The sequence below is a fragment of the Pinus tabuliformis genome, chromosome 8 (assembly GCF_031772625.1).
Source record: "Pinus tabuliformis cultivar Carrire ecotype Pingquan chromosome 8, CPIR1, whole genome shotgun sequence".
In the NCBI taxonomy this organism is placed as follows: Eukaryota; Viridiplantae; Streptophyta; class Pinopsida; order Pinales; family Pinaceae; genus Pinus; species Pinus tabuliformis.
The window spans coordinates 348,862,477-348,934,565 of NC_142294.1; the positions used below are offsets into that span (position 1 = coordinate 348,862,477).

Here is a 72,089-nt window from a genome sequence, read left to right on the forward strand (position 1 = left end):
TGGTGGAGCTCCATTTCTAGATACCAGTTCATGGGAATTGTATCCAAAGTATGGAAAAATATGTGTACCCATTCTAGCTACAGTTATGTTCTCCATGATTTAGTCCATTTCTCTAGGTGATCTTGTGGATCGTCACTTATAGTATATTTCTCAGTCATTCTGGTGTTAGCACGCCCAAACCATAATTGCATCATTCTTCGTTAATCCCACCATCTAGCAAAACTATCCTTATGCATACCCCACCATCGTGCAGGCGTAGAATGTAGTGCCAACTCTAATGCTTGGAAGTTGTGATCCTCAGGGATTTCACACTCAAATTCATCCAAAAAAAGACCTACATCAATTAAACCATCATAATAGGATAATTTCCTTACCTCCAACGAAACACAGTGCAACGACTTCATCGTCATATTGCATCACAATGTAGACACTTCATGCAAGTGATTCTGACAATGCTCTAACTCCTCATCAGAATCAGAGGTGCAGGAACTCTCCCGATCCCAGGAAATCCATCCATCTACAGTTGGATTGATCCAGTCCTGATCCCACAATGTAATCTTGTAAATCTTATCCAATTCATCGTCACTTTCGTCATAATCGCGAACTGGTTCTGTATAGTGCGCCCCTTCTGCAAGATCCAGTGGCACTATTACTCGCAACGACTTTCTTTCAAATGACATCGTCCTCTTCTTCAAATTGATGACCCCATTCATGTCAATATCCCAGTCAATTCCCAATAGCGTAGGGTAGGGATTACTTTCATCAACAATTTCTATAACCTCAAAATCAACCATCACGCTCACACCTTCTATATCAACTATTACTCCATATAATCATCCCATGGGGATGATTTTCTGTTGGTTCATCATTCTAAGTTCAATCGGAGACCAATGTATGGAGGTCTCCTCATCCTTTCCCATTTTTGTTTCGGCAATACGTTCACATCAGACCCTAGATCCAAAATGACCTGGTCCATCTCATAATCACCTATCTACGCGGTGAGCCTCATCTCACGCTTTGTTTGTGCCTTATGTTTGCCAATTTTTTGGACCACCCGATGTCCATCAGGGACCTTCTCTTTGCTGGCACATTTATTTAGTAATTCCTTCACGCCTTCTACAGCTTTGTTATCACGCAATAGTTTTATGCAGGTCTCCAAAAACTTAGTGAGTACAGAGGGGTCAACCTCTATAGGTGCACTAATATCTTTTGTCTTCTCCTGGCTCCCTGAGGTGGAGACCTCGTCGAAGCTCTTCTTGGCTTCCATAAATGTTTCCTTAGTGCAATCTAGATCAAATCTGGCTTCTTTCTCTGGCGCTTTGTGGACCCATCCTTCTTCTTCAAGTTGTTTACCCTTATCAGTGCTAGTCGTCATCCCACCTCTTAGCACAATGTTAATGCTTTGATCTTCTTCATGGGGCTCAGCCCTCATCATCTATAGATTCTACATAGGTTGTGTTTTCTTCTCTTTCATCTTAGCTATTAGTATTGGGAATTCTTCTATAGTATGATCAAACTCTCAGCATTATTGAAATGATGGGTGTGTAGGATTATGGCACTCTCATGTGTAGTGCCCTGGTTGTCCACAGTTGTAGTAGATAATCTGATCGCGGCCTCTACCAGGTCCTCCTCCTCCTCAGCCCTATCCTCAACCCTAATAACCTCTGCGCGCTCCTCCAGTGTCCTGCTCTGGAGGCTGAGTTTCTGCTTATGTTAGGCCCCTATACTACTAGTGTAACCCCTTATTGTTATTATTACAACCCACTTATTATATTGATGTACCCATGTAGTGCCCATATTGTTATTTTTGTGCCCCATAGAAGCCCACTATTGTTATTATTGTGCCCTTACATTATTATTGTTATGTCGGCTCTGATTATGTTATGACCCCTTAGACTCCTATATATAGAAAGGAGGTATTTTCATTTGTATCATCCAAGAATTGTTCATTTATGTAATGTAAAGGAGGTTGCCCCCTCGAAGAGTCTGAATTCTAAGGCGTTGATATATCTTTTCTATCTTTTCTTGAGCTGGTTTCATAACAGCTTGCATCTAGCATGTAGGTGTTCTTTCCATCATCAGCTCATAGCTTCAACAGTGGTGCTCATCATGTTCCACAGATTTGCAGAAGTTACAGAACAATTGTTGGGGTGTCTGGATGAACTTTTGAAGTAAATGGAAATTGTCTGTCGCATGTTGTCCAGCAACTTGACAAATAGCACACCATAGTGCAACCCCCACGCTCGGCCCTGCTAGGGTAGAAGGCTTCAGGGGAATTAGCCCCCCTCCTGTAATATAATTGATGTACACTGGACAGTGGTATTTATCATGCCCATGGCCCTTGCACTTCAAACACAAAACTTTTGCATGCACTTCTGGTTTAGTCTCCTTGTCTTTATTTAAAATATTCAACTCTAGGTGTAAGCTTGCTAATTGTGAATGGATTTGTTGTACTCTCAGGTTTGTGTCCTGAATAGGGTATGCATGCAACCTCATTGTGATTTCGAAGGCTTCTTCATGTGTTTCTATCTTCTGTTGTGACACAGCAATTCTCAAGTGGGGAAAGAGCAGTGCTATAAACCATTCGCGATGTTGGCTATCTGTGATCTGCATGTTAGCGTCTCTAATATGACACTTCAACATCTGATAAAATTCCCTAGGTGTCTCATCGACCCTCATCATGATTTCTTTAAATCCAATTACTGACTGTGAGTCAAACTTAGGCTTACTAAACTCTTTGTTTAAAGTTGTCTTAGTTTATTCTAGCATGGCAAGAGGATTATCATAACAATACTTAAAGTACCAGGTTAGTGCGCGATCCTGCAAAGTAGTAACCAATTATGTCTTCTTTATATTATCATCAGTAATCTATTGTGTTGTCCATCCAGCATTCGCAACAAACCAGAACTGCTCTGCATCTTCACTTCCTATACCCTTGAAGATCGACATCTTCATTGCGTTCGCCATGTTGAATGGTGGTGGTGGAGGTGGAGGTGTGAGTGAAGGTGTATGCGGTGGAGGTGGGGGTGGAGGTGGAGTGGAAGGATTATTTGCTCGAGGAATCCCCTAAGTGATTAGCTAAACATCGCTTCATTGCGTAGTCTACCCTACCCCTTCGTCGTCATTAGGAGGAGGTCCAATGAATGGACTAAAATCTAGTCCTGATCCTTCGTGATTTCTAAAGAACCATCCACTTCACGTAGCTTCAAACATCAAGGTAATGGCATCACCTGTTTTTCACATAACAACATATTAATCCAAGTATTCAATGATCTTAAATACTTACCTCTCCATCTTTTGAAAAAGTGTTGCTCCACTTCACTATAGCTAACTGACGTATCAACTGCAAATTCTGTAACAAATCCTCCCAGAATTTGATTGAGCCAATGATCAATAGCCCATGTGATCTTGTTTTCAAAAGTTTCCAATCACCACACTAATTCTAGAGTCCACACTATAGGACTATCGAGCTTCCATCTTCCTTGACTATTTGTCAATTTAGCTAACCACTCATACATATCAATGGGGAAAGTGTAGAAGAAGATCTCATGTATCTCTATATACAAATACATGTTCAACCACTCTTCCTTTGACAGGCATGGATTCCTATTTTCTTGCACCGTGAACTCGTGAATCTTTCGATCCAACCAATTTTAAATTTCTTTCTTGGTCAGATTCCAATGATGCGACATCACACATCTCTTTCAAGTAGATCCCGGTCTCAAAAATGGAACCATTTGTTGGCTTAGGGGGTCCTAACCCAGGTTCAGAGTTAGTTGCACTGACCAAAAAAACCCTACACTACTGGCCCTTTTGGCAATAACCCGCGTAGCACAGGCTGCAATCCCACCTGAAGCAGTATGGAGGGATGCAAGAACCAAGTTTCTATATCCAGAGAATAGTGTGATGTCTTCCAACGCCTCATATCTGCCTTCACGAAAATCAATAACCTCTTAGAGCACATTGTTGCAACTCCGTTAGAGTAGCCTTTAGACCTTCCCAAAGGACTACGATCAGTCCTTGCAGACCTCTAACAGTCAATTCATATACTTACGCACAACAGAGAGAAGTTCTAAATTAGTGTTCACGCAAATTTACTTAAGTCATTAGTAAACATAAGAGAAAACACCAAAGTCTTCATGACAATATTTAAACATGCATTGCATACATTATTAAGACTTATTCAAGAGAATCACGTAACATTCAATCAATATCTCATAAACAAGTCATTTATCAGCAACATATAACATTAACAGAGATAAACAGAAATACTTAGGAATTCTTCGAAAAATTGTCTTTATTGATCTTCAATTCAAGGTTACAGACCCTTATGCACATAACTGCAGGGGTCCACACATTTAGTTGTGGACTCTACCTAAGCCTCCATGCACTCAGCTACAGACCCTTTCTTCCCCTATCTAAGCGCATGAAGCATAGCCTTCCTGCCCTAGCTCTCATCCCAAACTCTTCAATCGACCCAATTCTCTACCTTTTTTCTTCTTGTTCTTCTAAGTCTACTTGTCCCTTCACTAAGAATCATTATTTATAGACTTTTCATACAATGCCACGGTTCATGGACCATGGCTAAATCTCAATACTGACTCAAAACTTTACATAAAACAAGGGGATAAGCCCCTTTGACTCCTATTCATCTATGCGCTTTGCATCCACAAATCGTGGAGACTTTACATTATTTGCAAAATGGTACCAAAACTTGGGTTATCTTAACCCTAAACTAATCCAGGGGACCCCATCCCAACAGCTGTTATTATTTGATCTCCTTTTCCAGTACCATTAACCTATGGTGGTCATTAATCAACATTAATTAAATTTCTTTCTAGTTTAACCATATGGATAATATATCATGTTTTGTTTGGAATATTATGACTCTTTGTTTCTAAAATTTTGATGAATATATTTTGCAAACTTGCGATATCCTAACCTATATCTGCAATCCGACTTACAGATGTCATCTTTTGACTATTGCACAGGAATGATTGTCGCATCAAATTTGATAATATGGAAAGGGCTGATGTGTGTCACGGGAAGTGAATCACCAGTTGTAGTTGTGCTTTTAGGTAGCATGGAACCTGGATTTAAAAGGGTTAGTCTTACGTATGAAAAATTTTGATTCGACAATGCAAATTATATTAAATATTGGAACTATTTTGTTTGTTGATAATGTGCACTTATCAATCTAGTCAGCAAATGAGAGCATGCCATTCTTTGTTTTTAATTCTAGTTTTCATAATAGGATGTCCATATTTACATTTGCTACAGATGTTTTCTATTCAAACATTCTATACAATAGTTATATATACCTGCCAAAACTTCTTTAGCTATTCAATGGGAGACAATCTCTTTGTGGTTATCTTAGTTTTCTTAAACGTTTTCTGCCTACCTTGAAAATTATAAAAGAGAGATCACTACTAACTATGACTTTTGTTTTTTTAGCTTATCTTGACCCTTGGGGACTTGAACCTTGAATCTCATGATTTACATAATACTTCATAACAGGACGATTTCCAATTAAGATGCCCACTGTGGGCTCACTACTATGATTTTTATCATTCTTCACATTTCATGATATCTGGAATATCCATCTCATCCCTTTTTTCCCTAAGGAAAACCTTACAGGGAAACACCTAGGCACTTCCCACAATTTTCTGATTGTATCCAGTGCAAACCCATTGGCACTAATGATGATGCCTAACTTGTTAGGTACATTGAGTAAGGCACACAACAGAAGCAGTGAGCCTGCGAAATTAACCCCAATGCCTCCTACATGAAGCTCAAAACATTCAACCACTTGAGCTAGCCCACGGAGCTAAGTATTCATATTCACATTCTGCACCATACATAATCTTTTCATCCTTATGTCTTTCAAATGAAATTGACTCAATATATTAGTTAATAACTCAATATATTTTTGTGTGACATTTATATATTTTTTGTTTTCAATGTTTTCATTTGGAGTGCATCAAAGTCTATATATAGGCATATTTTCTTCTATGGTGATCTAACATCTTTTAATCAAGGAAGACAGAATGGGAGAATCCCTATGACACAAAAAAAAAATTTATTTCAACTTCTATATGAGGAATGACAGTGCAACCAATTACTCAGAGGTTTTGTTATTAGGCTACAAGCCATTAAACAAGCAATTGAGAGAAGCCATAATGACTCAAGAGAAACCCTAGCACCACCCCTTTTTTCTCCAACAACTTAGTAAGTCAGCTTTGTAGAAAACCTTTGATGTTTATGATTTCTTATTTTTGAGTAGCATATCAAAGCCTTTATGTCATTGCACCTACAAATGGATATTTTTTCATTGATTTCCTTCCAGTTTTCAAGTAGAATCTATGGCATTGTTTGTGTTAGTGGTTATTTATACAAATTAGAAAACATTGGACAGATTTGCTTTCATTTTCAAGTGGTAAATTTGTAACTTTGATTTGAACTGTGTTGTTCAATTTGATTTTTGTAGCTTTTCTTATTTTGCACCAAATTGTTTAGCAAGATTTAAAATATAATGAACATCTGTGTCATTTCCTTTAAGTTACGAGGACTATAATTTCACAATAATATTTCTTTGGTGATTACATTGGCTTTAAATAGTTCAATTTTGGCAGACTATGTCCTTTTTGTGGGGTGATATATTGTTTCTGCATATGAGTAAAGCACCCATTCGTGCAAGAGAAATCATTTTGTTTCACGATGTTGTATGTATATTTACTCTGTTTCTTTACTTTATTTAATATAATTTTACATGTTTGAATCTTTTTCTATCTAATTTTTAGATCATGTGTTCAAATAAGCAGAAAATTTGAGCAATCTACATAGCTTATACTAAATGCACATCTAGTGAAACGATCAATCTCTTTTGAGTTGTTCTTGAACATAGTTTTGATATGCATGTGCACATGGTGTGCAATGTGAGATAATTCTTTACATTGAGCACTTAAAATATAACTTCCACAATAGTTGTCTATTTATGTATATTCATGTTTCCCTTCTTTAAAGAGCTACACTTTTGACAAAATGCATCCCAAGGTTTCTAACAAAATGCAACAACATCGAGATGAGCAACAACTTTGGCCTTCATGTTTGAACCCAAACTAGGAGAATACCTTAAATGAAATTAATGTGAAGCATTCAAATAAAAAACAAATTTCACACCACACTTGGGCAGATGACCCTGGAAAGAACCATCAAAGTAGCCCCAAGAAACATCAAAATCAAGAGAAGGTATAACCATATGATGAGGCTTAGATTTTATAGGTTCAATTTATATTTCCTGGTCATCATTTAATTAAAGAAAACACAACTTACACATGAATATTCTAATCATAAAAAATACTAATATTTCTAGCCCACCAAATAAAATACACATAACTACAATAAAATGAACCATAATAGGAAGTCAAAGCATTACACAAAAAAGCATTTATAGTCTTCTAGAAGAGAGTTATAGCGGCCTTCAAAAAATCCCAGTCGACCTTCATTCATAACTCCATCCATCAGCTCAACACATGTAGTTTCCATACCAAATCTCAATCGTTCCTTTATCTACTTAGGGCATCTATCTCACCAAATGTTTTTGCACGCCCCTCACATGTTCTAGCAAAGTCCTGTGTGTGCGCGAGCACCTGTTACCCTTGAATCTTGCATGGTACTAAGGTTTATTCCCTTTGTTCTATTAAGCTTAAAATGGTCTTCAACTTCCAACTTGGTCTCTAACACTCTACACTCTCTATGAAATTCAAATTAGAATTAGAATTTGATTTAGAAAGAAGAAATTTAAATTTAAATGTATTAACATTTTAATGTGGATAATGTGAATTCAAATAATATATTTAGTTGTGACCTATATATTATATATAGTTAGTGTAGAACCATTTTAATTCTATATTATAAATAGAATCTAGAGGAATCAAATATCTTGAGGTGCAAACTTTTCCTCCTTTTTTCACTCAAAAAAATTTTACATTTTGACAAAGATCTATGCTGATAAACAATCTAAAATTACAATCTCACTCACAATTATATTGCCAGATTTTTTTAAAAAGCCCAAAACTTAGAATAGCTAAACAACATTGTGTAAAGTGCTCTACAGGGTACAACAGTAACAACTGTCCTTCGAAAATCCTTCTGTAATTTCGCTAGGTTGCCACCACCTTCTCATGAAGAAACCAAACTTGAAGCTCTTAATATTTAAAATTTGATGCTTAGGCCACTGTTGAGCAAGTTTAAAGCAGTCGGTCTAATGAAAATGCTTCTTATAGACCACAAAATCCTGGTACATTAGCTGAATTGATGGCTTCCCAAATGATGGATTATTGAAGTCATAGTTACAAAGGAAGGCTCTAGTGCAGGAAATGCAGATAAGGTATAGATACCCACTTGTTCTTCTCCATGTTTAGAATTGGATTGAAGAAACTATTTTGTTTCCTTTGAAAACCTAGTACGTTTTTTAAATCGATGGCATCCCAAAGGATGGATTACTGAATTCAGAGTTACAAAGGGAGGCTCTAGTGCAGGCAACATAGATAAGGTACTGATACCCACTTGTTTTCCTCCATGTTTAGCATTGGATTGAAGCCTTTGTTTTTGTTTCCTTTGAATTGTAGAAGACCTTTTCCTTTACGTCTAGCTCTATTTTGATTCCTCTTTGTTGCATCCCTTTTGACACACTAAAAAACGTCTAGTTATTTTTAGTCTATTTTAGGCTCATTCAACTTCATAGTTTTATTACTCTTTGCAAAAATTGCCACTATGTCTACCACCTTTTCCATTACATTTACCTCTAGCTTTATTCCTTTGTTTTGTCAGAAATAATTCATCTTCTATATATTATTCTTTCCACAATAATTACAATATTTAGGTTTATTGGATTGATAATTACCTTTGGTATTTCATGAATTATTTATTTTCTTGTGAATGTATGTTTGTATGTTTGGTGGTTGACCATCATCTTTCTTTAATGTTTTATCTTATTGGATAAGAAATCCTACTACTTTTATGAATGATGTCACTTCAATTTTAGAATAAATGCATAACAAGGTTACAAAATTATGGTACAAGTATGGACTGTTCAATAAAATCATTACAAACTCCATTTCTTCGATGGTGGTCGTAAGAATTCATAATTCATTTCCAAGTTCAAGCATTTTTTGGACATGTTCTTAATTTCTTTAAGAAATATTTAAATTTTTCATAAAGCCATAAGTTCATTTGGTGTTCATATAGGATTCTTAATTTACACCAAGTTGGACAACACAATTTATCATGTACTATTTTGAAGAGTATCATCCTGGGGTTCAACAATTATGAGAAGCAGGGCATTTTTGTTCTTATAATTGGTTGATCATTTCATTTGGTGTTCATATAGGATTCTTAATTTACACCAAGTTGGACAACACAATTTATCATGTACTATTTTGAAGAGTATCATCCTGGGGTTCAACAATTATGAGAAGCAGGGCATTTTTGTTCTTATAATTGGTTGATCATTTCCCCGTATCTTTTGGTGTTTCTCCATTGAAAATATCCCACGGATCATTGTATGAAATAATCATTTCCATCCTTTGTTTCCAAGATAGAGAAGTTTTGCCATTCAATTTATGGGAGTTTGACATCAATTTTTTTTTAATACTAACAATATTTCCTTCAATTTCTAGAGAAAAATGTGTATTCAACATCTTATCACTCCCAACCAGATACCTTAAAAAGTTCTTATTCCTCCAAAATCACCATTTTGATCCAAAAAAACATATATATCTTCTTATGGTTCCAAAATTTAAGTCTTCTTTTTACCCATGATCAGATTTCTTAAAATTGTATTCCTCTAGAAAATAGAGCGTGACTGTGTATTCCACCTCAACAAACATAGAATTGCAGACGTTCAAATTACTTATATCTCATTTACATTTAAAGAGGGATTTATTACATAATTCGAGCATGGAGGAAAAACTTCATTTCTTTGAAGGACTATTGCAAAATAAAAAAAATAATACATTTTCTATTGTCTTATGTGTATTCTTTTATAAATATATTAGTATGTTGCTACCATGGTTCGTATACATTTGCTCAGTTTGCTGAAATTTGGTTTGTTGTCAAAGATCAATTTATTACCCATCCACTGTCAATATTATTTATGCTAAAAAATAGTTACATTTCTTCTTGGTAAAAATTTTAGCTTGCAAAATTATGCATGCCAGCAAATAATTCTTCACTGCATACAAATCTTGCATCTAATTTCTTCTAATATAGAAATATTTTTGAGCATGGATCTGTTGCACTGACAAGTTTCTGAGTTCTCTTTTTCACTGCACTATTAGTAATTTAATTCATTTCTTCTGAGTATATATGATGTTTTGAACATTTTTCCGCCACTTGAGGATGGTTTATAAATCTGCGTATCTGTGTCGCTCTTCTGTATGGGTTTGTTCTTGAGTGTGTTACCATTCATACGTTCGTCTCTATTTTCTATAAATGTTCTAATGCTAGATTTTCCGCTTGTTGATATGTTGGGTTAAGAGTCTACATCCGTTGTCTGGGTGGTTGATCTTTGAAAATTTGCATCTACCTCTCCTTGGACATTTGTTTCTTTGTTTTCCAAATGTGACAAGATTTTCTTCTCCCATATCCCCGTAATAAAATCACCTTAAAATTGATTAAATTTGGCTTCATGTTTAGGTAAATCTCGGCATTTGATAATTAAAAATAAAAACCAAAAATCAAAACCCTAAATTTACACTCTTGTCTCTGCTCACAGCCTCACACTCCACTCTCGACCCTGCATCCACACTCCACTCTCGACCGCGGCGTCCTAACATGCACAACCACATAGTGATGGAAAATGCGTAATGCATGTTGACTTAGCTTGCAACTGTGATTCTTGGAAAATGAAAATGCAAACAGACCACAACATTGGCCCTCTATGCTAGTGTATGTTTTCAATTCAGCCAATGTATTTCTAGATTCAATGTATTGTTATGCTGGTGGGAATAAATACAAAGAGTTGAAAGATCGCCCCACCTTCATCCAGCCTATAGAATGCACCTGCCTTATCTCGATGCAATGAATTTTTTGGTGATCTAGACTTGATTATCTCTCGTCACAAACACATAGGAAGAAAAATTCTTTGGAAGTATGGAATTTTTTATCTAGGACCCAAAGGCTTTATGAATGGACACCTGAGACTTCAGTTATTTATATTGAGTTAACATCTTGGTTTTGCCTCACCTTGTATTAAAAAATTTCATGACACTAGTAGTAGTGACCAACTATCTAGACTCAATGATTAAATATAATCACATATTTATAATTTATGAGTTGAATGCTTCTTCCTGAAAATAAATTAAGAATGGGAAATTCTTTATTCTAAGCCCTTATATGAAACATGGTGATGAAGACATGAGAAAATCTTTAAATTATTGTCATTCGGGTTCATGCTCTAGCTAACGTTTTTGTGTTTATGCATATACATGAGCTTCCAAATGTCCAGGTGCATTAGACCTAGTCTTAATTGTATTTCTTCAGGAGTTCATTGTTGGCATTATGATAAAGGTGTTGTCCTTGATGAAAACTCACATATATGATGAATGATGGCAGTTCACAGTGCAACAAGTTAACAACAAAGGATTACATATCATACTCCAGAGATTGAATAAAGAGAATGGTTGAAGAAGTATACGTTGGTTCACTCTGTCCAAGTAGCATATACACATTCACAGAACAAAAAGAGCGTATACATATGCACGCACTTTCACAAGAGGAAAATCGCGTATGGGTTGGAAAATCAAGGAAATTTAAGATTAAAGAATACCAAGGGTCAATACCATGGTATTAGCCCACAATATTGAGCGGAGTAACAGTTATTTGATCCCGTCCAAGAATACCATAGGTTCTAAGTGTTGTTTTGGTCTGAGGTATTGAGAAAGGCCAAAAACTATATAAGGAGGAGAAGATCAAAGGAACAAGTGTGCAAGTGAATGGGTTTTTCATGAATACTTCTATCTAAAGTATATTTTATGTTATAAGGGCTATGGTAATGATATGATATGAAATATCACGTGCACCTTTGGATACAATGTTGGATCAGGATCATGAAACCTGAAATGACTTATCATTATATGATCTAATAATGGATGGGCTAGATCTGAATGCTAACACATGTTTTATTCTGTAAATGTTATGATCTGGGTATGAATGAAGTATGGAATATTTTTGAAGTTTTAAGTTAGTATTTGTAGATATATACAATGGTTTGCCTTGGTGAAGGCGCTTATACACTCTAGTTCGACACTTCGAAGTAGTGTATACATTATGAAATATGATGTTTGAAGTTGCAGTTGGTTATGGTTGTTAATGAGTTGTAAGTTCTTCTTTGTGTTCTAGTGATAGTGTTCTGAATGTTCAGATTGATTAATTCTGATTTTCTTTAGTGTTGATGGGTTTTCAGTGATTGGTTGTATTGCAGTGGTCATTGATTTTTAGCTTCAATGTTGTTGATGGGTCCAATATGAAAATTGGATGAAATGTGACTTTCTGTAGGCTAACGCCTACATACTGATAAACATATCGGACAGTACAAGAGCTAAGGGGTTGGAGGTCCCTTCTAGTAGAAGCTAGAGAACGAGTGAAGGTTGCAGCCTTATGTAGGTCGACACCTACGTACTAGTAAACATATCGGCTAATACAAGAGCTAGGGGGTTGTAGCTCCCTTCTAGTAGTAGCTGGATAATGAGAGAAGGTTGTATCCTTCTGTGGGTGGGTGCCTGCATACTGGTATGAGTCTATGCCAGTACAAGATTGTAAATAGGTTTTTCTTATATTAAAAAAAGATAGAGACAACAGCAATAGGTGTTTTTTCTCCTGCATTGGGTTTCCACCTTAAATCTTGGTGTTCATGTGTGTTTCTTATGTGTGATGGTTAATTTTGTTATCACTGCACATGGTTATTGTTTAAATGGTTAATAAAGCATTGATGCACTGATTAAAGATCAACATATGTTAAATTAACTGAATCATAAGTTCACTAGATATGCGTTGGTTGCCTTAACAACAATTGTGTGGACACACGAGTTCCCTTCACTGAAGTAGCATATATAAATATGATTATGAAATGAAAAATTTATTTATTTGATAATATTGATTCACCCCCCCCCCCCATCTTAGTATTATTCCCAACAATTAGTATCAAAGTAGGTCCTTCAAAAGAAGCTTGATCGCTTGAAGGAAGATCTCTCAAGATGAGAAATCACGAAGGAATGGGATCTATCAAACCACCAATATTCAACGTAGATAACTTAGTATTTTGGAAGACAAGAACTAGAGCCTATATTCAGTCACTTGGAGCTGAGGTTTGGGCAATTGTGGAAAGAGGATACCAATATCCAGCAGAAGTCCCCACGGATCCAGTAAAAAGAAAATCATATGAAATCAATGCCAAAGTTGTAAATGCTCTCTTGGGAATTCTATTAGAATCGGAACTTGTCAAAGTCATGCAATTCAACACACCTAAGGAAATATGGGACATAATCATTCAGAGCTATGAAGGAGACTCCCAGGTAAAACGTGCTAAACTCCAAACTATTAGAATCCAATATGAAGTTCTCTCAAGATGCATAGTGATGAAAGTATTGCTAATTATTTCTTACGAGTAGATGAGAATGTAAATCATATGAGAAATCTAGGTCAAGAATTAAAGGAGGCTACTATAGTTGAGAAAATTTTGAGATCTTTATCTTCTAAATTTGAGTCAAAAGTATCTACCATTAAAGAAAAGCAAGATCTAAAATCTGTTACTATTATTCAACTTCATCGAATTTTAACTCCCTTTGAAATGAGGAAAGGAGGTCCATCAGATATTAGAGAAGCCGCTTTCAAAGCTTTTGCAAAAGGAAAAGAAAAGGAAGAAGCAGGATACATATCAGAAGAAGATGAGGTAAACTTTGTGAATAAACTTCGGTGAGGTTCCAAAAGATTCAAACATAAGCTTCCCTTCAAATGTTTTTTCAGAGGTAAGCTTCCCTTCAAATGTTTTTCTTATGGAAGAGTTGGTCATTATGCTGCTAAATGCCCTCATGACAAAGGAAAGATTTATGCAGAAGGTAATAGAAGAATTTACTATACTCATGAAGATAGTGATGGCCTGTCTAATAGTGATGAAGATGATCAAGATATTACACTGCTCATGGCATATGAAAATGATACCTTAGAAAAGGAAGATATCCTTAAAGAAATCACTCAACTCAAAATCTGTTTGGCAGAAAAGGATACAACCATAGACACAGTGACACATCAACTCACTGAAAAAACAAACACAATAAAAAATTAGAGTGTGACGTAGTAAGTCTAAGAAAAGAAGTTGAGAAGACAAAAACTCTAAATCTTATATTTGCTAAAAGATCGGAAACATTAGATGAAATCATCAAAGTTTAGCATTCTCCTCTTATAAAGACTAATCTTGGTTTTCATGAAACTGTTGAAGGTGAATCTAGCTCACAAGATGAGGCAAGGAACTCTAATGCAAAATCTAAAATGCTCAACAAGGAGATAAGAGGTCAACCTCATCAACAACCAAGGAAAGAAACACTTCAAAGAAAATCGCTTCCTACTAACTATGGAAGGGATAATTGGTTCTTTCCTCTGATGAATAATGTTGAATGTTTTATATGTCTTAATTTGGACATGTTGCAGCTAGATGCAAAAGTAGAATGGTTCAATCTAATAACTGTCATACATAAAGATCATCAGTTTCCATGTACTTTAAGGGATATTGTTTTTATTGCAATATTTTTGGTCACAAAGCTATTGGTTGCGATGGAAGGAATATGAAACATATAAGATGTTATGCTTATAACAAATTTTGGCATATAGCAAAGGAATGCAGGAGAAAATTTTGGCCACCATACCAAAAGGAAAAAACATCATCACAATCCAAGGTATTGAAGAAGAAGGAATTGATTTCAGAAATATGTGGCATAGCTCAGTATACAGACATAACAGACCTAGGGAGAGTTGAAAGTGTGAAACTTCAGTATTCCAATTCTCATACATAGTTATTATGAAGATAAGTCGTATATATGAGAGTTAGAAGCTGCACAGTCGCGTATATGTTGTTTTGATGAAGAAGAAGTGGGACAAACTCAGGAAAAGGGGTCTGATATGGTTCAGTCAATTATCAATTATATTTTCTGTTATGATTAGTGATGATTGCAATCTATTAATAATATGTAGAAGTGGTTTTGGCCCTCATAAGTGGGTAATAACTAGTGAATAACTGGTTGATGATGATGCCTTGATGATTCTTACTAACAAATGCAATGATCAGATCTGACAGTGAACAGTTGGCACAGGTTCAAGGGGAGCATATGCTTCTAATAATGCATTGTTGGCATTATATTAGAAGACCTTGGTACATAATGATGCTTATGTTGCTGAAGACAGAGGTGGCCTATGATGAAATCTCATATGATACTTATATTTCTTGATCCACATAGTTGTTTTGATTCAGTTGACTCTTTTGATGAAGGACATATACAGGTTGTTGATCTTGATGCTGCTGATAGATGATTATGGTGCAGAACTTATATGGTGTATGATAGTTGTTGATGACTATCATGGTCTTGTCCTTGTTATAAATATCATGTATATCATTTGATGTAAAGGTCATGTAAATACCTATGATGTAATTTGTAACCCCACTATGCATGGGAAGGATGATGTAATAATTTTTCAGTCATGTATGAACATTTGGTATATCCCCACTTGGTTGGGTGATTGATGTATGTATGAGTCATTGGTGATAGGAAAGTCATACTCACATAGTTGAGTTATAGAGTCATGTTATTCTATTGAAAAATATCTTTGCAGACTCTGCATGTGCTCAGGGGGAGCATGGATAGCATAGTGCATCTCTAAGGGGGAGAATATCTTGGTCCGCCCTTTGCCCTTGATGTCAAAGGGGGAGAGTATCTTGGTGTTGTTTGATATATCTAATAGGTTCTACAGCTTGACGTAATAAACACCAATATGGTTTCCATCAAGTCCAAAGGGGGAGATTGTTGGCATTATGATATAGGTGTTGTCCTTGATGGCAACTCACATATATGATGAATTATGGAAGTTCACAGTGCAACAGGTTAATAACAAATAATTACAGATCAGACTCGAGAGATTGAAGAAAGAGAATGGTTTAAGAAGTATACGCTGGTTCACTTTGTCCTAATGTATACACACGGGTTCACAGAACAAAAAGAGAATATACGTATGCACACACTTTCACAAGAGGAAAAGTGCGTATGGGTTGGAAAATCAAGGAAATTAAAGATTAAGAATACCAAGGGTCAATACCATGGTATTAGCCCACAACATTGAGTGGAATAACGGTTATTTGATCCCATCCAAGAATACCACAGGTCCTAAGTGTTGTTTTTGTCTGAGGTATTGAGAAAGGCCAAAAACTATATAAGGAGGAGAAGATCAAAGGGACAAGTATGCAAGTGAATGGGTTTTTCATGAATAATTCTATCTGAAGTATATGACAAGTGTGCAAGTGAATGGGTTTTTTATGAATACTTCTATCTAAAGTATATTTTATGTTATAAGGGCTATGGTAATGATATGATCTGAAATATCACGTGCACCTTTAGATACAATGTTGGATCAGGATCATGAAACCTAAAATGACTTATCATTGTATGATCTGATAATGGATGGGCTAGATTTGAATGCTAATGCATGTTTTATTATATAAATGTTATGATCTAGGTATGATTGAAGTCTGGAATAGCTGTGAAGTTTTAAGTTAGTATTTGCAGATCTATATGTTGGTTCACCTTGGTGAAGGCACGTATACACGTTGGTTCAGTGCTTCGAAGTAGCATATACATGATGAAATATGATGTTTGAAGTTGTAGTTGGTTATGGTTGTTGATGCAAAGTTCTGGGTTCTGCTCTGTGTTTTGGTGACAGTGTTTTGAATGTTTAGATTGATTGATTGTGATTTTCTTTAGTGTTGATGGGTTTTTAGTGATTGGTTGTATTGCAGTGGTGATTGATTTTGAGCTTCAATGTTGCTGATGGGTCCAGTATGAAAATTGGATGAAACGTGGCCTTCATATTGTGTTGTTATGTACCAGGAGTATCCAGTCTGAAAATTTATGAAACATGGTCCCTAGAGGAAGAGAGAAGGTTGTAGCCTTCTGTAGGCTAGTGCCTATGTATTGGTAAACATATCGGCCAGTACAAGAGCTAGGTGGTTGGAGCTCCCTTCCAGTAGCAGCTGTAGAACAAGTGAAGATTGGAGCCTTCTGTAGGTCGGCACCTATGTACCAGTAAACATATCGACTAATACAAGAGCTAGGGGGTTTTAGCTCCCTTCTGGTAGTAGCTGGAGAACGAGAGAAGGTTGTAACCTTCTGCAAATGGGTACCTACGTACTAGTATGAGTCTACACTAGTACAAGATTTTAAACATGTTTTTCTTATATCAAAAGAAGACAGAGACGACAAAAGCATGTGGTTTTTCTCCCACATTGTCTTTCCACCTTAAATATTGGTGTTCATGTGTGTTTATTATGTGTGATCATTTATTCTATTATTACTGCACATGGTTACTATTTAAATGGTTAATAAATCACTGATGCACTAATTAAAGATCAACATATGATGAATTAACTGAATCATAAGTTCACTAGATATACGATGGTTTCCTTAAGAACAGTTGCATGGAAACGTGAGTTCCCTTCACTGAAGTAGCATATATAAATCTGATTATGAAATGAAAAAGTTATTGATTTGATAATACTAATTCACCCCCACCCCCTCTCAGTATTATTCCCAACATTCATTTTCAGTGTGCCCAATGCACTATTTTTATTCAATGCACTATTTACTCATATGAGTGGCATTCTTGGTTTTACTACTAGTGACTATTTTTCCAAAATTTTAAGTGTTGAATCTTATTCGAACTTCAGAGTCACCGAACTCGAACATAGATGTGGTGACTTAACGTAGAATGACATAGCTACAATCGAGGATGTTGAAATTCGGGGTATTGAAATTGTATCAACAAAACTTGGTTGATAACCTCTTGGATTTTTTCTTGGACTGGTTTTGAAATTGCACACAGGAAAGAAGCCAACCATGTAGAAAATGAATTTTGGAAAGTTATTGTACTGAATTCATATTCTCTATGGATCTTTTTGTTATTCCCCTAGATGTATTATATAAAGGTAGGGGGTGAAGTGTATTTTTGTATTGTGTAATTCTTTTTGCTTTGAGGTTTTTGTCTTCACGCCCATTTTCTAGTTGAAGTACTTGTGGGAGGACATAGTTATCATTGAGAGGTAGAGAGTGCTTTCCTTGTATTCATGCAATTGCATCTTTGGATACTCATTCTTGGTGTAGATTTGGAAGTGTTTAAATGCCCCCTAAATATTTTTTGTTGCAACAGATATTAGCCAAACTTTGTGCTAACAATTTTAACATATGTTTAGCGGTTACATTTAAGGATCATTGTATTTTGACATCTTGAATTAATTAATAATGAAAAGCACTCCCAATTAGTTTTCTAGACCCCATAGCCAGTAGGATTCAAGCATGTAGCTCATTATTCATAATTGCATCATATATACTCACTTCTTTTTACTTTTTGGCATGAAAATCAGTCTTATAGAGACATTTTTATGTCGTCGCAACAAATTTACATGATTCACAAGGTGAGAAATCAATCTTTGGTGTAATTGAAAATTTTAGGTTTGATAATTATAGGTCATTTATAGGTTATACATGTCTTCAAAGTTTCACTTCCAATTGAGCATTCAACTGAAGATTTTGAGTATATTATACATAATTGTTTTTCCCTCCACCCACTTTTCATAACTTCCATAACCATTAGGTAGAGACCTATAGCTTTAATGTTATTTTTCTTGTTTAGTAAAATATTTGCAAATATTTTTCAAAGTTTTATAATTTATTGAAAGTTGTATAATTCACAATTTATAAGTATCAAATTCTAATTCTTTAAAGGGTGCTATCTCAATGGAAGTGAACTTGCTTTACAAGTAGGAGGTTGGTGGTTTGATTCCATCGTGCCCTAATATTCATATGGAATGATGAAAATTAGTATTTGGTAATGATCATAGTCTGTCATTATAGTCATTACTCATGACGGACCTTGAATCTCACCACAACACCTACACTTTTGGTGATACAACCTTTTGTGACATTCAAAATTTTGGTGACAAAGGCTCTTTTGACTGTCACTAATGAGCTTATGGGGACATTTTTCAACCCTCACCAAAATATGAAATGGTGACAGTCAATGAACGTCATAATGTATATGCATCAATAATGACGATCACGAAAGGTCCATCACAATAAATCATTGGTGTTCATATGAAATGGTGATGGTCATTATCCATCATTATAATCACTAGTCATGATGAACCTTGAATGTCACCACAACACCTATACTTTTGGCAATGCCACATTTCGTGACGCTCATTTTTTTAGTGATGGAGGCTAAGGTTTGTCACCATTTATCATATGAAATGGTGACAGTCATTATCTATCATTATAAATCATTATTGGTGATAGACCTTGAATGTCACCACAACACCTATACTGTTGGCAATGCCACCTTTGATGACATTCAGTTTTTTGTGATGAATAATATTTTGACCGTCACTAATGAGCTTATGGTGATATTTTTCGACCCTCACCAATGTCTTTTTTTCTTGTAGTGAATTCTATTAACAAGAGTTGAAATAGTTTTCAATGCAAAAGGCTCATTGGCATACCTCATAATATTCCCCATGTTACCATGTGGCATGCACTACCTGTTGTCTCAATTCTCTTTTGTTGATATCAATATGTCTTATGGGCTTCAAAATTGACAAAACACATTCATTTTTTGGCATTGGATCCATGGGAAGGGCCTGAAGCTTTGAAATATGAACAAAAAAAAAAATTCCATTTGATTGAATCTTAGATATTATGAAAAAATAATTAAAAAGCCTAGGTTACGCTTGTGGGAAAGTCGCAAACCTACCAAAAGTGGAAGAATTATATTTTCATAGAATCCTTGACTTGAAATATAAAATAGTATTAATATATCTAATTTGAAGTAGAATTTGTGGAAATTCGAAAACATAAAAAGAAAATTATAAAATAAAGACGAGAACACTTAGAAATATATCTAGGAAATAAAATAGGGTAATCCAATAAAGAAAACATTTTAATGGCACAAAGCCTCTTACTTTAATAAGAAGTGGACAAGATGGCCCTAAAACCTAGAAACCTAATATCAAATCCATACTTTAATGTCTATGAAACAAAATTAACTCTCGTATGGTGTAAAGGATTACAACGATCAAAACATAAGGTAATTGATACGTTAGTGTTGGCATTATTGTCATTGATGGCTTGATGCTTGAATAATGTTGCAAGGATTGTTTTATGAATAATTTGTGATGTGAAATTGTTGATTAAGCTTAAGGCAAGACTCCAAGGCAAAGGCAAAGATGTTGCAAAGATTTTTGTGATGCATTAATGATAAATATTGGTATTTTATGTTGTCATTAGTTTGATGCATTTAATGATTACATGTGGATGAAATTAATATTGGATGGATTATTTATTTGTGTGTTCTAATATTCAAGACATGAAGAGTCTGGAAACAAGTGAGTGGAAGGAAAAAATTCAAGCCTGTTCACTTCATATCCTTACGTGGAATACAAGCGGCCATCAAACTTCCTTTATAAAAGATTTTTTTTTTGGAAGTAGGTTGTGGTTAGAGAATGGGAGAATGTGAGAGAGCTGATAGAACTATTATGCATTAGTTACCTGGCACATTCGAAGCTATGTGATGCAAATTTGAAGGGAAGAACAGGTAGAAATGAAGAGGGAGACATGCATAATTTATGACCAGGTAAACCAGCACATTGTTGTTTCTTGTTTGCATCAGGGGATGGTAGTCTCCTTTCAAGTTGTGGCTTGATAAATATCCAATTGGAGCTAGTTGAGGTAGGAGCCTCTTGTGGGTTGTAGCCTACAGAAAACATATGGGAGTTGGAGCTTCCTTGCATGTTGCAGCTTGCAAAAAATTGAGGTAGCAGCCTCCTGTAGGTTGGAGCCTACAGAAAATTAGATGTAATAAGGAGTAGGAGCTTTCCTTTGCATCACAACAATAATAAAATCATTGTTTTCTCCCTTTATGGGTTTCCACATATATCTGGTGTCAATATGTGTCATTATTATGTGCTGATATGATGTTTTCGTTTTATTATTAATTGTTGTTCACATATTCAATTTGTTGATCATCATTTGTTAAGTTGCTCATGTAATGTTTCAGTCAATGAGATTAATGAAAAGAATTTTAAAGGTCCATGAATATACTAAACTGATTCACCCTGTTGGGTGTGGAGCCTGATTATCTTCTGTATTCAAAGGTATCGCCGCATTGGACCCCAATTCAAAATGGGGCGACAATGCCGCTCGTAAAATATTCATTTCAGAGGGGGTCTAAGCGGGGGCAGCTACGACCTTTGGGGAGCCCCCCCCTGGTGAGGGGTTTCGGGGGCAGCGCCCCCGAAGCTAAGAATAGATGTAAAATTTCCTTATAAAATGTTGTAATTTCGTAGTCAATCTGGGTCATTCATTAGGCGAAGACCTGACGATAGAAGTTATGTTTAATTTAGGGTTTTTTGCCCTAGAAGGCAACCCCTCACTATATATGAGGGAATTGTATTGCATCTATGTATATCTGTATTCTAAGTGAGGAAGAGAGAGGAGATTGAGAGTGAAGAGGGAATTACAGGGGATTTGCTATAGGTTGTATCTCTTCAGCTTGCTGGATAATATAAAAAGAAGGATTGGTTGTTTCTCCGTGGACATAGCCCAAACTAGGTGAACCACGTATATCTGTGTCTCTCTTGTTTTATGTGTTTTTTGTGTTTATATTTCTGCAATATTTTATGTGTTCCCTTGCTCTGTAATATATAATTTTCTAACACATGCACCCGCCCCCCCCCAAAATTTAGTCAAGTTTGCTTCAATTAGTATTGGAGCCAAGTTCCTTTGTTGTAATCCTAACAGCTTGTAGGTAGTTCTGGTTGAGTCATGGACTATCAAATTGTACCTGTGCTTAGTACATTAAACTTTCGTGAATGGAGAGATAAGGTAAAATCTAAACTGATAGCTTATGGAACTAGTGTGTGGAAACTAGTATGAGATGGCTACTACAAAGACTCTCCCTCCTTGCAAGAACAACATTGGAATGCTAAGGCAAAATGTGCCATGTATAACAATCTTCATAATAAGGATCTTGACACTGCTGATCAGTGGTTGTCATTGATGTCAACCCGAGCAGTGGCGGGGGATATTCTGATCTTGCATGGGAATTTTGACATGACAAATTACTCTATTTTGAGTCAAGGATCCTCTAGATGGATTCCAATCATTGAGATGTTTCTGTTGATATATGGCACGCTACATAATTCTTCACAGTTTGAGAGATAGTCATGTTTGAAGTTAGTAACCCCAGTTAGTGGGCTAAAACCCTATGAGGTTGTGGCATCACACTCATAATTGGTTGTGGTCGTTGAATATTAAATAATTAATATTGTTTTTTCTGCTAAAATCCCTCCAACGTTCACTTGTTGAGGACCCTCTGAACTCAAGACATTCATATAAATAGTGACCCTCATATCCTCCTCTAGTAGGGATTTTGTGGCTTCAAACACGTCATCATGTAATTTTCGCTATAACGTTTTTTCTACGAAGCTTCTGAAGCTAAAATTAAAACCCATTTGAACCAAAATCTTAATGAATCTCATGAGAAAATTTTAGATCTTGGTTCGCTATATTTTTGGAGATATGATTTGAGGCTATTAGGGTTTTTGTAGGCTCCCAAATTCCATGTCAAACAAGTGACGATGGGAAGATCGTCATAACTTTATCTCTTAGAAATGCATTCAAATTTTGTAAATAGTTACAGAAAGAGGATAGACTGCAATTTGTTGGGTATCATTTTCAGGGCCGAAGGTCACAACAATGACACTTGGCACTCTGTACAAGTTCGCTCTACTAAACCAGTCTATAATCACGTCATTGTGGGATATTTGGCATAACTCTTTCTTGAAGAATCCAATATTGATCAGGCCTATGGGATTGGACAAAGGACTCAAAGTGCTACTACAGGATGAAATTTCAAACTCTGTAGATCCGAAATTACATAGATACAATAGATTCAATATCGAGCTCCTGGAAAGAAAGAAAAAGCATGCATTCAAGGATCACTGCGGTAAGCACCACACATCAACAGTCAAGGGTAAGTCTCCTACAGAAAGGTATGTATGATTAGTGTTTACATTTTAATTTTGAGTATCATCTCTGACATATGTTTTTGCAGGACAACGTAAGTATATACAGGGTCTCGGTTATATCTCTATGTCTCTATATGTCACAGTTAGTTTTGATACCACATTTCAGATGTCATATTCTTGATACTACACATTTGATGCTACATATTCTTGATGCTACACCAAGTCTGCTAAATCTATATGATGTTGTAAGTTCATGTTACTTGTCTTGTCATAGTTGATAGAATGGTCTCTGTTGTTGTACTTAGAACTTGGTCCATCACAAGTCTAGGGTCTGTCATCATTTTTTATTGTATATATATTTAGGTCAGCTTTGGATATAGTCTTATATAGAGTCCAGGACTATATCAAGAGTAGGAGTCTTTGTCTACTATTGTAACAAGTCAACAAAAAAAGATACAAGCACACTTTAGGTACATATTGTAATTTTAATTTGTATTTATTCATTATTATGCACTTACATGTGTTTTTCAGGAAGAGGTGACTTGAAGGGTATTTTTTTTTCTTTTGGATTGGTTTCGCCGAGCAAATTTTGCATGCAGGTAGAAGAAGATTCAAGTACAACATCAAGCAAGAATTCAAGAGAAGAAGTATGAAATCAAAGGAAGTATTGCAGCGGGACATCCTTGAAGACATGATAGCCATCTAGATATCATGAAGTATTGTTAAGGCCAAGGGTCATCATTGTAAAGTTGTAAAAGAGTCATTTATAAAAGAGTCATCATTGTAAAGTTGTAAAAGAGTCATCATTTTAAAGATTATAAAAGAGTCATTTGTGAAAGAGTCATTCTGCCTAGAGTCAAAGAGGTAGTGTTGGTAGGTATAGGAGTCATTGTAGGGATGATTTTATGGTTGAGTTGCAAATCGTAGAGTGATTGGGTATTTGGTCAAGTACACGGAAATCATTGTACATCTTATTTTATTGTGGATTGTTGTCCCTGGTTTGGGAATCCACTGTCTTGTCTTATTTCAGTTATTATAGGGTGGTAGGGTGGTGCTAGGGCAAGTTGTGGCTCACTAGGGTGTTGGGGAATCCATTCAGTTGATTACTGAAGAAACCAGGGTGTTGGGGAGTCCTTCCAATGGGAGCTGGAGAAGAATGCTTTTCTAGAATTCTACGAAGTTTTTGCTTTCATTTTAGTTGGGGCTAAAGATTAAAGAATTTATTAGAAAAGCGTTCGGTGGTTTTTTACTCAGAGGGGGTTTTCCACCTAAAATTCTTGTGCCTACTATGCTCTTTTATTTATTGTTATTACTGCATAAAAATTAATAATAATTGAATATTAACTAATGCTCTGAAAATATTTAAAAGTGCTAATTTCTAAGGAATATTGATTCACCCCTCCCCCCTCTCAGTGTTTCCAACAATTGGTATCAGAGCTTGGTTGCTTCAATAGCAATCTAACAACTCGAAGGAGATCATGGAGTATACTAAGAATAGATTTCCTTTGTTCAATGGAAATAACTATGCACTTTGGAGTGGAATAATGCAGGTTCATTCGCTGGCAGAAGGATACGAAGTATGGGAAATCATTGGCAAAGGATTCACACCGAACCAGGATGAACAAGGTAAGAAAAATATGGTATATGATGCAAAGGATAAAGATATCATTATCATTGGGCTTATCAAATCTATTTATCTTAAGGTAATGAGTTGAAAAACTACTAAAGAGGTATGGGACAAGCTTGAAAATATATATGCAAGTGACTCAAAGGTGAAGGAAGCAAAGCTTCAAATTTCCAAGGAAAAAATTAAGCAACTCAAAATGAAGGAAGATGAAGATATTGTTGCATACTTTCAGTGTGTTGATGAACCAACAAATACATTGGAAGGTTTGGGAGAACCTGTTGAAACAAAAATTGCTATCCGAAAGATCCTCAAAACCTTACCAGCAAGATTTAACCCTAAGGTATATGTCTTGGAAGATAGATCGAATCTGACCAATCTCTACATAGATGAATTGCTTGGAATTTTTATGGCATACGAAATGAGGATTAAAGAAGAGGATGGCACATCTCACTTAGAAACAACATTTTCCACATCCAAGAAGAATGAAAAGGACAAGCAAACTCAGAAAGAAAAAACTTGCAGTCGTAAGGATGAAGAAAAGGAAGAAGAGGAAGAAGAACTCTCAGATGAAGAATTCGCCTACTTCATGTGGAAAACGAGAATGGGTACAGGAAAAGTCAAAGTTAAACTTCCATTAATATGTTTTGATTGTGGTGAGGTTGGGCATTTTTCATCCAAATGTCCTCACAAAAATGAGGTTGTTACGAATGGAAAGAAAGGTCCTAAGAAGTTCAACAAGCAAGGCAAGAATAAATGGCTTCAGAAAAGTTTCTTCACCAATGAATATAGTCCCTCATCCAAAGAAGGCAGTGATAACGAAGAAGAATTCAACGGAAGAGTATTGTTTATGGCCAAGCACAATAAGCAAGAGGCACCCAATGAAGAAGGAGACAAGGAAGAAGAAATGATTGAGGTTGAATTTCAAAACAAAGTGATCAAGGTTATCAAAGAGCTCAAAGAAGAGAAGAAGCATGTAAACACTCTTGAAGATGAATTAAAGATAGAAAGAGAATAGATCCTCAACCTTAAAATCAAGGTTGAAGAATACAGGCAAATTCAAGAATCTCTCAGAAAAGAATTAAAGGAAAACAACAAGGAAAGAGAAGCATTGGAAGCTAGAATAGTTTCTCTACGAAAGGAAGTAAAAACTGAAAACTTTTCAAAACTACGCCAATAGTTCAAATACTTTGGACGAACTCATTAGCAACCAACGATCATACAATGACAAGACTGGTCTTGGTTACAAAGAAAAATTTGAAATGAAGTCGAGTCCTTCTATGATAATTAAAGATGATGGATATGAAAAATCTACCAAGTAGATAGATCTCTCAGCTAAATCAAGAGATCAAGACTCATGGGAAGAACCGTGGAAGACAATTCCTCGAAGAAGATTTTCTCCTAGGTACAAACCTATCTTTTATGGTCATTATTATTCATGTGGAAGGTTTGGACATAGAGTTGCAGAATGTCGCATGTATGTTTGGAATGAATATAATTCCAGGAGATCCTTCAGAAATGGTTATTCCATAACTCAACATAATATCAAAAGATTTGATCATTTGAGAGATGATGTCGTATGTTACAAATGTAACAATTTTGGACATATGGCTAGGGATTGTGAAGTTCTAGACAGGTACAATTATTATCGGTAAAACCCTAGAAGCAAATTTGTAGGATCACGAGATAGACACCAAACAGAATTTTCTATGAATAGCATCGAATGTTACAAATGTCATAACTATGGACACATAGATTGTATCTGCAGGTACAAGATGGAATCAACCCTGAATTAAAATCTTGACAACGAGAATAAGAAGGTTTGGAAAGGAAAATAGGTACAAGATGAACAAGTACAAGATGAGCAAGAAGGCAATAAGGTCCCAACATTTATGCTTTCATGATTTGTAACTGATTGTGAGGAATCAGAAGTTGCTTCGGTTAATGACTTGAGTCAATACGGTTCATTAAATGACACTATTCTAAACAATTAAGCTTATCAACTCCTATAAATTTGAAGATGAGGAGTCTATGCAACAGTATATGACACAAGTCTATGATTGACAGACAAGTAGTTTGAACAAGATGGCAGTTTCGTTACACGTTTAGGGGGAGAAGAATAGTTGAAGTATTACAGATTCAAGAAAGGAAGCGCTGACAAACAATCTCTATGTGAAAGTGGATCAAGACAATCTAACAATTATCGAGATATCTCAGCAGGATAAAGCAATATTCATATATCAAATCAAGTACATAAAGAAAATTCTCAAGAAATTCAAGATGGAAGATTGCAATCCTATCCTTACCCCCATGGTAACATGTTACAAGAAGATTTGTCAGTGGATGTGGACCAAAGGTTGTACAGATCCATGATTGGTAGTCTCCTATATTTGATAGTCTCCCTGTCAGATGTGATGCAGTCAGTTGGACAAGTAGCACAATTCCAAGCAGCACTAAAAGAATCTTGTATTATCGGCATCAAAAGAATTCTTTGATAGCTTAAGAGTACAACAAAATATGGTCTACAGTATCCCAAAGGAAATGATCTAGTCATCCAAGCTTATACAGATGCAGATTGGGCATGAAGTGCTATGATTGTAAGAGTACTAGTGGAGCAACATTCTACCTTGGTGGTTGCCTTGTCTCATGGTTAAGTAAAATTTAGTCTTCAATCTCGTTATCCACAACGGAAGTAGAATACATCACACTAGCATCTTGTTGTACTCAAGTTCTATGGATGAAGCAAGCCTTGCAATATCTTCAAGTTAAGTTTGATGAGCCTATTCCCATCTTCTGTGATAACACCAGTGGCATCAGTATCTCCAAAAATCCTGTGATGCATTCCAAAACAAAGCACATTCCGATAAAATATCATTTTGTTAGAGAGCAAGTCACTGAAAAGAATATCAAGCTTGAATATGTTGGCACAAAGGAACGAATTGTTGACATATTTACCAAACCATTACCTCATGAAGAATTTGAGTGTCTTCGCCAAAAGCTTGGAATTCTCGCAAGTTCTCATTAGAATCTTTATCTTATTTAACTAAGTAGAAAGGGGGAGTGGAGATGTGTATAGGTCCACAAGATGACAGTTTTTCAAGGGGCGTTACCCTTTGCCATTGATGAAAAAGCAGGAGAGAAGGTAGTAGGAAGAGGTGTCATGATTGCAGGAGGAGTACTTGTGTTTCCATCAATGCAAAAGGGGGATATTGTTGATCAATGGTTGTCATTGATGTCAACCCACGCAGCACCAGGTGTTATAGACATTTTTGTGCCTTACAGCATTGAGCATGAGATGTCCATAATCCAAGGGATCCAAAGTCCCTAAAAGATTTGTTCCTACCCCTAAAGGAACAAGGTCAACCAATGACAGCTTCTCCCAGAAGTTCTCCACCAAAAACAACTCAGAAATGGTCAAATCAAGATCAATTCAGTGGCTCCACTAGCTGCCTGTGTTGAAATGCAGAGGTTACACTGGCTAGGTGCACTGCAACGCAGGTAGAAGCACTACCAGGGTGCGCTGAGCGGGAAATGACAAATGGAAAGTTCATTCAACGAGGTGGAAAGACCCTGGAAGCTTCCAGAATCTTCCTCAATGACACTTGCCTCAATGAATTCGACCAAATGATGAGTAAGAGGTTCTCAACCTCCAAGTGGAAGCAAGAACTGACAGAGAGAAGCCACAAGTCAAAACATAAGTTGACTCATCCTCTCTGCTTACATCTATATATGGATCTCTCACCCAGAGGTTCAGGAGGCTGGAATTTTGTACTTTGCAGAGAATTGTTGTTGGTTTGAGATTGAGATTAGTACATTGGGTGATTTATGCTTTGTTGGAGGAGAGGAAGGGATTCCTTTGCTGGGAGGTAGATGCTGGATCGGGACTCATTTGGTTGTATCTCCTCTTGAACCTTGTTATCATATCAATAAAGCTATTTGAGTTTCTCCTATATGCTTGTATTTCAATGATGTTTTGTTATATTTGCATATTTAGTTTACATCTGATCCTAAACTAGTTATGAATGTGAATCTATGTCTTTTGTGTAGTTTTCCTCTCTTGTGATCTTGCAGGAACTGGGTGAAGCTGGACCAGTGAAAGAGCAGGCAGCGGGAAGCGAGCAAAAGAGAGAGTGATTGGATCGACAAACTAGCGGAAGACACCGGTTAGTTACATCCTTCTTTCTCTATTTACATCTCATAAAGAAGAATACTCAGATAGTTTTCCTTGTTTGTTGCTAAGGCACTATCACCTCTTAGAGTGGGATAGGGGCATTCCGAATTGGATACTTTTCCCAACAACAAAATGGCGACTCCACTGGGGAGAGTATCTTGTTAGTTTACTTGTGTTTCTATTGCTATTCATTTCATAAACTCAAGAGTGCCGAATCGAACTGCATTTGCCATCTACAAATGCAAAGTAGAAATCAGCTACTCTAGTCCACTCACTGGGCCTGTTTATGATCTGAACAGCTGATCCACAAGTGCTCTAACAGCCCTTTGTGATAGATCTTAGTCCTCCTATAAATCATCCTTCTAATTGTACCTAATTGATAGCTTTTATCCGGCCAAAAACTGTAGATTAAACTGCAAACCGTAACCCAGAACCCAGAAACAACTCTCGTTTCTGCTTCAGCGCAGACCCTGTGAAGAGGTTCTGCATTTCAACGCAGGTCCCGTGAAGGCTACCTGCGCTGAAGTTCAGTTTCTCTGTGTTGAGGGTGCGCTGATCAGCCTTTGCCTTGTGCAGCTGTGGTTCCCTGCTTCCTTTTGCTCAGTTTTATCTCTGTTTTTTGCAGCCTGTTATCAGTCAGTGTACCTATCTGAAACCCCTTTTCTTTGCCTCAATTCCGCCTCGGTTGTATAAAGAAACTGTATTTGTTCTCTATGTATTTGTTACATCATTTGCAGTTTCCCATTACAAAATTAAACTAATCATACTGTCGCCCTTAGATCTAGACCTGTCGTAAGTGTCGTTTTGATCTTAGGAGTGAGTTTGTTTGCTGTTCACAGTTGATTTAGCTTCTACTTTTGTCTTTTGGTTTGAATTTATGCATTTCAAGTGTCGAAACAAGTAAATCATAAAGTGTCGTAATCGTCTTTTTGATTTCGAAAAAGGAACTTGTTTGTGTTTTTCACTTGAAATCGAATTTGAATTTGTACAACAGCTTTCTTTTTAGGCATCAATATTAAGAAAGTGAAAACAAATACATGCATATGTGCATTTGCATTTTGACAGTTTGTATGTTGATTTAGGAAAAAGTGCATTACTGTGTGCTCTATGCTCTTTGAGAAAAGATGGTGTCTTTCTTTTCCCCTTGTAGCTAGGATTTTCATTGTTGAAAAGATATAAAATCTTGCTTATCATCTTTAGACTGCATTTAGGAATTGTATCATACATCTCGTGGTGATCCAAAAAGGCAAACTTCTAAGAAAGATCAACCTAAAATAAATTGAATGAACTTAACAACGCTTTGTAACATAACGCACAACATAGAGGTCTAGGCTAGAGACGTGTTCTGGCGTCGTAAAACCTGGTCACTGGTCGCCTCGCTGATGGTTGGGTGATTCCTCCTGAGAGACGATAAGTGCCAGTACGGATTGTGCTCCCACGTACCGTCGCGTATATATTGGGCGACCCCTATAGGAATATAACATTTATCCATAGGAAGCAGTGTCGGCCGCCCTACTGATCGCAATGCACTAAACACAGCATTCAGGAAGATTGACCGCTCGTACCCTAAAAAGTATTCTGCGGTTTTGCGAAAAGTTTGGCACACCCTCTACCTAGAACTCCAGAGCAGTTCCTTTTGGCCTTTTTCAAACTCTATAACGGAAAAAGTCCATCCGAGCATTTGTCACTTCGGGCTCGTTAAAACATCAAAGGAGACTAGAGTCATCTTTAGCTTTTTCTCGACTCTTTAAAATTGAAAAAGCAAGTTGTGTCTAAGCGTCGTTAAAATTTATTTTAAACGGAACAATCACCCCTTTTTTCCTGCGTTGGTCTTTAGGTTGAGAAAATGGAGCCCACCAACCAAGGAATTCCCCTTGGTGGAAATCCTAGTCCCTTCTCCTCTTGGGGAGATGTTGGTGCGCCCCATATGGCCACATTGTCGCTTCCAGGACTGACAATTGGCCTGCCAGTCTGGCTCTTCTCAACCAATGTCGTTCAGAACACCACTACTCCTGAACAGTCGAATCAACAATTAGACGAGTCCAGAATTTCCCACCAACCTTCTACTTCCTATAATTCTTCCTCTCTTCCTTCCTCTTCGCGTGACGGAACTGGTAAATCTAAAAACCAAGTTCCTAAGGAGAAGAAGGAAAAGAAGAAGAAAGAGAAAAAGAAGAAGGAGCCAAAGGCAAATAAGGGAAAACAAGTGTCATCTGATGAAAATCCACACACAGCACTGACCAGGCCTAAATCGCCATGTGTCATATGCAAGGGAGACCACTTTCACAGAGATTGTCCTTGTATCCCTCGGATACTAAGGGACTGGTCTCCCCGTTTGCACAATTCGGTGTCGTCAACCTCTGATAGCCATGTTGAAAGTACACCGTCAACTAGCGAAAGTGAAGTTCCAGGACAGAAAGGGAGGGCTAGACCTCCCTGTAGACTGTGCGAAGGCAACCATGCCCTCCACCGTTGTCCCTTCTTAGACGAGGCTAAAAGAGTCTTGGAAGATCGTCTGGTTTCGCCGTTACGACTTCCTCCTGGATATCAAAAACTCTTGCCAAGTCCTTCGTTAGTTGAGAATCCAGCTGGCCCGCTCAAGTGGTCAGCTGAAGCGTCTATCATTGAGGATAAACCGACTGAATCCATACCAGACGAAAGTCAAAAGGTCAAGGCGGCAGTCGACCCGGTCTTGCCTTCAGAGGATTTATCTTCGAATGATACAGTCACTGAAGAGGATAAGGATGACACCATCCAGATTCTTTTCATCAACACAGACTCCGACGAACACGAGGGCAATGCACCCATTCCTTTATCGCAGGAAGGAAGTTCGTCAGAGCGATATCCGGCTGTCTACTTGGTCCCACCACCAAGCAACCTAGTTGTATCCTTCGACTGGAACCAACTAGGCAGACCCCGGTTGCCAGCCAGCATACCATTCAGAATTATCGTTCAAATATACAGAATGGTAATGGCTGGCACCATCATTGATGAGGGGGCATCTGTGAGTATCCTTTCCTCTATTGCTTGGAAAGCGCTTGGTTCACCAGCGCTTTTGCCTGAAATGAGGAATCTATCAGGCTTCGATAAAGGAACCAGTCGACCTTTAGGGATCCTCCCCAATGTGCCTATCACATTGAAAGGGAAGACCATTCAAATGAACGTGATGGTCGTTCAAGGACCCTTGGATTATAACCTACTCCTTGGACGAGACTATATATATTGCATGGGAGCCATCGTCTCCTCACTCTTTAGAGTAATGTGTTTTCCGCACGAAGGAAGAGTGGTCAAGCTCGTGGACCAGCTTTCATTTCCCGGATCACGCATCGCAAATAGTCATATACCATCCCTAAATGGTCTCTTCACGCAAGAAATGTCTCAACCCACGGTCCGTCCTCCCGATGAGCGCGAGTGATTCGGAAGGATATGACTGGAACCCAGGGGGCATGCGTCCTGGTCTGCTTCAGCAGGAAAACTTTGGGTATAGGGTAGGTTTCCACGGGAGAATATGACTAGTCTGTACCCCGCCCGTGCTAGAAGAGGGTTATTCTAGAATAAGATTCTTTTGTCAAAGTTATGTGTTTGGCGCTCGTTGTCACTCACCTTTGTCTATCTTGGTAGACATCACCAAAGAAGTGTTTTGTTTGCTGTGCAAATGAGACAATCTTTGGTAACCTGAAAGAGGTAGGCCTCTCCCAGTTAAACAAATGTTTTTCCTGCAAATTGAGGGGTAACCTTGAAACTCTACTTTATACCTGGGGGCATGCAAACCTTTCGGAGTGCAAGCAAGGGGCAGCTATTTATTTTTTAAATTTTAGGTCCTCCCTTTAAACCTGTAGGTCTAACCCTTTAAACTCGTAGGATTAGTCGTTTCCGAACTTGCATAACGAAAGGATTCGGGGCAAAGCTTTGTAAGGTGCAAGCTCCATAAAAAATGGCATCTTAAATGAGACTTTCTTATCATATGACTGGAATCGAGCAGTTTTAGCGCATAGTTCATGCTCGTTAAAAAATAAATATAAAATCGAGCAAGGGTTTCAATCCGCGTTTAAGCTCGTTAAAAAATGAACTACCCTCCGGTAAATAACCTCTGTGAATGTAACATTATCAGCCATTAAAGCCTTGGTCGTGTTTGCACCGTCACCTCCACTTTTCCATTGGCCGATCATTCACCTCCATTTGATTGTTTACCCATTTTGAGGAACAGCTGCGAAGAGTGATTTCACTTAGCCATCCTTGTAACACTGCCGTGATTGGAAGATTCCGACCCTTACCTGGAATCAACTGCTACCTGTTTTATCACTCGTTCCTCAAAAGACGAGTCTTCTTTAAGCTCTTTTCATCTGACTCATAAAAAATGAAAAGATTGCCGATTTTTGGCCTTCCAGCTCGTTAAAGCGACTGGAAGTGCTACCCTCCTCTAGATTTTAATCTTTTTGGACCTGAGGGATTATTGCACAAAAAGATTGAGCGCTTGTTTTGTTCGACTCGTTAAAACTATCGAAAACTCATCCCTTCTGTATTGTTGTATACTTTTTTGGACTTAAGGGATTAGATGACGAAAAAGGAACTTTGGAGTTATCTTTACGTACCTTTTTAGACTCTCTAAAAATGAAAAGGGACCGAGTTATCTTTGTCGTTAAACTCGTTAAAAAACATTAATAGCGACAAACTTGTCTTTAGACAAGAACGAGTTTCACTATCGCTAGGCTCATTAAAACATAGCGATGGGTTTGCCCGAAGGGCAAATTATAGAACAAGCATATGTTATCCTCCTCAAGCTTGACAAAAATAAAGAGGTGCTGGTCAGAAATGACTGGGGAAAAATTGGGAAGAAACTCAAAGAACTTTTATTGGTAGCAAGTCGCTCTTGAACATGACACTTCCACTCCGTGCCTGAGTCGGGTTGGGTTGTTTCATTCACCGGTCACATCACCATGGTCTCGCCAATACCATCCACCTTTGGGGTAAATGCTACCAATCCATCACACAAGTGTCGCAGATATGTTCAAGAGAAGTCATCCAGAGAAGTCAACCGTGTCCCATCCACTACCATACATTATCCTTCATCCTTTCATGACCGCCACCCTGAACCATATATCATCAGATCGTTTTCACCTCCATCAAAATCATTTGCTCCGTTCCGTATCACTGATGTGGGATACATTAAGGCCCTCCTTTGACGGATCGCTTCTTGTCGACATCAGCTCATTATCCAAGAAGTTGATCTAGGAACACCCCCTTCAGTACTTTGAAGCTTGCATGCCTCAATGGCAAGTTTCTCACTTCCGGCGACAGGTATACATCAATGACCTTCGACCGAAAGATTTTGCGTGGTGTTCGACGCCAAGTCCTTTATTCACACCACGTGAATTGTACTGCAGTACCTTGAGGGTCATTATCATTAACGGTGGTTCCTCTCGCGCTTGTTAATAGTTTACATCATTGACTGGTAATCAAGCGATGTCTTTCCATGTTCGACTTCAGAACATTTCTCACATGGATCGACTTGTACTTAGAGTGAAGATCGAACGAGATTGAAGACCCCGGATCTAGTTTCATCCATCCGGGCTGCGATATATATTCAGGAAAAATAAAGACATTGACATGTACAGCATTACAGCAGATAATCATCCTACCAAAAGGATGGTGATTTCATCAAAATCATCAGTCTACCATCAGACGATTGTCTGTTCTATGTACAGAAAAATGAATTTATAAAGCTGAGCATGGGAATGCCTGCCTCAGCTAGATCATGAAAGCAGTATGAAAAATAATGTATTGTATTGTATCTTATTACAGGTCTCCTCCCAGCATTGGAAGAACTTCAGATCCTCCTAATAAAGCATTTCACCCGATAAACGGCCTCATACTTTAGGGGGCAACTGTTATAGACATTTTTGTGCCTTACAGCATTGAGCATGAGATGTCCATAATCCAAGGGATCCAAAGTCCCTAAAAGATTTGTTCCTACCCCTAAAGGAACAAGGTCAACCAATGACAGCTTCTCCCAGAAGTTCTCCACCAAAAACAACTCAGAAATGGTCAAATCAGGATCAATTCAGTGGCTCCACTAGCTGCCTGTGTTGAAATGTAGAGGTTACACTGGCTAGGTGCACCGCAACGCAGGTAGAAGCACTACCAGGGTGCGCTGAGCGGGAAATGACAAATGGCAAGTTCATTCAACGAGGTGGAAAGACCCTGGAAGCTTCCAGAATCTTCCTCAATGACACTTGCCTCAATGAATTCGACCAAATGATGAGTAAGAGGTTCTCAACCTCCAAGTGGAAGCAAGAACTGACAGAGAGAAGCCACAAGTCAAAACATAAGCTGACTCATCCTCTCTGCTTACATCTATATATGGATCTCTCACCCAGAGGTTCAGGAGGCTGGAATTTTGTACTTTGCAGAGAATTGCTGTTGGTTTGAGATTGAGATTAGTACATTGGGTGATTTATGCTTTGTTGGAGGAGAGGAAGGGATTCCTTTGCTGGGAGGTAGATGCTGGATCGGGACTCATTTGGTTGTATCTCCTCTTGAACCTTGTTATCATATCAATAAAGCTATTTGAGTTTCTCCTATATGCTTGTATTTCAATGATGTTTTGTTATATTTGCATATTTAGTTTACATCTGATCCTAAACTAGTTATGAATGTGAATCTATGTCTTTTGTGTAGTTTTCCTCTCTTGTGATCTTGCAGGAATTGGGTGAAGTTGGACTAGTGAAAGAGCAGGCAGCGGGAAGCGAGCAAAAGAGAGAGTGATTGGATCGACAAACTAGCGGAAGACACCGGTTAGTTACATCCTTCTTTCTCTATTTACATCTCATAAAGAAGAATACTCAGATAGTTTTCCTTGTTTGTTGCTAAGGCACTATCACCTCTTAGAGTGGGATAGGGGCATTCCGAATTGGATACTTTTCCCAACAACACCAGGGGCTAATCCAATCTTGCATGGGAATTTTGACCTGACAACTTACTCTATTTTGAGTCAAGGATCTTCTATATGGATTCTACTTGTCGATATATTTCTATTGATATATGGCACGCCACGTAATTCTTCACAGTTTGAGAGATATTTGTGTTTGAAGTTAGTAACCCCAATTAGTGGGCTAAAACCCTATGGGGTTGTGGCATGGAACTCATAATTGGTTGTGGTCATTGAATATTCAATAATTAATGGTTTTTTCTCCTAAAATCCCTCCAACGTTCACTTTTTGAGGACCCTCTCAACTCAAGACATTCATATAAATGGTGACCCTCATATCCTCCTCTAGTAGGGATTTTGTGGCTTCAAATGGGTCATCATGGAATATTTTCTATAACTATTTTTCTGCAAAGCTTCCGAAGCTGAAATTAAAACCCATTTACTCAGAAATCTTGATGAACCTCTTAACCAAATTTCAAATCTTTGTTTGCTTTATTTTTGAAGATATGATCTCAGGAAGTTAGCGTTTTGGCAGGCTCCTGAATTCCATGTCAAACAGGCAATGTTGGGAAAATCATCATATCTTTCTCTCTAAACATTGGATTCAAATTTAGTAAATAGTGACAGAAATAAGATGGACTTTAATTTGTTGGGTATCTTTTTCAGGGTCGAAGGTCACAACAGTGACACATGGCACTTTGTACAAGTTTGATCTACTGAACCAGTCGATAATACAACCATCATGGGAGATTGGGCGTAACTCTTTCTTGAAGAATCTAATCTTGATAAGACCTATGGGGTTGGAAATAGGACTCAAAGGGCTACCACAGGACGACATTTCAAACCCTGGAGATCTGAAATTACATAGATACAACAGATTCAATATCGAGCTCCTAGAAGGCAAGAAAAAGCATGCATTCAAGGATCATTGCAGTAAGGACCACATATCAACAACCAAGGGTAAGTCTCCTACAACAAGGTATGTATGATTATTTTTTACATTTGAATTTTGAGTATCACCTCCAACATATGTTTTTGCAGGACAACGTAAGTATATACAGGGTCTCGATTATATCTTTATGTCTCGATATGTCATAGTTAGTTTTGATACCACACTTCGGATGTCCTATTCTTGATACTACACATTTGATGCTACATATTCTTGATGCTACACCTATTCTGCTAAATCTATATGATGTTGTATGTTCATGTTACTTGTCTTGTCATAGTTGATAGAATGGTCTCTGTTGTTGTACTTAGAACTTGGTCCATCACAATTCTAGGGTATGCCATCAATTTTTATTGTATATATCTTTAGGTCAGTTTTAGATATAGCCTTGCATAGAGTCCAGGCCTATATCAAGAGTGGGAGTCTTTGTCTACTACTGAAACAAGTCAATAAAAAAAGTTACAAGAACACTTCAGGCACACATTGTAATTTTAATTTGTATTTATTCGTTATTATGCAGTTACATGTGTTTCATAGGTAGAGGTAAGTTGAAGGGTATTTTTTTTGTTTTTGGATTGGTTTTGCCCAGTAAATTTTGCATGCAGGTAGAAGAACATTCAAGTACAACATCAAGCAAGAATTCAAGAGTAGAAGTATCAAATCAAAGGAAGCATTGCAGCGGGAAATCCTTGAAGACATGACAACCATCCAGATATCGTGAAGTATTGTTAAGGCCAAGAGTCATCATTGTAAAGTTGTAAAAGACCCACTTATAAAAGAGTCATCATTGTAAAAGATTCATCATTGTCAAGTTGTAAAAGAGTCATCATTGTAAAGATTGTAAAAGAGTCATTTGTGAAAGAGTCATTCTACCTAGATTCAAAGAGGCAGTGTCGAGAGGTATAGGAGTCATTGTTGGGATGATGTCATGGTTGACTTGCAAGTCATAGAGTGATTGGGTATTTTTTAAAGTACATGAAAATCATTGTACATCTTATTGTATCATGGATTGTTGTCCCTGGTTTGGGAATCCACATTCTTGTCTTATTCCAATCATTATAGGGTGGTAGGGTGGTGCTAGGTCAAGTTGTGGCTCACTAGGATGTTGGGGCATCCATTCAGTTGATTACTTAAGAAACCAGGGCGTTGGGGTGTCCTTCCAATGGGAGATGGAGAAGAATGCTTTTCTATAATTCTAGGAAGTTGTTGTTTTCATTTTAGTTGTGTATGAATATTAAAGAATTTATTAGAAAAGTGTTCGGTGGTTTTTAACCTGGATGGGGTTTTCCACCCTAAAATTCTTGTTCCTATTGTGTTCTTTTATTTACTGTTATTACTGCATAAACATTAATCATAATTGAAGATTAACTAATGTTCTGAAAATATTTAAAAGTGCCAATTGCTAAGGAATATTGATTCAACCCCCACCCCCCCCCCCCCCCCCCCCCCCCCTTCAGTATTTCAAATAGATACAATAATAGATCTAACTTCTACAAAAGAAATATGGGATAGATTGCATCTCATTCATGAAGGAGACACTAGCAGATGCATTTTCAAGAAGGAGAATATGAAGAGGAAAAAGAAAAATTATTGTCAAAAGGAAAGCATTCAGTCAAATGATCTCTCTGCTAGTGCGAATGGATATTATTGCCATGATAAAAGATAGTTGAAGAACAAGCCAAGCTTGACATAGCCTTGACTGAAATAGAAAGATTGAAAAGTAAAAAATATATATATAAAGAAACTGGTGCAAATATGTGATGAGAAAGAGAATGAGTTCAAGGAGGAAATTATTAGCCTGAGGACACAACTTGAAGAAGCAAGGAGACTAGAAGAGGTGATGAGCAGTAAATTCAAGGAGAGAGACCTACAATGTAAAAGATTAGAAGTTGAGGTTGATTCAGCTAGAATTAAGTTAGAAGAAAAGAATAGGTTGTGTAAGCAACTAGAAGAGGACTTTGCCTCCATGAAGAACTCAGCAAAGGCAACCACAAATAATAATGAAGCAGTGCTAAAAATACCTAAAGAAAAAACCTACAACTTGATTTGTAAAGAAGCAAACAAAAACAAGAAACAACATCAAGAGCCAAAGAATAAGATGAAGAAATGGTCATTCCCCCTGGAGATAAGTTGAGCAAATTTGGAAGATCTCAAAGGAGATTCTTTTCTCCTTTTAAAGATATGAAGTTTTTTTCTTGCCATGAACCTAGACACATTGCAGCAGAATGTAAGACAAAGAAAATCAAGTTTAATCAAGAAAATATGTAGCAAATGAGACGACTCTCTCAAGCAAGCAAGAAGAGAAGACAGTCATTCATCGGGTAAACAAAAAATTTCCACAGTTACTATTATTTGTGTAATGAATTTGGACATAAACTTGTTGAATGTAAACTATATGTAAAAAGGGGCACAAAAAGCCGCACACCAGCTCAACCATACCTTAGTCAAATAAGATGCTATCTATGTCACAACCTTGGACACAAAGCCAATGAATGCAGGCTACCATATACCCTAAAGAATCCTAAACAGATGATGGAAGAAAATCAAAGCAGACCAAACTTTGAATTAAAAAGAAATGCAGACAATAGAAAGCAACCTACCAAAATATGGAAGAGGAAGAAAAAGGAGGACCATGTTACTTCAATGACATAATGAAGTCATCATAATTTCAGGGGGAGTTGCTCTAAGTAGCATGGAAATCATCTGGTCAATGTTAGAAGAGTAGCATCATCACAGGGGGAGTGGCAATATCATGAGGACAGACTTGTGGCATTATGCATTTAATAATAGCCTTGATTGAGAAGCTGAAAATAGAGAGCAAGTGTTATTTGCAGATTCTCTTGTAACCTCAAAGGACATAAGACAGCAACACCAAAAATATCTTGGAGGAGATAATCAATATAAGAAGTGTCTCTGCAATAAAATCTTGAAAAAAAAGGAAACAAAAAGGAAGGTGATTGCTACACAAGTTGTTGAACATTACATAAAAATATTCAAAATACAGTAGCTGCAAAACTTCTCTGAAAGATTTATAAAGAAAATGGATATATGAAGTCGGATGAAGGAAAATTGAGTTGCGAGAAAGGGATGAAAGCAGAAAGCATTAGAGGGTTTGAAATACTATTTTTTTTTAAATGTCCTGGAAAAATGTCATTCCTACTCGTATTACATGAAAGTATATGGCTCAGAGATGAATCTGCAAATACAAGTTGTTGATGATTGATATCATATAACCAAACCATCAAAGGAAGAAGTGTATAAATAGAAGATATTGGGCATTCAATGCAAGAGACTCACTATTTCTGAAGAGAATTGGTTTCATATTGAAACAAAAATATGATAAATCATATCTCCAACAATGTACTATCATAAAGAGAAAAGTGAAGCAATTTTGAAAATAGCTAAGCTGGAAGAGTGTTTCTGAATAAACCACCCTAGCATTGAGAGGAGCCTGAAAATAAATATACCAAGTCGCAAATGGCACTTGAATGACACAAATTGAGGCTGAGAATGAGTTTTCTCACAACATTAAGATTGATACCATCCATAGGGACCGATGGCAGGTCGTGTAACAGGTAACATATGTTAGGGATATTAAGCAGAGAATGTAGGTTAGGGATGTCAGGCACAAACAACTGCTCGATACAGATGGCTCGATTCCTTCACCAACCACCAAATAGAAAATGCAAGAATATAGAGAAAGAAATAAACAATGCATAATAATAACGTTACAACGTTGAAGTCCAGTGGTGGTTGCAAAAATATGAAGCGTAAATGAAAATTATACAATGGACCAATGTTATCTATGCCAGCGGAAATACGTTATATTGTAACAAAATATTCCAAGCATAATGCAGTGGCAGGTGCAGTAACAGTGGTTCGGTGCTTGCATTGGTAACCAGAGGAAGGATTTTTTTTCGAAACGTTACATATTCTACATCCTTATCGTATTATATTACAGTGGTCGATATTATGGTGGCATCCTTAATATTATAGTCATATCAAATAACGCCATATACCAACCAAAGCAGTTACAAGGCAGAGAACCTAATTAAAATGATCACGGTGTCATATATACAGAGAGGAAAACAAGTATGCAGAATACACTCAATTTGGCTAGTGACAACGTATGTTACATATATGAATGTTGATGAGGCTAAAAGAATTGCATCATTTTAGTCTGTCAATATTCAGTAGTTTAGTAAATGAAATGACACTATGATAACATAAATGAGTGCTACAAGTTCATACGAAAAAATTCGAGTGTAGCAATAATAATGGTTTATATCACATTATTACTGCATGGTTGGAACGTAGTCAAACTATTATCTTTGCTTATGGATCATCATCGCACGGTTGGGACACCATATTTTGCATCCCGACACGTTCCACTGGCCAAGAATAAGAAATGTTACTCTCTGTTTCAAGCTGTGGATCTTGTTGCATATCCTTGTGAGTTTGTTCACATGGAGCATTCGACAGAAACATGTGATTGAATATAGAGATTGATATTGAGGCGAAGAACAGAGGATTTCCATTCTCTTTTGCTGGAGCTTTGATTTAACTCCTTATCGCACCTTGATCCTATCAATCCTCTAATTACATATCGACAGGTTATTTCCAGCATGTAAGGTTAATTTGTATAATAACCAACGATGCTCCAGATTGCCATGTTTCAAATAATAATTGAAAAATGGTTGCATGGCGCGAACAGATCTGAGACTCTGCATCGTGAAATATTCCATTCTCACCCCAAATGTTGTCGACGTATTATTTTTTATGACATACTAATAACTGGCGTGTCCACGTGTTTGGAAATATTCTCATTTCAAGCCGCTGCAGAAATGAACTTCTCGGGGTTTGCGATTTTACAAAACCTCCAGTTTTTTCCCCTCCAGTTGTGCAAGGTGGAGCTCACGCTCACAAAGTTTTTTTGACGCCTTTTTTTGGCGCCTTATCAACGTTTATTTGAATAATAAAGGGCAGTAATCACTATGTTAGCTTTTTCACATGTTTATGGCGGTGATGGTGTGGGTATGGTGCCGGTTACTTTTTTTGCATTCAGTCAATTTCAAAGTTAATATATGTGTTGTCAGTTCAACTCCCACGTTTTGTAAATACATTTAATGGGCACCTCTAATGCTTGAAGTTTTACTATCGTTGATATTTTGTCAACTTTGATATATCTTGAGTCTGCCCTTGACTCTATATTAATGTTTCCTGGGGCGATGGCTTTGTGCTGTGTGTTTCATCCAACAAGATCATTGGCACATTTATCACTGAGGTTCGGTCTTGGAACTGTGGAGAACATCCTGAAATGGTGCTCTGTCTATCCCTAAGATAGCAAATACCTTTGGTCCAGAAAATGAATCTAAGCTTATGAAGCATGAAAGGATAAGAAACGTTTGGTGGCACAGCATTGGCATGTGATGACATGTCTTTTTTTGGGTTCTGATTTCAGTTCGACCACATAATTGTGGACAATATATTATGTCCAACGTGGAATCATTGTTCCTGTACTTGATTATCGACTCATTCATTCTTATCGATCTCACATTCATTCTTGTCGATCTCACTCATTTGTGACCCACACAGAGATCCTCAATTTTACACAATGGAATTTCAAAATTCACTCAGTTTTACTGTGTGCTTAGAGTACTTGAAAATGTTGAAAGGTTATGAAGTTGAAAATAATTAATATTATTTTGTATTAATGGAGAAATGGTTACACAATTTGTAACGTATCTCCTTAGTTTAGGATTTGTTCGTAGAGTTTAGGAGTTTGGTAGCAACTTCGTGATCTCTAGCAATGTACTTGATGATGTAATTGCTCATTTGATGGGGGTAGAGTGTATGGAGAGAGTTCTTTTCGTTTGAGTGCAGTCTCCAGGTGCAGGGGTAGAGTGTATGGAGAGAGTTCTCTTCGTTTGAGTGCAGTCTCCAGGTGCAGTACTCACCTGTGAGCTGCAACTCCTTCTTTTTCAATTCAAGTGTGCTTTTTATCTTGGTATCGGAGCACAGAGTAGGGATAGCCTTAATCTCTTTTTTTAGGATGCATCATTGTGGCGGTGGAGTGTACAGAAGCATTCGTAGAATCAGGTGGACTGCAGTAACACCTAAAGACAGGTCTCAGATGACTGATCATCTCTGAGTGGAAAATAGGGTTGGCGCGGTTTCGTCGCGAACAGTCGCGCCATTTTTGAGTGGAAGAAAGGGTTGGCGCTGTTTATTAAGGAACAGTCGCGCCATTTGGCGCGGTTTTGAGAGAGATAATAGCGCCAGCGCGCCAGAAAGTGCTATTGGCGTGGAAAATCAAGCCTTAATCGTGCCAATTTCGAGAGACGCATCGATTTTGTTTTCGGTGCGGGTATTTCGCTATTGAGAAGCACCAACCTCTTTCTCTTTGGAAAATCTACAATTTTTTTGCAGATCGGCCTTGCCCGGTGGTGGCACTTTGAAATTTCAGATCTGCTCGGTGGCAGCAGATCGGATTTTCCCGGTGGTGGCGCATTGGAGTTCCGGATCTGTTCGGTGGCAGCAGATCGGAGTTGCCCAGTGGTGGCGCATTGGAGTTCCTGATCTACTCGGTGGCAGCAGATCGGACTTGCCTGGTGGTGGCGCATTGGAGTTCCTGATCTACTTGGTGGCAGCAGATTGGACTTGCCCGATGGTGGCGCATTGGAGTTCCTGATCTGTTCAGTGGCAGCAGATCAAATTTGCCCGGTGGTGACGCATTGGAGTTCCTGATCTGTTCGGTGGTAGCAGATCGGATTTGCCCGGTGGTGGCGCATTGGAGTTCCTGATCTGTTCGGTGGCAGCAGATCGGATTTGCCCGGTGGTGGCGCATTGGAGTTCTTGATCTGTTCGGTGGCAGCAGATCGGATTTGCCCGGTGGTGGCGCATTGGAGTTCCTAATCTGTTCGGTGGTAGCAGATCGGATTTGCCCAGTGGTGGCGCATTGGAGTTCCTGATCTGTTTGGTGGCAGCAGATCGGACTTGCCCAGTGGTGCTCATTGAAGACTTATTCATCAGAGGATCAGAAATTTTATCAGTCCAATATGAATAACAGTGATGAGTACTCTCTTAAGCCAGAAAAGACGTGGTCTATTATCAGGCCAGTAGATTATTTGCTCAGGGAGCAGCGGCTGCTGTTTATTTTGATAGGAATCGCCATCGCATCGACTTTCTTTATCCTTCAGCCTGGTTTTTTGGCTTCTAATGTTAATGAAAATGGAAGGTTTGTGCCCGACAAACCTCATCGGGTTGTTTATGAGACTCCTGTTTCTCGGTTTGCTCAGTATCATTCGGGTTCGATGGTGAATTCGGGGGCTAAAGTGCCCCTAGGTTTGAAGAGAAAGTCCCTGCGAGTTGTCGTGACGGGTGGAGCTGATAGGCTCATGGCAAGAGGTGACAATGTTATTGTTGTCGACAATTTCTTCACAGGAAGGAAGGAGAATGTTTTGCATCATTTTGGCAATCCGAGGTTTGAATGGATAAGGCATGATGTTGTGGAACCCTTATTGTTGGAGGTTGATCAGATCTACCATTTGGCTTGCCCCACTTCCCCTGTGCATTACAAACACAATCCTGTGAAGACTATCAAAACTAATGATGTGGGAATCTTGAACATACTCAGACTTGCCAAGCGTGTTGGGGCACATTTTTTGCTTACAAGTACTAGTGAGGTTTATGGAGATCCTCTTGAACATCCTCAAACTGAAGCTTACTGGGGCAATGTTAATCCCATCGGAGTCCGCAGTTGCTATGATGAGGGTAAGAGAACAGCCGAAACTCTGACTATGGATTATCACAGGGGAGCAAATGTTGAGGTTCGGATTGCTCGAATTTTCAATACATACGATTCGCGAATGTGCCTTGATGATGGTCGGGTTGCAAGTAATTTTGTTGCTCAGGCTTTGTGCAAGGAGCCTTTGATAGTCTATGGAAATGGGGAATAGACACAGAGCTTCCAGTTCGTTTCTGATCTGGTTGAAGGCCTTATGCGACTTATGGAGGGCGAACCTGTTGGTCCTTTCAATCTTGGGAATCTTAGGGAATTAACAATGTTAGAACTAGAACAGGTTGAAGAAGGAAAGGATGACTCTAACAGTGATTGGGACATTCCATTACTAATGGAAGAAAACAGTGAGGAAGATGAAGAGCAGGAGCAGAAACAAGAAGAAGAAGTAATAGGAAATGTAATCAATAATGCAAGCCCAGAAAAGGCTGAAATAGACAAATTTGAGGTAAGTCCCCTACCAAGGAGATCAAGTAGGAATACTCGACTACCTTCTAAATTAAAAGACTGTGCATTAATGTCAAAGTTTTTAAACATTGTAGAACCTGCAAATTATGAGGAAGCAATTAAATCCAATGCATGTAGGGCTACAATGTATGAGGAAATAGAATCAATAAACAGAAACCATACTTGGGATTTGGTTGAATTTCCTGAAGGTAAAACCCCCATAGGATGCAAATCGTTGTATAAACCAAAAATAAATGCAGATGGGAGTATAGAGAAACTTAAAGCTAGACTGGTAGCAAAGGGTTACTCACAGAAAGAGGGAATAGATTTCGATGACACCTTGCTCCTGTGGCCAAATTAAACACCATTAGAATGCTAATTTCCTTAGCAACAAAACACAAATGGCAGCTACACTAGCTAGATGTTAAGTCTGCATTTCTGAATGGTGATTTGAAGGAAGAAATTTATTTAGTATAGCTTGAAGGTTTTGTGAAAAAAGGGTAGGAACATCTTGTGTGTAAATTGAAAATGGTACTTTATGGTTTAAAACAGGCACCCAGGTTGTGGTATGAGAAAATTGACTCATTTTTTGTACAGCATGGCTTTCATAGGAGCTTGAATGATCCAAATCTGTATACCAAGTTTAATAAACAGAGGCAAATTATTTTGATTTCTTTGTATGTAGATGATATGATCATAACAGGTAATGCTAGGAGTTTAGGATAATCCTTTCTCCATTAAGGGGGGGAGTTGAAAATAATTAATATTATTTTGTATTAATGGAGAAATGGTTACACAAGTTGTAACGTATCTCCTTAGTTTAGGATTTGTTCCTAGAGTTTAGGAGTTTGGTTGCAACTTCCTGATCTCTAGTAATGTACTTAATGATGTAATTGCTCATTTGATGGGGGTAGAGTGTACGGAGAGAGTTCTCTTTGTTGTGAGCTGCAACTCCTTCTTTTTCAATTCAAGTCTGATTTTTATCTTATGAAAAGGCTTAAAACAACCACAGCCTCATTTAAAGTTATGCGTGATTAATTTGGTACATTACCTCCATAAAATAATTAAGATGGTTGTTATGTGATTCTACTTCTATGGTCACAACTTTAAGAAAGGTCTTCAATCTCCCTGGTTAGCAAGAAAAATACTACCCTTATGGTCAGGTTAGTCACTTCACAACTGATTGTGAAGGAAATCTAGGTGAATTGGATAAGGAGGGCAATGAATAGAGTCATGCTCGAGAAAAACAAAAAAAAACTATCAGTTTTTCAACTTGCGAGAGTACTTGGAGTACGACATGAAGATATCAAACCCTAAATTTGAGGTGGACTTTGAACAGATCATGGATGAGTTTATCTTTATGTAGTTCCTTCTGCACATGCTTACAGTGAAAAATCATAAGAATGCAATCAACTTGCTGATGATGGTATACAAAAATAATTTTTGGGTGATGGGTGGTTATATTGAACCTATTTGTGTTCATTGCAAGAAACGAAAATATGTTACATCATGGATTTTGCTGCCATTATATCTGCAAAATATATGTGCCAATATTCCATGACTTGAAAACTTTGTGAGCCTCACGTTGAAGTGCGTCGAGGAATCTGTAGTAGATGGACCAAGCGTGATTGTTGTAGTAAAGGAGTTGGGATCGATTGCCACAAATTGCAGGGATGACAATGACCCATATTAGCAAAATCAATGCATTTGGGCTCATTTGTTGATGGCATGCTAGGAATTGCCTTCAATAAACACTGTCAGTTCCATCTCAAACACAAGGAAACTGCAGTGCCTATGTCTATGGTGGCTTTGTCAGAGAAATCGAATTATGCAAAACCCTTACTATGGACCCAAATGAGGTAAAAGAATGGTGATTTCCATTGCACTTGACGAATAATTCGGCCATCCTTATCTCGATTGTGGATTCCCTGAATATTTGACAATTCGAATGGATTTTTGACCACACCCATGTCCGTCGGGAAATCAGCAATCCAGATAAGCTCAGGGGAATAATTCAAGTGAAAGGAAGTGGAGGATTATGATTGCGAGCGATGTAGACTGCCTAATGTGTATTGCTTGGTTGCCGATTTGATGAATGATTTCGGTTATTCTCTGTATGAAGATGGATACAAGTAGCTCGTTGAAGTTCTTTTTGTGCAGCAAAATTTATCGCCTACTATCATTGAAGCTCTTTTGCTTCTACTTGAGAGGTCTATAGTTTTTATATCCGATTAAGGAGTGTAAATTTTTTTTGTAGAACCCTACATGGTTGTACTGGGCCATGTGGGAGATTGTCTTGAAAAGGATGTTGATGCACTGAGTGATAAGACCATAATAGACTCCTTTGGTGTGTTGTCCATTGTTACCAAAGTCACCATGCAGAAGGCCCCTCTGTACGTATTGTACCAATTGCTTATTTTTCTTCAAATAGTTTTGAGTGCAGAATGCTCCATAGCTCTACAGTCGGCTCAAGAAACCAGGATTGATGGTTTTCATTTTATATATTGTGGCATTTATACTTTCACATTGATATTTTATTTGATGCAATTTCCATATGTTATAATTGTTGCTATGTGTTTTAATAGTTGAAGGTTATTGATACGATGATAATATTTCATCAAATGGTGGGTTATGTTAGAATTATGGTTTTGTACCCTAGATTCATTACAGTTACTCATTTCATGCAGTGTAGCAGCGTCAAGATACCAATACTCATTCTCTACATTCTTCAAGAAATTACCATATTTTGTAGCTAAGGCAATACAGATTCTCCAATTCAATGTGACAACATAAACATTGGTAATATATTACAGTGCTTTGAATAAATAAATGTTCAAATATTGAAGAACGTGTTCATCGTGGTGGAGACCATTGGTATCATCATTCAAGTCATGGAGGGCACATTATTAAATCTTGGAGAGCGTGAATACAATTTCCAATTGAACAACATTGAGATAAAATTGTTGTAATAATTTCCAAGCAAATAGGTTGTGTTATCCTATAGTTTGTTGTGTCAACCATAATGCTTCACGTTGTGCTGCTTGAATGATTTGGACAGGTAATCTATGTTGAACAATTGAAGATCTCTCAAAAAACCTGAATTTGAATTACTTGGTCAAAATAATTTCATATATGGTATGTTGAATCATTGTGATCACGACCACAACATTATGTTTTGATTAAATATTTATTGGCCATGAGTGCAACGCAACTATTCACAGTGCTCTGTGCCATCTCAGTTTACTTAAGTTGTTATCGTACCATACAGTCAGTGTTCTGCTGACAACCAGAGCCAAAGATGATGTTCTTTGAATATTTTCTTTTTGCTCGACAATTTCTATTACACTGGGACAATTTTGAATTGGAGATTAAAATTTTTCAGAGCGAAAAAAGCACAATTATATTATATAAGGTATATAATGAACAAATAGTACATGAATAGATAGCACATCATAAGGGCTATAGGAAGTTGGACCTTTTGTGCCAGAAATATCTATAAGAGATGGGAAGCATAATCCCAGCAAAAAGAGATAAGATGTCCATGAAGATAGACAGCTTTTTGAGCTGTCAAAAAGTTTGCAAATAAAAGATTTTGCAAAGCTCATGAAGGAGAAATAAGGAAAATAGGATCCTCTGAGGTGTAACAGCACTCTTCAAAATTTTCAAATCATACTTCGACCATACATAAACTGAAAAAATTCAATAGGGAGGAGAGAAGCAAAAAGCCCAGCAAAACTGAAATTAAGTACCAGGGATGGAAAATTCCTGGATAGAGAAGATTTCCTCATCAGATATTACCTTCATGTTCCAGATACCTATTTCCGATAGAAGACCTTCCTTTGATAAGATGTCTGCTTGTTGGTTCTGTGATCTGTAAATGTGCTGGATGGAGCATCCTTCTATCCTCCTCCAAAAGAACATGATTCTGTCCATCCAGCCTGCAAGGTGAGGATTACATCTTATTCCAACTTTTGGCACTTATTGTTCATATGCATACAATTGAAATTCCTTACAAAGTGTTCTCCCAACAATATTCTCTACAATGCGTACATCCCATGATTATTTCACTATTTTAAAGTGTTCTCACAACAATGTTATGCAACTCTCTTGCAATGTTAATACATTTTGAAGCGTATTTCAAGCAACATTTATATACCATATGGAGCAACATTCATTTTGTAATCTGTCATTTGTAGCGGCATTCATTCCATGAGTGTGCCAATGTTGTTTGTGCAAGACAAAATGTTGCAGGTTGTAGAGAATTAATGCATTGGTTTCATCACATGGTGATTGGAGGGCTACAATACAACTTTAACCCCCTTGCCATTCATGTCAAAGGGGGGAGGTAAGCAGAGGTTATGGGTGGCAATGAGAAATAAGCAGAGGTTATGGCCAGCAAGGAGAAATATATTTCAAGACAAAAGGGGGAGGAGTAATGTGTTGTCATCAATGCTAAAGGGGGTGATTGCTGGCATTATTTTCATTGATGGCTTGATGCTTGGATAATGTTGCAGGGATTGTTTTATGAAGAATTTGTGATGTGAAATTGTTGATTAAGCTTAATTGTTGTGATGCAAAGGCAAGACTCCAGGGCAAAGGAAAAGATGTTGCAAAGATTGTTGTGATGCATTAATGATAAATATTGGTATTTTATGTTGCCATTAGTTTGATGCATTTAATACATGTGGATGAAATTAATATTGGATGGATTATTTATTTGTGTGTTCTAATATTCAAGACATGAAGATTTTGGAAACAAATGAGAGGAAGGAAAAAAGTCAAGCCTGTTCACTTCATATCCTTTTGTGGAATACAAACAACCAACAAACTCCCTTTATAAAAGATGTTGTTTTTGGAAGAAGGTTGTGGTTAGAGAATGGGGTAATATGAGAGAGCTTATAGAAATATTATGCCTTAGTTACCTGGCACATCGGAGCTGATGTGATGCAAATTTGAAGGGAAGAATATGCAAAAATGAAGAGGGAGACATGCAGAATTTATGACTAAATAAACCAGCACATTTTTTATTCTTTTTTGCATTAGGGGATGGTGGATCCTTTCAAGTTGTGGCTTGATAAATATCCAGTTGGAGATGGTTGAGGTAGGAGCCTCCTGTGGGTTGTAACCTACATAAAACATATGGGAGTTGGAGCTTCCTTACATGTTGCAGCTTGCAGAAAATTGAGGTAGCAGCATCTTGTAGGTTGGAGCTTACAGAAAATAAGATGTAATAAGGAGTAGGAGCTTGCCTTTGCATCACAATAATAATAAAATCGTGGTTTTCTCCCTTTATGGGTTTCCACTTATATCTAGTGTCAATATGTTTCATTATTATGTGTTGATATGATGTTTTGGTTTTCTTATTAATTGTTGTTCACATATTCAATATGTTGATCATCATTTGTTAAGTTGCTCATGTAATGTTTCAGTTAATGAGATTAATGAAATCATTTTTAAGGTCCATGAATATACTAAACTGATTCATCGCCCCCCCAGTTTAGTCAAGTTTTCTTCAATTAGATTGTGCATAACCAAAGTAATTAAAAACTTTACTGAAATTTGGCATTAGGAACTTTGTGTGTTTGAATCTAACACCATCCTATATCCATCTTAAACCCTGATATATCAAGCATTGGGAGGGATCAAATCTCTCGAGGTACAAACTTCCTTTTTGAGCGCAAAACTTGAGGAAAGGTTTGCACCTCACAAGATTTGATCCCCTTCAACGCTTGATAGATTCAAGGTTAAGATGGATCTAAGTTGGTTTCAGTCATGCATAGCCACAGAAAATATGTGGAACATCTAATTCTTCTCATCATTTTAGATATGTTAAATATGTCTAAGGTTAATATGTTCATTTTAATTTTAAGTTTTCCCAATTACCTCAGTTTGTTGAGATGATAGAGACTATTAATAACTTGAATGATGAATATTGATGAAATAAAAATTTTGAATACAAAGTGACAATGTAACAATGTTGAATGATAGAAAATGTGAATAATAAGAATGTAGACAATTACAAATAGTCTTCATTGTGATCAATCTCAAATTATTCTCTTCTACTATTCTTATTATCATGCGTGTTAGTTTTTCCATATTTTTACATCAATCATATGAAAAGGAAGGTTGAAATTGTAGACCATTCAAACCTTTAACTCACATTATTGTAGTAAATGCCATACCTTGTCTCTCTTGCTCTCCAATATTAATAATAGCTTTCTCCAAAGTCAATCATTGCAAATTATGAAGTGTTAAACCCCAAGTAAGTTTCAATACTAGTTGTTTTATATTACCTCATTTGAATGCAAAGTGACTTACAATGGTGAATGATGGAAAATGAGAATAATAAGAATGCAGTCAATTACAAATAGTTTACAGTTTCAAGAAGCAAACATTTTAGTTAAGTGAACATTTTATTTATGATGAAAATTCAAGTATATTATTTATGATTACTGTAACATAGAAATCAATGCATGTTGTCAATAATTTTTGCATGCTTAAACTTAAATCAATGCACGTTGTTAATATAATTACCTTGAAATTAAAGTACACCATACATCTAGTTACATCAAATCAGAAATAAACATCTACACTGAAATGAATGCATCTAATGCACGCAATTAAATAGGATTGGAAATCAACATTTACACTAGAAATAATGCATCTAGGCAAGCAATCAAATAGTATTAGAAATCAACGTCTGCACTTAAATCAATGCATCTAGTTCTAACAATCAAATATAATTAGAATCGAAATCTACATTGAAATCAATGCATTTAGTGAAAGCAATCAAATAGGATTAGAAATCAGCATCTACATTTAAATCAATGCATCTAATGCAAGCAATCAAATATGATTAGAAAATAACATTTTCACTTAAATCAATGCATCTAATGCAAGCAATCAAATAGGATTAGAAATCAGCATCTACACTGAAATCAATACATCTACTACAAGCAATCAAATATAACTAGAAACCAACATCTACACTGAAATTAATGCATCTAGTGCGAGCAATCAATTATGATTAGAAATCAACATCTATACTGAAATCAATGCATCTAGTGCAAGAGATATTCTTCCCTTTGCCTCCCCCTCCATCTATATTTATATCTCTCTCCATATCTCCTTATTTGTCTCTCTATCTCACCCCCTAAACACACATGCTCTATCTCTCCATATCTATCTATCTCTCCCTACCTTCCTCTCTCTATCTCCCCCTTCTTCCCCCCCTCCCCTTCCATATATATCTTTAACTCCATACGTCTCTCCTTCTTTATCTCTATATATCACCCCACAAACATACACACTCTTTCTCCATATGTATCTATATCTCCCTCCCTCTTCCTCTCCCTCCCTCTTCCTCTCCCTCTCTCTCCTCTTCTATCTCTCCTCCCTCCTACTCTCCTCTCTCCCTCTCTCTCCATCTCATTTGTCACTCCCTCTTTCCATCTCCACCTTAAATCTCTCTCTATGTCTTTCTTATTACCTCCCTCTCTCTTCCCCTCCAACTCCATGTCTCTCTCTCTCCCTCTCTCCTCTCTCTCTTCCTCTCTCTTCCTCTCTCTCCCTCTCTCTTCCACCTCCCTATGCCTCTCCCCCTCATTAGTCACTCTCTCTCTCTCTCTCTCTCTCTCTCTCTCTCTCTCTCCCCTCCAACTATGTCATTATCTCCCTCCCTCTCTCATTATCTCTCCTTTTTTCTCCCCCTTCACTCCATCTCTCCTTCTTTGTCTCTCTCTCTCACCCCCAAACATACACATTCTCTCCATCTCTCCCTTCTCACTCCCTCTCTCTCTCCACCTTTCTCTCTCTATGTCTTTCTTCTTCCCTCCTTATATTTCCCTCCAACTCCATCTCTCTCTCCCTCCATCTCTCCTCCTTTCTCTCAATTCCTCTTTCATCCTTCCTCTCTCTCCCTTTCTCAACTACCTCCCTCTCTCCCTATCTCTCTCTTACCCATCTCTCATTCTCCCCCTCCTCTCCTCTCTCTCTTCACTTCTTCTCTCCTCTCCCTCATTTGATCTCCATCTCTTCCTTCTCACTCCCTCTATTGCTTCACCTCTATCACTCTATGTCTTTGTTCTTCCCTTCCATATATATTTGGGGTTAATATATATCCTAATGTATTAATATATATTATAATATAACAAATTTAATATTAATTAAATTTAATATTATATTAATCTAAAATTATTAAATTTAATAATATTGATATTATAATATATTAATATTAATATAATATTTCATAATAATAATAATAATAATGATAATGATATTGATATTGATATTGATATTGATATTAGATTTAATAATAATTTTATATGATATTATAATAAAATTACATCAAATTAATATTTTCAAATATTATAATTTTGATTTAGAAATAATTTTTAATATGTCTATAATAAATAATTTTCTCTTTTAAAAAATTATTTTTAAACATTTAATTATATGACATTGTACTAAATGATTAAAAATTATTACAATAAACTATTTATAATTACAATTTATGAAAATTTACTGGGCATAATTACCCTCATAAATTTGATTCATGTTGACTAGAGTGAAGTAACTACTCTAAATTTGATTATGTTGAGTAAATAGTTCAACATTCTAAGTGGTTTAGAGTAATTACAGAAAATGAAATCATCCCGAAAGTGGAATGGTAACACAAATGTGTTGAATCAAACTTTTTTATGCTTTCAGGTTAGCAGGAAGAGTTAAATTGTAGATATATGTTAAAGTGAAATTTAAGAAAGAATACCTTGCAGGACCCAAACAGAAAATGCGTAAGTCACAGTGGTGGATATTCTATACTTTATAAATTTTGTTTTTAAATATTACATTAAAGATGTGGATTTATAAATTTTGTTTCTAAATACCAGCTACGGAGAAGGAAAGCTAAATTTAGGAATCTAGCAAGGATAAAGAAAAGAAGATTATTTGGTGAATTAATTTTTCTGTTAATAAATTTTTAGCTATTTATTTATATGACTATTTAATTTTTTTTAAAACCGATATTATTTTTATAATATAACTATTTAAATTAATATTTTAATTCATAAGAATTAAAATTATTTTTATTATTATTAAAACGTCATCTTAATACTGAACCATAAAATACACCTCTCAACACATTCAAATTCATAATATTTATAAAATAAAATTAATTCAAATTTTTACCACCATCAAAATATAAGGTACGTACTTGCTTGATACGCTCGATTATGCATAACTGAAATAATAAAAAACTTATAGTTAAATTTGGCATTGGGAACTTTGCGCATTTGACGAACCTAACAAGAAATACTATTTCGATGTGTTAACTCAAATATTTACAAATGGTTATTCAATATGACACATTAAAGATAATACAAACCATTTTTCTAGATTTTTATAATTTCTATGTTTCTCGGTTTTAGTTAAATTATACCTAATAATAATATTTTTTTTAAATAATATTTTCAAAAAATAATCTCAAGGGTTAGTTTAATCGGTAGAGTTAGTGTTGTTAAGAACTTAGCGGAGTTGTCTTTCATGCCTTTGGGGTTAGGCATGAAAGATTTTCTGTAGATGGTGGTTACCTAGTGTCCGTGAACCACCCTTATATATATATACTTTCAAAGAAATAATAATTATGTTGAGAAGCCCCAAGGGTTAGCTCAACTGGTCAAGTCAGTGCCTCACCATTCAACAGGTCGCAGGGTCAATTCTCCCCGAAGCCCTTGGGGTCAGGTCTGTGATTGTAAGGACCTGCGGTTCTTACTGAGACCACCGTGAGGTGCAAAGGTTGGAGTGTGACTTGGTGTGCGCACGAACTACATGAAACAGTAGAGTGACACTTGAAATAACATAGACAAAGTGCGAGCGAGCATGGTTATAGGATGAGCAGCGTGGGCATTCATGAAATAAGCCGACATGATGAAGTGTTGGTTGAGGGCATTGGCGGATGAACCGACCGAACGATAAACCAAGGAAAAGGCGTCGGTTGAAAGTGAACAAGGGTCGGCCGTGAAGGTGGCACGACCACCCAACAATGCATATATATTGGATGCATTGTTGGAGCTTTGGGGGATCATTCGAACATGATTCATTCACTCTACATCGCAAGGAGAAGCGCGAAGGAGGTGTAGGAGGCCGCAGCAAGGCGCAGCCTAATGCGCCCACTCTTAGGCGACGTTACACAACATAGCATGCAGACTTGGGTGTAGGTGAAGACGCTGGAATGCGGGTAGGAGAGCCCGTCGTTCGTGCAAAAGTAAACGGTGCGATGGAACTCGGGTGAAGGCGCCGGTTGTTGGGCGCGGGTGGCGACTCGTTGAGGGTGTGCCCGCCCATCGTTCAAAGGCGTTCTTGGGTGAGGTCGCCCGCCGATTGTGCGAAGGCATGCACAGGTGACTCGGGTGAGGTCACCCGCCCGTCGTGCAAGGAGAACAAGGTTCGATTGTGAAGTGCGGAAGGCAGCTCGTGTGAGGACACGCCCGCCCAACTTGGGCAAAGAATCTTGATTATCACACGGAGGTGTGAGAAGCTGTAAATTTGGCTAAGTAAAGCTTTGTAAACATTGTAAAGCTGTATAATATATTATTCGGGCAGACTCATTGTTCAGGGAGTTGCCCCTCCCTTTATACTGTGCAATTTTGTTCTTTTGTATAATTGATGATGATAATGAATGTGCATGGGTGTTCATTGGTATAAAGGAAACATAATAATACTTGGTTGCGAAAAACAAACTAAGTAGACTAATGGTTAGGCGTAGTCCATGAACATAAGTATTGGTGAAAAGAAAGTTTTCGGTGGTGTCGCACCTCGCCAAGAGCAATTGAAAGACTATCGTCGATCTGGGGGCGTGACAGTTGGGATCAGAGCAAGGTTGCTCGTGACGAAGTGCAAGTGTGAATGCACTTGACAGTTGATGACAGTGGAAGCAAGTACTTGCAGGTGAAGGAAGCTGGTTTCACATACAAGCGGAACAAGGGCTGGTTCATGATTGCAGGAAACTTGGTGATGTTGGTGAATGGTGAAACAGGTTTAGCAAAGGAGAAGCTTAGTGCTTGGGCCAAGTTGAATGACAAGGCATGGTAGGTTTGGAAGAATGCGAAGGGAAGCTCTTGCTTACCTTATACAGGTTGAAGTGGATGAAAGAAGAGAATCCCCGAATTCGAGATAAGCTTGAAGTCTTGGAAAATAATGTTGAAGACGAACTTCTTCAACTTGGTTGGGCAATGGAGCAGGATGAAGTTGCAGATTGTGCTGACAAGGAAGAGGAAGCCATGATGATTGAGGATGTTGCAGACGTGACAATGATGGAGGATGAACTTGAGATTGATTAAGTTGGACTAGGATCGTGCAGTTTGTAGACATGGATGGATGGGGAGACTCACATGGAGGAGCCTCATGATGATGATGATGATGATGTAAGTATTATTGATACTTGTGTTTCAGTTGAGCATTTGGTAAATGAACCGTATGCAGGGAAGGGCAAAGTTAGTTCGTCGATGCTAGGGAGGATCTTACCATGGATGTCTATGATGAGACCTTGTATGGAGAAGAAAGGATTGTTGACTATTGCAGGACTTGTTGGGGTTGTTTGTGACCTTATGGTATAAGGTGCAAAGGCCCGTGACAAGGGAAGAACATGATGATCATTGCGAAAGGATTGGGTCATGCTTTAGCCACATGGAAGAATTGGCTAACTGCCCAGCATGACTCATGGACAAATTGGAGGAGGGCACACACTTGAGTTGCTTGGGTGGACTTCTCATGGCCGAGACCAAGAGATAGTCTTGGTGGAACCTTTAGTGGGGGAGCTATGATGGAGAGACTCATGTGATGATGATATGGTAGGGTGACCGAGTTCACTAGACCAAAGATTGCAGACTTGGATGGGGATGACCGATTGTTGTGATGGGTCTACTTGGTTGGACTACATGGGCAACTTAGTCATGGACATCAGGTTGGATACATGGATCATGGCAGTTTTATGCAGGGACATGATGCAGGAGCACTTGTAGAGGTGTCACCTATGGGCATCCAATGAGGAGTGCCCAGGCAAGGATGTTGTGCAGGTGGATTTGCTGATGTGGCATGGAGATGTTTTATTTAGGAGCCGATGGAGAAGTTGTGCACTCTTGTACAACAAGGCCATGGACTTGGATGGAGTTGTGAGCAGACTATGGAGCATTCCTACTACATGGAGAGCTGAGGCATCTTGCAAAGACCTTTGGGCCAAGACTTGTATGCTTGCTGAGATGTTGGTTGGAGATGACTCATGGAGCTCATGATGACATGAGGTTGTGACTTTTAGGGACTTCATATATGGTGGACTTGGAGGGTCTAATGCATTGAGGAGCTGAGGTCAGGGACCTTGATGCAGAATGGGATGCATACTTTCAAGTACATGTATGGGTGTGGCTTGAAAGAGTGACTTGATGTGGAGGATCGATATGAGACACTTTGGAGTGATGGAGTTACAACGCTGATGATGCCTTGGTGGCAACACTTGGGCATGGGTTGAGCTGAGACTCAACCACTTTTGACACATGGGAGCTGATTGATCTATGATCATGGGCAGCACATGGATAGATGAGACAGGTGTATACTTGTTTCTATGGCAGACTTGAGGGATGGCACATACAAATATGATGGAGGTTGCTTCATGGACCTGGATGTGGCACATCGAGAGTCGAAGTTTGATGAGATGGTCTCTTCATATTGAGGAGATGGATGTTTTGCAGATGGATGATGTTGGGATAGATGCGGCTGATTTCATGCAACACATTGGTACCAAACATCATGGACAACATGTTGCAGATGAGATGAGGATTACTTCATGGACCTGAGCATGGCTTACACTTATATGGAGATGGGATATTGATCGAGTTGATGATGTGACGTGATGTTCAGAAAAACAACTGATGATGGCATGAGGATGTTCACTCTCATGGTTTGAGCATGACGGTTGGATTAGCTACCCAACTAGTTCAGACATGGGGTCGCAAAGTGTGCAGAAATGTGCTAGCATTATTTTGGAGTATCATGGCAGCAGTTCACACAAGGACGACACATGATGAGGTCGACACAAGATGTTGTAGGAAGCATGTAGCTTGAGATGGAGGGGACAACCTTCCACGATGGGGAGCAGCATGTGGAGATTGTGACAAGATGGTTGATGATCATGGATTGAGATGATTTCCGATGTATGACATACCAATAGGGTGTATGCCTTGGTATGGATAGCTTGGTGACAGATGGTTGCCGGGACAAGACATGGTGGAGACGGTAGTTCTACATATGTTGCAAGGATGTTTGCAGTATGTGGAGGAGTTGATATCATGGATAAGACTGTTTGGATAAAAAAATCTTGATCTTGGTGGATGGCTACCAAGATGGTATGTTGTCGAGGACAACAACGACTTTAAGTGGAGGAGGATGTAAGAACTTGCGGTTCTTACCGAGACCACTGTGAGGTGCAAAGGTTGGAGTGCGACTTGGTGTGCGCATGAACTACATGAAACAGCAGAGTGACACTTGAAATAACATGGACAAAGTGCGAGGGAGCATGGTTATAGGATGAGCAGCGTGGGCATTCCTGAAATAAGCCGACGTGATGAAGTGTTGGTTGAGGGCGTTAGCGGATGAGCCGACCGAACGATAAACCAAGGAAAAGGCGTCGGTTGAAAGTGAACAAGGGTCGAACGTGAAGGTGGCACGACCACCCAACAACGCATATATATTGGACGCATTATTGGAGCTTTGGGGGATCATTCGAACATGATTCATTCGCTCTACATCGCAAGGAGAAGTGCGAAGGAGGTGTAGGAGGCCGCAGCAAGGCGCAGCCTAATGTGCCCGCTCTTGGGCGACGCTATACGACATAGCACACAAACTTGGGTGTAGGTGAAGGCGTGGGTGAAGGCACCGGAACGCGGATAGGAGTGCCCGTCGTTCCTGCAGAAGTAAACGGTGCGGTGGAACTCAGGTGAAGGCGTCGGTTGTTGGGCGCGGGTGGCGACTCGTGTGAGGGCGCGCCCGCCCATTGTTCAAAGGTGTTCTTGGGTGAGGTCGCCTGCCAGTTGTGCGAAGGCATGCACAGGTGACTCGGGTGAGGTCACCCGCCCGTCGTGCAAGGAGAACAAGGTTCGGTTGTGAAGTGCGGAAGGCAGCTCGTGTGAGGGCGCACCCGCCCGACTTGGGCAAAGAATCTTGATTATCACACGAAGGTGTGAGAAGCTGTAAATTTGGCTAAGCATGAAACTTGGTGTTTCCAAGTATACTTGTAAAGCTTTGTAAACATTGTAAAGTTGTATAATATATTATTCATGCAGACTCATTGTTCAGGGAGTTGCCCCTCCCTTTATATTGTGCAATTGTGTTCTTTTGTATAATTGTTGATGATAATGAATGTGTATGGGTGCTCATTGGTATAAAGGAAACATAATAATACTTGGTTGCGAAAAACAAACTAAGTAGACTAATGGTTAGGCGTAGTCCATGAACATAAGTATTGGTGAAAAGAAAGTGTTCGGTGGTACCGCACCTCACCAAGAGCGGTTGAAAGACTACCGTCGGCTTGGGGGCGTGACAGTGATGGCTGAGGGCAAGATCGTAGAGATCAGCCTTAGTCTTTACGTGGACGTAGCTGGCACCCACTGACCACGAGTGTCCGCGAACCACATGGGAAAAAAAATTAAAAAATATGTTGAGAGGTGTTTTGCAACTTATTATGATAAAGACATTGTTTTAATTAAATAAAAATAAAAATAAATAAATAAACATAAATTTTTTTAGTTCAAGTATGATAGAGATATTGTAATATTTTGTTTAACCTTTCAACTATCAAAATAAATTAAAAAACAAATTATAAATATAATTATAACAAAATATAATTAATAATTAAACTAATTTAGATACATCTTAATAATCTACAAAGTCATCAAAAATCAAATCTTTTGAAAAACTTCTTTAGAGAAAAAAAAAATAATTCATTTAAATAATGGTTAAATCCAAAATTGATTTTATTTCTATAAATAATATAATTATTATATATATAATCTAAGCGCATAGACTATTTAAATAGCCTTGAAAGCAATGGAGTAAAAATGTTTTGATAAAACAAGAGATTGTATATAATTGTTAGCGCCGCAATACAAGTGCCGCTTTTCCTTGTTACTCTCTTGGTTGTCAATGTACATACAGTCAGAGAGGTCGCGAGTTCGATTGGCGGCAAGTGCATATGAGAAAAGCAGAATAATGCGGTACTATATAGTACTCAACCATTTTTGTTTTACGCAACACAGAAATTTAGAAAGAGGCGAAGATTATGTGAGGGTTTGTTTAATTATTATTTTTAATGCGTTTATCTAATATCAATTTTAAAATAATATATATATTTATATTTATTTTCCAGTAAAAAAATAAAAATTTACTGATACAGAAATTTAGAAAATTTTTTGATGTCTTTATTTTTAATTTCAAATTTAAATAAAAAAATTTACTACAGAAATTTAGAAAAAAAATTGGAAGATTTTGTGAGTTTTTATTAGTATTGATTTATATATTTTAAAAATGCAAAATTTTATAAATTGTTTTTTGAAAAACAGTGTTAATTTCCATATTCAGAATCAAATAAGCAAAATTGATAAGAAAATGTTTAATGGATTTTGTTAAAAAAAAATTGTCTCTTTAAAATTAAATTCACAAAATATACAACATGATTAAATCAAAACACATCAAACTACCTTTATTAAACATTCATAATATGCGGTTTACAAATGGCTGCTCATATATATATATATATATAGTTTGTAATATGTAGTTACTAGACTGTAGTTAAAAAAGATCTTATTAATGAAAAAAATAAAAAATTATTTTAATGTTGGTGTAATAAGATATTTTAATTTCCATTTTAAGTTTAAAAATATGAGAAAATAATTAAAAGTAATTTCTTTTAAATATTAATCAATAAAAAGTATTTTTAATGTGAGTTAAAAATAAAATATTTTTTGACAATCTCTATATAAAGTAATTGGAAGTAAAAAAAGTATTTTTATCGGATAGGTGTAATATCCCAGGTGTGGGTCTCTTTCTTAAATTAAGGGGAATTTTCTTTATAAAATTTATGTTGTTAATTTTTAGACAAAACCTGTCAAGATTACACCAATATGCACCAAAAAATAAAACGCACCCGCAAATAAAACCCAGAACAAGGCAACCATAAAATATTTGGCAAAATACAAAATGAAACTTATGCAACAAATCCCAACTTTTATTATATTAATATAAAAATCTATATTACATGGCCATGGGAATAATGGAGAATAGTTGAGATAAATCCTCAACCACTACAAAGTGGATTCTACCTCTAGATATATCTGCTACCACACTAGATCTTGCCTCCCAAACTAAAACTACACTAATGCCCAAATTGAGAATTTAGATCTGTTGCAGATCTAATCTCCAATAATACCAAGTTCAGTGAGATTTCTAGGTGAAATCTCCTCAATGGTAGGTTGGGTAATAGAAAACTTATGGGCTTACAAAAGCTGAGAACTATGTTCCCATAACCTCTCCAAGAAGAAAATATCACAACTCCAAAATGTCTCAAATGATTTACTTTCCTTGATTTTGTAGATCTAATGGATCCTTGTCCATTCTTCTAGAAGCATTTTGTTTTATTATTTTATCTTCATTCTAGAATATTCTCTCTTTTACTTTATCTAAGTAACTTTTATTTTATTTTATTTAAGTTACTTTATGCTTTTTAAGCATCCTCCTATTTTTTTCTTATTTAGTTAGTGACCAATTAAAATCGCTTTTAATCTAGGAAAATGGTAAATCCACCTCCAAGAACTCTACCACTAAAAGTCACTTTTCACTATCCCATCTTGTAGATCTATTTTATTTTATTTAAGTCACTTTTCCACTTCTCACCTTTTTAAGCATCTTCCTAATTAAAAACACTTTTAATCTAGGAAAATGGTAAATCCACATCCACAATCTTTCCGGCCACTAAAAGCCACTTTTCACCATCCCATCTTGTAGATCTCTTTGTTATGGTTCCAACAAGTTATTACACTAAGGTGTTTCATAAGATATTCCTCCTAAAATGACACCTTCAGGATATTTAATTAAGATATGCTCAATAATAACCCCATTTTACGAGAATTGTCGAACAAAGAATAAGCTATGTGGAATTGATCACGATGATGAATTATTACAAGCGAAATCCGTTGGACCCCAGAAGACTCCTCCAAAACCCTCTGGGCCCAATGATAAAGAAATTTTTCTCATGTGACAAAGTTGTTACCAACCCTGGAAACCCATCCTAGCCGCATCATAAGAGAAACTAAAGATGGGGACATTACATGTCCTCCCACCCCAAGATTGTTTTCCCTTAAGAAATTTGCATCTGACCACTATAGAGACCGTCGTGCAACATCCCGCCTCCATGTCAACCAACCATGAATGGATCCCAAACCAATCTCCAACTCATCCTGCCATCAATAGATCCACCTGGATCCTAATGACACCATGGCCAATCATCATCACCTATTGTTACGGGCTCCAACTATGCTATACTCTTGGCCAAATATATCCTCCCAAGAATCGCCCCATCAATAAGATACCAACTCATAATCTCCTGCCAATCCATCCCATGGGAAGGATCAAATGTATGAATACCTGCACATGGAATAAGCCCACCATGTCGATGCTACTCCATGCTCCACTCATGATGCTTCTCCCAATCAACCAACAAGATCCACCTAGAAAACCTTTCCCCCTCTCTTTCCAATGTACTTAATTGCGCTGATAGTGATACAAGCCCTATCAATGTACTCCTTAAGAAGGCTACTTTGAAACTCCCAAGTATATTCCTCATATTTCCTTGCTAGGAACTTTAATTGTCCCTCAACACTAGATAGATTAGTTGCTGACTCAGTACACATCATTCTAAGCTCCTCAATTTGACTATATTACTACAAGATGGTTCCTTGTATTGTCTGGATCCTCTGCTTCAATGCCATAAGATCGGCCTTGAAAAGCTCAATATTCTCCTGGCAGCTCTCGCCTGAAAGTTCTGTAACCCCACTAGATGCCTCTGCATTAGTTAGCACCTCATCAAGGGCTGGACACAAATACGGATGCCCAACTACCTCATGTTCATGCACCTTTGAGTGCTCTTCATGTTGGATCCTCATTAGTGGCTCATCCCTTGAGCCTTCCTTATTGTTTTCTTCTTGGCTTTCTACTCTCATGGAAACAATCTACTACTTCCTAGAAGTTTCATTTATATCCTCCATTAAACATAGATGCATAAATTAGAGGAATTTTGAGGTCTAAAATGTAGGTTTTAACCTTGTACAAAAATTACCTGCATATAAATTCTAAAAACAAAAAATAAACAATGGCGAGAGCATAAAACATAAAACAGATATACACTGAGATTTTCCCCTAGATCCAAAAACCGGGGCTACCAAATTGATTTTTCAATATGTTCCTTTCAATGTTACAATACATATATGTACATGCAGAAACATTCATAAACCCCAATCCATTAACCCTGGATTAGAACATAACCGTAGTCCCCTTACCGTATCTACAAGATACCATGGACAGAAAACCAATATGCTCAAAACTATGTGCAAAACCCATGCACAAAACCATAGGTAGGTCTGCCCACCTAATATAGGGTCTTGTTGGCTTAATGGGGCCTGACCCAGGTTCGGAAGTGATTTATCCAAGCAAATCCCAGTACTACTAGCCCTTTCGGCAACAATCCATGGAGCACGGACTAAGGTCTCACCCGAAGTAGTATGGGAGGGTGCTAGAATCAGGTTTCCACACCCTGGGGATGTCTGATATGAGGTGATTGGAACGCGATCCAACCTTCTCACTTATTGTGCTACGCGCACCTATGGGCACCCCGCGCATTGTGATACTATCCTCGCGCAGGTCTAGCTGTAGCGTGACCCGTGTTATTTACCCAAGTCTTCCTTAATTAGTCTTTGTTAGTGGATTACTTAGGTTAATTTCACATATAAGCATTCATACGAGTATTCATCAAGTGCGCGTAGTAAATAAACAGAGTAAAAGCAATGAATAATATCAACATAAAGATTCCAGAACAGGTGCACAGAATAAACTTCTCTTTATTAACTTTCAATTCCAAGTACAGACCTAACTCCGCCCTGCGCACTCAGCTGCAGGGGTCCGCGCACTTAGTCGCGGACTCTACTAGGCCTCTACGCACTCAGCTACAGAGCCTCTTCCTACTACTATGACCCAGTACACTTCAGATTCCACTCTATGCTCTAACCATGCTTTCGCATCTATCTATTATTCTAATGCCATGCTTAGCTATCTTTACACTTAGAGCCTCGCTCTATTTATACAATCCCATGGTCCGCGAACCATGGGTAGGCCGACACAACTTTACATTAATTTACAATATTTAGGGTGGACAACCCTATGACTTGATTGTACACTTTGCGCTCCGCACCCGTACTTCGTGGATTTCTACACCATCTTTGACCAAAACTTGGGCTTTGAGCCCCAAAACCTGCTGCAGGGGATCCCATGCCCAACACGCCCCCAACACAATCATCGTGACTCGTCCCAAGTCACTCTGCTAGCACGACGATCTTGGCATGGAGCCCTTCCAACTGTGCCTATGCTGTGCCAAGGTCCGCAGCACACTGTTCTATTGTCTATTGGATTTGCTCTACTCTTTCTGCCAAATGCTCGCTTTCAGGGGCAAATCCCTGTCTTAAAGCATGCATCACCTTCATTTGTGCGAGCTTTCGTTCCATATCGGTAATGATGTGGAAAGCCTCATCAACCCAAGGTTGGACGCGTGCTTTAAGTACTACCTCTTTCTGTCGCGCAACATCCACCTATTCCTTCAATGCCTTCGCTTGCTGTAGCTTCGCCAGCTGCTGGGTCAGGACAACTGTCTACGCCATTCCGTGCACACTATCATACTGTTCTTGAAGCTCCCGCACCTCTGTTTCCAAGCACTGTATGGTGGGGTCTTCCTATAAGGAAGTGAGGACGGCAAAGGATTCTTCCAACATACTCGTACAGGTCTGCATTCCCTGTCCTATTTCCTTCAGCCCTTTTTGGATAGCGTCAGCTCGTTGTTCCCTAACTTCCAAGGGTGTGGATGACTGCACCTTTAATCGCAGTTTGGCAATCTGAAGGTTGAGGTCCAGCTGTATCCTCGTTGCTTCCTCCTTTGCCTCGCGGAATCCACTAGTCAATCTATGAATTCGCACTCCAACTAGTAGGTCAGCCGTAATCTCTAACTCTAGAGCGCAGCGACATGCTTCCTCTACTATCTGCTCCAGTGGTTGATTTTGTGCCAGCACTTCATCACGTTGTAGACTAAGCTGCTCAATGTTGATTCGCTATTCGCTGAGCATTTGTACCGCGCATCCTTCCCTCGCGCGGAGTTCTATTGTCACTCCGTCCTGTAGCTGGTATAATATATCCCGCGAAAGGGTAGCGAATTTTAGGCCAAGTCCCTTGATCCGGCCCACCGCGGCTCTGTCCTCCGTGTTGTCCGTTGTCAGTGCTCCTTCCGGTAGTGCGACGGTGTTAACCATCTTGGCCCGCAACAACTGCTCCGTTGTCAATGTACCTACGACACCATAGGCAGCTACCGTTCCCTCCTGTGGGGGCCACACCTGAAGTTGCTGCAGCTGCGCCCTGAGGACCCCCAACACATTTTGCTACTCCGTCATCGCTTCCTGGAGTGCTTCCCTGGGTGACCTCGCGAACTGTATCGCCGATGTCATAGAGGTCACCCTCTGTCAATGTAATGGGTTCGTTGTCCAGCTTGGAAGCCTTGATCTTCTTCCATGGGCCTGCTCGTTCTGTACCTTGCGGCCGTTTCAGTTGTGTAGAGGTTGTGCTTGGGTATGCGCCTTCCACTATGTCCTCTGTTCCTTGCCCCATGGTCAAGTCGAGGCCTCCTTCCTTCCGCGTCATTGTATCCCCCGTTTCCTATGTTGTTGTTGCTTGTTCGGCGCCCTTGGTCTACTCTGCGGCGACCTTCGCTTCCTCGCGGAAAGCCCTTACCTCCTTGGCCAACTGCTCGTTGTGCTTCTGCTGAGCCAACAACTTGGTGGCATCCTTCTGTTTTTGTATCGCTATCTTATCGCACGCCGCTAGATCCGGGGCGCGCCACTTAGGTGGCCATGAGTCGAGCACAGCGAAAACGACATCATCAATTGCGATGGACGGTAATTTGGTCTCACCTGAAGTAGTATGGGAGGGTGCTAGAACCAAGTTTCTACACCCTGGGGATTTTATAACATCTTTTGAATTTGAATTCGACCATTCCCCCCACTTCTGAGTCATTAATGCCTTCTTGGCAGCAAATCGTCCCAAATCGAGCTCTTAATTCGTGTCTTAATTGCTCACGCCCGCTCCTCTTTGCCTTAAATTGGACATCTTATCATGAACAGTAATAGCAATGGTCACCTCCCAGCCTACCAGTGCGGCAGCGCAGCCCCCTATGCAAGGGCGCGACCCCCGTGATATGCTAATCCTGCGCGTACCCTCTTGATCGCGCAACTCCCACACAGACTCTTTTAATTCCCGCGCTCCCTTTCAACCGCTTGGAGCGCTGAGACTGTGCTTCCAACAATTAGTCAGGTGGTCGCACCACTTGTGCGAGGCTTCCATTCACCTTCTAGCTTAGTCTGCGGGCACTCCTCAATTAACCTCGCGACAGTCAGTGCCATGCATTCTTCCTTATGCGGTGCGCTCCCCTGGTTACATTGTCTGGTAAGGTGCGATCGTAGCCATGGTAGCAGAGTCACAAATTCTCGGCGACCATCTTCTAGTGCAGTAGTATGGATGCCCATATCTTGTCTTGTCATTCTTAGTTTGTCGACGAGACATTCTTGCACAATTTCGTGTTCTAGTCTTTTGATCTTCGCATCCATTAACATGCTTTTTCTTCCTTAGTCATACCCGATCCTCTTCGAGTTCGCGAAGCTTAAAGTTCCCTTGCCGAATGGCTTCCTGAATCCGCATATATTCTCCCTCGCGTAGCTTCATAATTCCTTCGTCCTGGTCCTCGCGTACTGTCCCAACTGTGGGAGGTATTGCGTGAGGATTCCTTTCCTTCAAAATTATGGTCTCGACCCTACTCTTCAATTTCGGAATCATCTTCACGCTTAGGTTTTTGCACATGGCCTTATAGGCCCATCGAATCGTTGGCATGTGTAGGTCCCAATCACCTCGTCTTGCCTAGTGAATTCTATTCAGTATTCTGCAAACCTTCTTGAATGCTTCTACGTGGAATGTTTGTGGTGCGCATCGCCTTTCCTACTATTGTGCCCTATTCTGGTGTGCTCGCTACCCCGCACATGTCTGTACCCATCGAGACAGGTGGGCGCGCAAGTTGCTTTGTCCTTGCTGACCGACTCTTGTTCGAAGCTGGGGACTTCCAAACCGTAGGCACATCATCCTTCTACATTTGTGCTAGTCCTCAAAGTTTCGTTGATGTGTACCCCACCATCACGCGGGTGTTGGCGTGCAGTGTCCACTTCAATGCATCGAACCGTCGTTGTTTGAGTACCGAGCTTTCGAATTTGCTCAGGAATTCATCTACCGCTGTCAATCCATCATATGTTGGCAGCTCTCTTGCCTTTTTTGTCATGCAACGCAGTGTTCTAACCATCATGTTGCAGTTCAGTGTTGTTACTTCGTGTAATCAATTCTGCCATCACTCTACTTCTTCGTCTGAATCTGAAGTGCAGGAGATTTCGCACTCCCACGAGATTCTCCCATCTGCAGTCGGATTCACCTAATACTGATATCGTGCAGTTATCTTGTAAATACAATCAAGATCATCGTCGCACACTGGTTCAGTATAGCGCACTCCTTCGGCTAGGTCTAGTGGGACTACACGCGTAGTGACTTCTTCTCAAAGATCATTTTACACTTCTTCAAATTGATGACTCCGTTCATGTTGGTGGCCCAGTCTATTCTTAACAATGCGGGACAAGGATTGTTGTCATCGACAATTTCTATTACATCAAAATCCGCCTACGTGCTCGCGCCTTCAATATCAACTGTTACCCCTTGTAACCTTCCCATGGGAAAAATCTTCTGTTGGTTCGCCATTCATAATTGAATAGGGGACCATTGTAGCGTGGGCCTGCCCATGCATTCCCATGTCTACTTTAGTAATACATTCGCGTCCAAACCTAGATCTAGGATTACCTGATACATTTCATACTCACTAATCTACACAGTCAACCTCATTTCCCTTCCAGTGCACAACGCATGCTTTCCCAATTTCCTGACTACGCGCGGTTCTCCTGACCCCGCGCACTTGGTGATCAGTTCCTGTAGTCGCTTAACTGCCTTGTTGTCGAGTAGTAGTTTCATGCATGTCTCCAGAAAGGTAGTGAGCATTGAAGGATCCATTCCTGGCTCTGGTTGATCCTTACTACCTGAAGTGGAGGCCTCCGTGAAGCTCTTCTTAGCTTCCATGAATGTCTCCTTTGCGCGTTCTAAGTCAAACTTGGGTTCCTTTGCAAAAGCCTTGCTGTTGGCCCTCAGTTTTGGTCTATTTTTACTTAAGGAAACTTACTTAATCCTTATATTTTCCATCCATTTTCCATCTCATCCATCTCATTTTGATGTATTTTATGCATATTCGGGTGTTTAATTTTAATTTTTCAATTTCTAGAAGTTTTTATGAAAATCGAGTTTCAAGTGCAATTTTGGACTGAATTAGAAATTCCCGTAATAGCTATGTGGATGACATTTTTTCAGGACACTTGGGCTCAAGTTGGATGCATGAATGGAAAGCTTGGGAACTAGGACTGAGCGAAATCCACTTGGTTCGGTCAAAACAAGCTTTATTAGGCCCTGTCAAGGCTGGTCAAACATGACTAGTCATCAGAAAATCCCTAGGAAATAGGGCAGTTTTGAAATTTTATGGGATTGACCATATTTCTTGGGATGAATTGGATGAGTTCGACCTAGATAGGTGGATATGAGTAGATATGAGTGTTAGAGATAATATAGTTCAGTTTGTTTCACAAAATCTCTATTTAAAGCCATGACTTTGATGGCTTATGTATGTAACTTTTGTATAATTTTATGCTGAGACACTTTGGAGTTGGAAGCTAATTTGAAGAACCTGTTTCATTTCAATTTGTTGTTCATGCTTGGTTGATTTACTGAAGTTGTTGTATCTGACATTTCTTCAAGTGTGCAAGGCAAGGGTGGAGGGCCCCCACACCAAGCTAAGTGCACTTCTTGGTTCAATTTTCATAGTTTTCATAGATTAGTTCTTGTTTCTAATGTATTTAGATGTGTGATGATTGCTGAATGAATATTGGTTTAATTCTAATCTACATATGAAGGGACACATAGGAATTTAAGTTAAATTCCCCTTCTATTTGATCTTGAACTAAAACTGAATTTCATTCTCCATTTCTTATTTGAAGTTATTTCTGCATTTCTAGTTTGAAGCAATGGTGATTGTGATATAGTAGGATTGTGAATAAGGACAATTTGGACCTCCTTAGTTAGGAGCCTCTTCTTTTACATCTTTTGCATCATAAACTATTGTTAATTAGTGCTCTTAATTAGATTTATCTTCATGAAAGTAGTATTGTAGGGAAGGACAACCTGGTTCTCCTAAGTTAGGAGCCTCCTCCCTCATATATTACGTAAATGAATTAAAAATTGTTAAAATAGGTTTATATTTGTAATATGTACTTCTTTAAATCTTCAAAGTTTATCTTCTAAACTTGATTATATCTGATGTCCATATACTGTGGATTTGCCTCCAAGTTTTACAAACCCGGATTGATAATTAAATACTTGTGTTAATTTATGTTAATAAATTAGCCCAACATTTTGGCGCCATTGTCGGGGAGGCAATTATCAACATAGTCAAATAGAATATAAACCAAAACACTAAAAAAATTTAGTTAGTATACATTTCTCTTAGTTATGTTTCTTTATGCCTAGACATAAAAAAAAATTGCTTCTTTTAGTGAGATGTAAGGGCAACTAGATATTGGATCCTTTAAGTAAAGTTGTTGATATTTCTAATTTGAGAGGGACATGAATCCTGTGTTAGTATTGCAAAATTCAAGTTTTATTTGTTGTCTTCTCTAAAGTTGCTCATCCAAAATGATATATTGGCATTTTATCATCAGAGGAGGAATAGTGTAAAGTTTTTGAATTTGTATGTTTATGGTGAAACCTCATCACACATCGAAGACATTCTTGTTCAAATCGCTCCAGAATACATAGCCCAAGCCATAATTTTTCCACTGATAGGTAAAGAATGTCATCTACAAGAAAAAAGAAGAAGTACATGAAGGCATAGATATCCTTTTACAGGTAGCTCAAGAGAAAGCTTCATCTTCAAGGGACAGAGCCACAGGTACATTAGTAGATCAGTCAGCATATAGAAGTAAAAGGTTAAAAGGAATAAACAAGCATGAGGACATGCTTGAAGATCAGCAAGGGGGAGATGTTGGCCCTCAGTTTTGGTCTATTTTTGCTTAAGGAAACTTAATTAATCCTTATATTTTCCATCCATTTTCCATCACATCCATCTCATTTTGATGTATTTTATGCATATTCAGGTGTTTAATTTTAATTTTTCAATTTCTAAAAGTTTTTATGAAAATTGAGTTTCAAGTGCAATTTTGGATTGAATCAGAAATTCTCGTAATAGCTATGTGGATGACATGTTTGCAAGACACTTGAGCTCAAGTTGGATGCATGAATGGAAAGCTTGGGAACTAGGACTGAGCTAACTCCACTTGGTTTGGTCAAAACAAGCTTTATTATGCCCGGTCAAGGCTGATCAAACATGACTAGTCACCAGAAAATCCCTAGGAAATAAGGCAGTTTTGAGATTTTATGGGATTGACCATATTTCTTAGGATGAATTGGATGAGTTTGACCTAGATAGGTGGATATGAGTAGATATGAGTGTTATAGATAATATAGATCAGTTTGTTTCACAAAATCTCTATTTAAAGCCAAGACTTTGATGGCTTATGTATGTAACTTTTGTATAATTTTATGCTGAGACACTTTGGAGTTGGAAGCTAATTTGAAGAACCTGTTTCATTTCAATTTTTTGTTCATGCTTGGTTGATTTACTGAAGTTTCTATCGCTGAGATTTCTTCAAGTGTGCAAGGCAAAGGTGGAGGGCCCCCACACCAAGCTAAGTGCACTTCTTGGTTCAATTTTCATAGTTGTCATAGATTAGTTCTTGGTTCAAATGTATTTAGATGTGTGATGATTGCTGAATGAATATTGGTTTAATTCTAATCTACATATGAAGGGGCACATAGGAATTTAAGTTAAATTCCCCTTCTATTTGATCTTGAACTAAAACTGAATTTCATTCTCCATTTCTTATTTGAAGTTATTTCTGCATTTTTGGTTTGAAGCAATGGTGATTGTGATATAGTAGGATTGTGAAGAAGGACAATCTGGACCTCCTTAGTTAGGAACCTCTTCTTTTACATCTTTTGCATCATAAACTATTCTTAATTAGTGCTCTTAGATTTATCTTCATGAAAGTAGTACTGTAGGGAAAGACAACTTGGTTCTCCTAAGTTAGGAGCCTTATTGAAATCATTTCATTTCGACTTATGCTTCTAGAAATGATCCTGAGGAGGCTGGTGAAACTGGTGTTGATGGGGATATTACGTAAATTAATTAGAAATTGTTAAAATAGGTTTATATTTGTAATATGTACTCCTTTAAATCTTCAAATTTTATCTTCTAAACTTGATTATATCTGATGCACATGTACTGTGGATTTGCC

At 38.1% G+C, this 72,089-nt stretch overlaps 1 pseudogene; it reads left to right on the top strand.

Annotated features, from left to right (window-relative positions):
* The first annotated feature begins 24,882 nt into the window (after window positions 1-24,882).
* Window positions 24,883-59,243, top strand: LOC149235570 (UDP-glucuronic acid decarboxylase 2 pseudogene; annotated as a pseudogene).
* The last annotated feature ends 12,846 nt before the right edge of the window (window positions 59,244-72,089 follow it).